The 66,510-nt window shown below is 47.8% G+C and overlaps 2 protein-coding genes and 6 non-coding genes across 9 annotated transcripts; 2 read left to right on the top strand and 6 right to left on the bottom strand.

The window, feature by feature from the left end:
• Window positions 1–8,511: 8,511 nt before the first annotated feature.
• On the bottom strand, window positions 8,512–11,271 carry UBC (ubiquitin C). Its single transcript, XM_055405021.2, has 2 exons — window positions 11,113–11,271; window positions 8,512–10,188 (listed from the first exon to the last, which is right to left on the bottom strand). The coding sequence occupies exon 2, from the start codon at window positions 10,183–10,185 to the stop codon at window positions 8,581–8,583; it is 1,605 nt and encodes a 534-aa protein (XP_055260996.2). The 5' UTR covers window positions 10,186–10,188; window positions 11,113–11,271; the 3' UTR covers window positions 8,512–8,580.
• Window positions 11,272–18,219: 6,948 nt separating this feature from the next.
• On the bottom strand, window positions 18,220–18,291 carry TRNAA-UGC (transfer RNA alanine (anticodon UGC)). The gene has a single exon. It is a non-coding gene; the product is annotated as a tRNA-Ala (tRNA).
• Window positions 18,292–21,888: 3,597 nt separating this feature from the next.
• On the bottom strand, window positions 21,889–21,960 carry TRNAD-GUC (transfer RNA aspartic acid (anticodon GUC)). Its single transcript has one exon. It is a non-coding gene; the product is annotated as a tRNA-Asp (tRNA).
• Window positions 21,961–22,454: 494 nt separating this feature from the next.
• TRNAF-GAA (transfer RNA phenylalanine (anticodon GAA)) lies at window positions 22,455–22,527 on the bottom strand. The gene has a single exon. It is a non-coding gene; the product is annotated as a tRNA-Phe (tRNA).
• A 4,107-nt stretch (window positions 22,528–26,634) lies between these two features.
• Window positions 26,635–26,706, bottom strand: TRNAD-GUC (transfer RNA aspartic acid (anticodon GUC)). The gene has a single exon. It is a non-coding gene; the product is annotated as a tRNA-Asp (tRNA).
• A 261-nt stretch (window positions 26,707–26,967) lies between these two features.
• TRNAA-UGC (transfer RNA alanine (anticodon UGC)) lies at window positions 26,968–27,039 on the top strand. The gene has a single exon. It is a non-coding gene; the product is annotated as a tRNA-Ala (tRNA).
• Window positions 27,040–30,912: 3,873 nt separating this feature from the next.
• Window positions 30,913–62,187, bottom strand: DHX37 (DEAH-box helicase 37). Of its 2 annotated transcripts, XM_055405091.2 has the most exons (27): window positions 61,948–62,185; window positions 58,807–58,976; window positions 55,770–55,882; window positions 53,949–54,291; window positions 50,601–50,749; window positions 49,665–49,757; window positions 48,399–48,495; window positions 47,397–47,510; window positions 44,572–44,673; window positions 44,276–44,390; window positions 43,594–43,689; window positions 43,307–43,389; window positions 42,117–42,264; window positions 41,605–41,681; window positions 41,062–41,294; window positions 39,135–39,246; window positions 37,375–37,481; window positions 37,092–37,280; window positions 36,509–36,633; window positions 36,308–36,424; window positions 34,890–35,062; window positions 33,978–34,092; window positions 33,716–33,853; window positions 33,424–33,518; window positions 33,261–33,334; window positions 31,555–31,652; window positions 30,913–31,423 (listed from the first exon to the last, which is right to left on the bottom strand). In XM_055405091.2, the coding sequence occupies exons 1-27, from the start codon at window positions 62,051–62,053 to the stop codon at window positions 31,338–31,340; spliced, it is 3,468 nt and encodes a 1,155-aa protein (XP_055261066.2). In that variant the 5' UTR covers window positions 62,054–62,185; the 3' UTR covers window positions 30,913–31,337. The 2 variants fall into 2 exon arrangements, with proteins under 2 accessions (XP_055261066.2, XP_055261067.2); XM_055405092.2 differs by lacking the exons at window positions 30,913–31,423; window positions 31,555–31,652; window positions 33,261–33,334; window positions 33,424–33,518 and having other exon boundaries at window positions 33,719–33,853; window positions 33,936–34,092; window positions 61,948–62,187.
• Window positions 44,883–44,955, top strand: TRNAR-UCU (transfer RNA arginine (anticodon UCU)). Its single transcript has one exon. It is a non-coding gene; the product is annotated as a tRNA-Arg (tRNA).
• Window positions 62,188–66,510: the final 4,323 nt, after the last annotated feature.

Below are 66,510 nucleotides of genomic sequence, written 5' to 3'. Positions count from 1 at the left end.
GCAAGTCAGTCAACCACTCACAAGGATAAGAACCAGGTGATAGCCCATTATCTGTCCAGTTAAATGAACAAGATGTATGTGAAATGGAGTCTCTTATGAGAAACATCATACTTTTTTTTTAAGTGACAGCCAGGCCCTTTTATAGTTTCATAGCTCTGGGCATTCCATATCCAATTTTGCCTTTCCCTCTGCATCCACCATAGCTAATAATTAGCAGCACACAGTTCAAAACCAGTGACGGGTGAGGCAATCAATATAAACAGTAGACACTGTCCTGAAGGACAAAGTCCCCAACTAAGATACAAATGACTTGGAAAAATGTTTGTCATATTGAAAGTACTTTTGTCAGTGGAATAATGAATGAGGTCCTAATGGTGTCAGGAGAAATTTAAAATAATTTCCAAATTAAAACTATTATAAGATATCATTATTCACCGAGTGGACAAACAAAGATCAAAGGTTGAGAAACCCCAGTTCTGGCCAGGCTGTAGGTGTTGATTATTGTTGGCAGAGTGTAAATTTGAGTAACCTCTTTGAAGGGGGACTTGGCAAAGTCTGTCTAAATGTAAAATGAATGTGCCCTTTTACCTACAAGTTCCCTTGAGAAGTGTAGCTATCAGACGTACATGCACACATAGGCAAAGATCTATGTGTAAGAACAGTCTTACAGGGAATTCCCCGGCAGCCCAGTGGGTGGGACTCTGCACTCTTACTGCCGAGGGCCTGGGTTCAATTCCTAGTCAGGGAACTAGATCCCACAAACCACAAGTTGAGGACAAAAAAAAAAAGAAAAATTTTTATAAAAAGAAAACTTTATTTTAATGAAAGAATAATCTTGTTGCACTGATTATAGTAGCAAAATATTGGAAGCAACATGAATATCTAACAATAGAAGAATGCTTAGCTAAATGATGGTCCATCTACACCAGCACCACTCCACGGGATTTTCTGCCATGATGGGAACATGTCTACTAGTCACATGTTTCTACTAAACTTTTTTTTTTTTAATTTTAGCCAGGCCACAAGGCTTGCAGAGATCTTATTTTCCGGACCAGGGACTGAACCCAGGCCACAGCAGGGAAAGGGTCAAATCCTAATCACCAGATCACCAAGGAATTCCCCCCATTCCAAACTCTTTAATATGTGGCTTGTGCAACAGATGAACACATTTATTTGATTTTAACTAATTTAAATGTAAATAGCCACATGTGGTTAGCTTCTTGGAATTGAGCTGCAAACTTCTAACAACTTGGCTTTGCCTTTCATTTATCCACACCAATGAGTTACGCCTCAGACTTCCCTGAAGCTGCTCATTCTCCTGAATGCGTGACCTGGCTGACTATTCCTGAGGCCCAGGGCTTGCTGCAATGGCTCCACCACCCAGCCCAGCAAGGAGATAAAATGCTTCTTGGAACTGGACCCGGATTCAGACATTTTAGGTCCTTAGCTCTGAGAGCCAAGGTCAGAGCAATAAAACAGAAAAAGCCTCAATCTTCATGGCGCTTCCATGGGGATCTGAGAGCACAATGGTTAAGAGTGGGCAATTCCACTCCTGGGTCTATATCCGAAAAAACCAAAGACACTAATTCAAAAAGATACACACACCCCAATGTTCATAGCAGCATTATTTACAATGGTCAAAATATGGAAGCAACCTAAGTGCCCATCAACTGATGAATGGATCAAGATGTGGTATACTATATATACACAGTGGAATACTCTTCAGCCATAAAAACAATGAAATAATGCCATTTGCAATTACATGGATGAACTTGGAGGGCATTATGCTAAGTGAAATAAGTCAGACAAACACTGTATATTATCACTTATATGTGGGATCTAAAAAAACATAACAAACTAATGAATAAAACAAAAAAGAGACAGACTCACAGATACAGAGAACAAACTAGTGGTTACCAGTAGGGAGGGAAGGGAGGAATATATGGATGCTAAGAGTGAGAGGTACAAACTACTGGGTATAAGTCAGGCTCAAGGATGTATTGTATAACACAGAGAATATAGCCAATATTTCATAAATGGGAAGCAACCTTTAAAAACTGCATAAACATTTAAAAATACCAAAAATGTCAGTATAAATATGTAACATTAAAAAAAAAAAAAGAGCATGGAACTCTGAAGCCAGACTGTCTGGTGCTCTCCCTGTACCTCCTATGCCTCCGTTTCTGCATCAATAAAATCTGGAACACATTTCTTGTCTTCCAATTTGCCTTTGTTGCATAGTCACTAAGAAGTTTCAGACTGAGGGGCTTTCTTGATGGTTCAGCAGTTAAAAGACATCCTCTTCCAGTGCAGGGTGTGCAGGTTCAATCCTTGGTTGGGGAACTAAGATTCCTCACACCTCATAGCCAAAAACAACAAAATGAAATAAAACAGAAGCAGTACTGTAACAAATCAATAGACTTTTTAAAAGGTCCATATCATAAAAATCTTTTAAAGAAAATTTCAGATTGAAGTGAGCCCAGTGCATGGTGAGAACTGAGTTATCAGTATCCTAACAGGTAGGGGATCTTACCAGACATTGAACTGGTGCCTTGGCAATGAGAATGGATTCCTAACCACTGGACCACCAAGGAATTTCCCTTCTCTTAATCTAGAACAACCCTATGCTTTTTTCCAAGGACAGACTTTGAAGAAACAGACCAGCTGACTTAATAAATGTCTTCCATTCTGGATTTGTCTGTTTCCTCATGCATGTGCACCATTCTGAAAAATATATAAAACACATTTGTCTTCAAATTTGCACATCTCCACCTATCATCTTATCATTTCAGCTAGTATCTCTTCCATGTCTTCTTGTTCCAGTTAAAGCCTTAATCTCTTCTTTTCATCCATCTAGTCCCTCCCAATAAAGAGGAGGGGGCAGGGAGTGTGTAAACCAGTGTGGAGGGAGCAGTATTTCCTTTAAAGCCTGTATGACAAGTCTGTTCTACATTGTATATGACCCTCTAGAAAGTCCACTTACCAGTTCCCCTTTCCTGGTATTTTTGGGGGTTTCTGAGGAATACTTACACTTTCCACAAGTCTGTGCTGATAGTCACATGTTTCTCAGCCAGCCTCCTGCCCCAGGAAATTTTGCCAGTGACCTCTTGCCATCCTATACGTGGCTTCTCTGAGAAGCTATTTAACCTCTCTGTGCTGTCCCAGGAACCCAGCTCTTTCCTCACCACAGCCAAGGATAAAGATTTTAAGTCAGATATAGGGTAATGGTGGCATATTAGGAAAAGGGAATGAAACAAAGCTAGAATGAAACAAAGTGGAAAATGTCAGCATATGGAAAAAAAGAAAGTGACCAGCAGTTAAGAGAAGCAGGCAGAAGAGCATTTTAAGGGGTCAGACCAGATGAGATGCTGTAAGAAATGGAGTCTACATTGAATAATAGCTACGTTAGATGCTGTGGATTCATTCCAGCTGAAATCAAAAGAGATGGCTTCAGGACTGGCAGAAAAGGATAAAGTAAAAGGAATTGGGGGAATGATAATTTAACTTTTACTGATGAGTAAGCAACCTTCTGAGAAATAGAAAAGTATTAAAAGCACAAATTGCCTGGCCAATCACAACCGCTTGAGGGCGTTGCAAGCTACAGGACTGAATCAAAAATCTGTCCCCGTAGCTCCCTCTTCCGGCAGATAGGCACTACACACTAAGGCTGATATCACTGAATTAAAAAGCACTTGCCAATCTCTAAACATACCTCTGTGAGAACCATATTTATAATTACGTGACGAGGATTTTGTTGTGCTCTCAGAAAAAAAAATACTAAAAAATATGAGCCACACATTTTTCTTCTGGTTTATTCAACATTCACATGATCACATCTATGTAACTGAATCCTCACATAGTATTAACTTATGTGTGAAACCAAACTTTGGGGTACTTTCAGATTCTGAACAAGTCTAACATTTCTGTTAACTAGGAACTAGATCCCTTGATATTAGAAATGCTTCTCATCATTATTGTTCCCGACAAGCTTATATTTGTTGGAGAGTCCTGTAAATATTCACTAGGGATTGTGTTGCTCTCATGGTCCTTGAGAAAATTACATGAAAAGTATATTTTTCCTTTATACAGAATGAAAGGATGTAAGAGCTCTATCAAACTATAAAAGATATCAAGTGAAAAAGCATGGTTCAAGAGACTGCAAACCAGTATAACCAGTTTATACCTTTTGTGTAAAGGGAAATTAGTAGTTGCTTGTTGTACATGCATGGGGAAACTCTGAAAGTATATACTAGGGCAGGTGGAGAACTGGGAGAAAAAAACGTAAGATCTTTCACTATATACTGTTTATACATCTAACACATGCAAGTATTATTTACTCAAAAAAGTAGGAAAATATGACAATAGTATTTATAAAACTGTTTTGACTGATTTTTAAATTATCACCAAGAACTTTATTAAACAGAAATCTTGTTTTTATACTATCCAAGTATTAGCATATGAAAAATACATGTATAAGGATCTACTTCACCAGCATCTTAACAGCAAAAACCTAGAACAAATGTTGGTGGACAGGTTAAGCAAATCATATGGCATCTATACAATTGAATGCTAGAATATTAAATAGAATGACAGCAATCTTGATATGCTGTCACAGAAAGATGTCCACAATTGCCTAGTCAAAAAAAAAAAAAAAGCTGAGAAACACTATGTCAATGGTCCTACTTGTATTTGTATGTACGTATACACATATACGCATATATATGTATTCACTACACAGGAGTCCAAAATACCACCAAACTAATTTTAGTTATCCCTAGCAGACTTCCCTGACAGTCCAGTGGTTACAATTCTGTGCTTGCACTTCAGGGGGCACAGGTTCAACCCCCTAGTTGAGGAACTAAGATTCTCACGTGCTGGAGTGGTCCAAAAAAATGTAACTGGTAAGATGTAGTTAACTAGTCAAGAATCCGACTGTCAACACAGGAGACACCGATCCCCTGGAGTAGGAAACGACAACCCAAGCCAGTTGTTCTTGCCTGCAAAGTTGCATGAGACTGGCAGGCTTCAGTCCATGGGTTTGAAGAGTCCGACAGGACTGAGCAACTGAGCACACACACTTAAGGGACTTACATGGGCTACCTTTGACTTTGTAAAACACAATGTGTGTAAACATTTTAACTATAAACATTGAAACAAATATACTAATTTTTCCCCCTGAATAAGCTTATATGGAACTTTCAGTTTCTACATCAATTTTAATGTTTGTACTAACCTGTACTTCCTGACCTGCATACAGGTTTCTCAAGAGGCAGGTCAGGTGGTCTGGGATTCCCATCTCTTTCAGAATGTTCCACAGTTTGTGATCCACACAGTCAAAGGCTTTGGCATAGTCAATGAAGCAGAAATAGATGTTTTTCTGGAACTCTCTTGCTTTCTCCATGATCCAGCAGATGTTGGCAATTTGATCTCTGGTGCCTCTGCCTTTTCTAAAACCTGCTTGAACATCTGGGAGTTCACGGTTTACATACTGCTGAAGTCTGGCTTGGAGAATTTTGAGCATGACTTTACTAGCGTGTGAGATGAGTGCAATTGTGCGGTAGTTTGAGCATTCTTTGGCATTGCCTTTCTTTGGGATTGGAATGAAGACTGACCTTTTCCAGTCCTGTGGCCACTGCTGAGTTTTCCAAATCTGCTGGCATATTGAGTGCAGCACTTTCACAGCATCATCTTTCAAGATTTGAAATAGCTCAACTGGAATTCCATCACCTCCACTAGCTTTGTTCGTAGTGATGCTTTCTAAGGCCCACTTGACTTCACATTCCAAGATGTCTGGCTCTAGGTCAGTGATCACGTTATCGTGACTATCTTGGTCGTGAAGATCTTTTTTGTACAGTTCTTCTGTGTATTCCTGCCACCTCTTCTTAATATCTTCTGCTTCTGTTAGGTCCATACCATTTCTGTCCTTTATCGAGCCCATCTTTGCATGAAATGTTCCCTTGGAATCTCTATAATTTTCTTGAAGAGGTCTCTTGTTTTTCCTATTCTGTTGTTTTCCTCTATTTCTTTGCATTGATGACTGAGGATGGCTTTCTTATCTCTCCTTGCTATTCTTTGGAACTCTGCATTCAGATGCTTATATCTTTCCTTTTCTCCTTTGCTTTTCGCCTCTCTTCTTTTCACAGCTATTTGTAAGGCCTCCTCAGACAGCCATTTCGCTCTTTTGCATTTCTTTTCCATGGGGATGGTCTTGGTCCCTGTCTCCTGTACAATGTCACAAACCTCCGTCCAGAGTTCATCAGGCACTCTATCAATCAGATCGGAATCAAGATTGCTGGGAGAAATATCAATAACCTCAGATATGCAGATGACACTACCCTTATGGCAGAAAGTGAAGAGGAACTCAAAAGCCTCTTGATGAAAGTGAAAGAGGAGAGTGAAAAGGTTGGCTTGAAGCTCAACATTCAGAAAACAAAGATCATGGCATCTGGTCCCATCACTTCATGGGAAATAGATGGAAAAACAGTGGAAACAGTGTCAGATTTTATTTTTGGGGGCTCCAAAATCACTGCAGATGGTGATTGCAGCCATGAAATTAAAAGACGCTTGCTCCTTGGAAGGAAGTTATGACCAACCTTGATAGTATATTAAAAGGCAGAGACATTACTTTGCCAACCAAGGTCCGTCTAGTCAAGGCAATGGTTTTTCCCGTGGTCATGTATGGATGTGAGAGTTGGACTGTGAAGAAGGCTGATCGCCGAAGAATCGATGCTTTTGAACTGTGGTGTTGGAGAAGACTCTTGGGAGTCCCTTGTACTGCAAGGAGATCCAACCAGTCCATTCTAAAGGCGATCAATCCTGGATGTTCATTGGAGGGACTGATGCTAAAGCTGAAACTGCAATACTTTGGCCACCTCATGCGGCGAGTTGACTCACTGGAAAAGACTCTGATGCTGGGAAAGGTTGGGGGCGGGAGGAGAAGGGGACGACAGAGAATGAGATGGCTGGATGGCATCACCGACTCTGTGGACATGAGTTTGAGTGAACTCCGGGAGTTGGTGATGGACAGGGAGGCCTGGCGTGCTGTGATTCATGGGGTCGCGGAGAGTCGGACACGACTGAGCGACTGAACTGAACTGAACCTGTACTTGTTTTTCAGAACTTTTTCAAGTATTTACATTTGTGATTAGCAATTTTCTTCATTAAACTTGACAGGAAGGAGCCACGTGTTCTTCCGTGACTTCAGTAAGCATCCCCACCCTGCAACACCCACACAGCTTTATTACTTATGCTTTATTGCTCCAGAGCCAAGACCCTTCCAACTGCAGTGCACACGTGTCCCAGTGAAATGACCCAGACCCACCTTCTCGAGTGCTAGCCATTGACACACTCATACTTGATGGCAAAGAACTCATTTGATAACACTGACGGAGGAATTGTGCAAAACCTGTCCTGCAGAATGGACATTTTCAAGATACTATTGAAGTTTTTCCCCTAGTTATGACCACTCATTTTCAGTGAGTAACACAACTATACAAAAACTATTCACATAGTGACTATATGTGTGAAGTTCCACGTATTCTTGTCATGTTGCTTCTTGACCTATATAGTCATTTGTACGGGTGAATCATGAAAATCCAATGCAATATACAGGCATTCATGACAAGTGAAAAACCTCAAGAATTTACCAAATGGCATTTCTTGTCCCCCTACCCCTAGGCCTTACTTAGCTATTTCAGTAGCACAAATTTTTCTCTGCACAGATGCTACATGTGGATACCCTAAATATGGGAGAATGGAAGGGAGATATTGGTGTCAATTTGTTCTCTGGAGTAAACCACCTCTTACTTAAACTCCTTCAATGTGTCCGATTTCAGCGGTGCCTACCAACCAGCTCCTTCCAATTTTCAAAAACCTTTGGCTCTCGTTATTAATTAAAAAGCATATCAACAGCACCTGATATTGTAAATGTCACTACTATAAAACACCAAGAGCCAACTGCTTCACCCACAATTAAGCTGTATATAAATTCTTCAAATAGTCATATAAAATAAAGGAATCTTGACAACTTTACCACAACAAAAAGGACAATAGCTTTAATTACTAAATCCCAAACTTTCTAGCATGAAGTCTAATGAGACTATGCCATATCTTTTTAAAAAATCTGGTCAAACGATTTTCTATGCACCTCAATATGAACTTGCAACTACGTACTAAAGGTGATTTTTCTGCAGGCTCTCTTCCACCATTCCCACCCTCTTTCTAATACCACCTCCCTGCTGGTATTCCAGAAACTTTCCCACTCTAACGCACAACTCCCAAACGCAGTGCTTTTAAAATCAGTAGTTTATAAGTAAATCTACATATGAGTGTACATACGGAGAATTCTAACTACAACCTCCAAATTTTCTTGTTTTATTTACACTCATCCACTACAGTTCTAATTAAGGCCACCTTTTCTTGACATTTACCTCCAGGTTACTACTAAAACATCTGGTAAAACAAAAACCTTGAACTCTCATCCACCCCTAACTAAATAAATAAATTACACTATTTGGGAATGCAACAACTTTATTGAAAGAAAAGTGCAATGTAATTTATCGAAAGCTTAAAAGGGAGAACTTAAAAAACACCTCCCCTCAAGCGCAGGACAAGGTGCAGAGTGGACTCTTTCTGGATGTTGTAGTCAGACAGGGTGCGCCCATCTTCCAGCTGTTTCCCCGCAAAGATCAACCTCTGCTGGTCTGGGGGGATGCCTTCTTTGTCTTGGATCTTGGCCTTGACATTCTCGATGGTATCACTGGGCTCCACCTCCAGAGTGATGGTCTTGCCGGTCAAGGTCTTCACGAAGATCTGCATCCCACCTCTGAGGCGGAGGACCAGGTGCAGAGTGGACTCTTTCTGGATGTTGTAGTCAGACAGGGTGCGCCCATCTTCCAGCTGTTTCCCTGCAAAGATCAACCTCTGCTGGTCTGGGGGGATGCCCTCTTTGTCTTGGATCTTGGCCTTGACATTCTCAATGGTGTCACTGGGCTCCACCTCCAGGGTGATGGTCTTGCCAGTCAAGGTCTTCACGAAGATCTGCATCCCACCTCTGAGGCGGAGGACCAGGTGCAGAGTGGACTCTTTCTGGATGTTGTAGTCAGACAGGGTGCGCCCATCTTCCAGCTGTTTCCCCGCAAAGATCAACCTCTGCTGGTCTGGGGGGATGCCTTCTTTGTCTTGGATCTTGGCCTTGACATTCTCGATGGTGTCACTGGGCTCCACCTCCAGGGTGATGGTCTTGCCGGTCAAGGTCTTCACGAAGATCTGCATCCCACCTCTGAGGCGGAGGACCAGGTGCAGAGTGGACTCTTTCTGGATGTTGTAGTCAGACAGGGTGCGCCCATCTTCCAGCTGTTTCCCTGCAAAGATCAACCTCTGCTGGTCTGGGGGGATGCCTTCTTTGTCTTGGATCTTGGCCTTGACGTTCTCGATGGTGTCACTGGGCTCCACCTCCAGGGTGATGGTCTTGCCGGTCAAGGTCTTCACGAAGATCTGCATCCCACCTCTGAGGCGGAGGACCAGGTGCAGAGTGGACTCTTTCTGGATGTTGTAGTCAGACAGGGTGCGCCCATCTTCCAGCTGTTTCCCCGCAAAGATCAACCTCTGCTGGTCTGGGGGGATGCCCTCTTTGTCTTGGATCTTGGCCTTGACGTTCTCGATGGTGTCACTGGGCTCCACCTCCAGGGTGATGGTCTTGCCGGTCAAGGTCTTCACGAAGATCTGCATCCCACCTCTGAGGCGGAGGACCAGGTGCAGAGTGGACTCTTTCTGGATGTTGTAGTCAGACAGGGTGCGCCCATCTTCCAGCTGTTTCCCTGCAAAGATCAACCTCTGCTGGTCTGGGGGGATGCCCTCTTTGTCTTGGATCTTGGCCTTGACGTTCTCGATGGTGTCACTGGGCTCCACCTCCAGGGTGATGGTCTTGCCGGTCAAGGTCTTCACGAAGATCTGCATCCCACCTCTGAGGCGGAGGACCAGGTGCAGAGTGGACTCTTTCTGGATGTTGTAGTCAGACAGGGTGCGCCCATCTTCCAGCTGTTTCCCTGCAAAGATCAACCTCTGCTGGTCTGGAGGGATGCCTTCTTTTTCTTGGATCTTGGCCTTGACATTCTCGATGGTGTCACTGGGCTCCACCTCCAGAGTGATGGTTTTACCTGTGAGGGTCTTTACAAAGATCTGCATTGTCTGTTGGAACAAAAAAATAACACAAAAAAGAGCCCCAGCATTTAGCAGTTAATTCACGGCTCAACCAACGCTTAATGTTACAAACTTCACTACGTACCAACCAAACAACTAACTTTCCCAACAACTCACAAGCTTGACAAGCTCAAAAACACAGTTTCAGGCACTTCAGAGAGAAAAACAGGGAAGCCTGAGCCAAGTCAATTCATGGGCCTCACTTATCCTCCCCCCTCACTGGATGTCTGTCCTTTGTCAACACTTCAACGTCCACCTCAGGCCCAAACCCTGTTGTCCCAAGACGAGTAAACACCTCTCCACATACATGCCGGGAGATGGCCCCACCCTCGATTATGACCCCACAGAAGGGCTGACGTTTCCTAACCGCGGGGGCCAGCGCGTCCCCTCCCCCATCGCGGGCGTAGGACGGCTCCGTGGCGTCCGCAGTTAGTAGCCCCCGAAAGATAAGAAAGCTTGTCGTGCAGCAGCCCACAGGGTTGCAAAGAGTTGGACACGACTGAGCGACTGAACACCACCACCACTGCGACGGGAAATCGAGTAGTCGCACCTGTCAAACCGTGACCTAATATTCGACTCCCTCACACGCTACCCAACCCTCGTCCCAGAAAGCTGGACCCCATCGCCATGGAGACCTCAAGGGCCTCTCGCGTTCACTTTACAATCAGAGTCCCCTCCCTAACCCCCATCCTCGCGTCCCACCTCAGAACCAGCTTCAGAGCCTGCCTTCTCCCACTGAGGGATCGGGAACGGCCGCCATTTTGCCGCGTTCCTACTCCTCAGGGCCACCCTGCTGCTCGCGCGCCCTTGGGGATTGTAGGCCCCGGATGCCCCTCGGCCCTCAGTGGGCCAGTGAACCACCCGCGCCCCGAGCAGCTGAACGGCCGCAAGACCCCCAGGACCCCTCCTCACCGATTGGTGGTGGTGGCAGCAGTCAACACAGAAGAACGAAGACTGAACTCCCGATCCGCACCGAACTGCCTGCGCCACACCCGGGGCTTCCTTATATAGTCACGGGTAACCCCGCCCCGATGGATTCATCCGCAAAAACGCCGGGTAGGGACTACTTTTCGCAGGCCTCCCACCCTCTAAACAGAAAAGCAGTCCCCCAGAATCGACTCATTCTCCTCCTAAGATGCTCTCTTATGAAGACTGGAGCTTTGGAGCCGATTCTGCTGGAGAGCGGGCGGCCGTCCTGAGCGGCCGAGCGGAGGGATCAGCGCGTTCGTTGAACAGTAAACAGCGGAAGCATCCAGCGCTCGGCTTGCCCGGAAGGAGGTGGGGAGTGGGAGGCGCGAAAACCCGGCACGGATTTCTCTGGGCGTCCGGAGTGGGCTGTCCCGCCAACCGGCCCCGTTGCCCCCTCCCCTCAGCCCGGACGGGCCCCGCCGTTCGCGAGACCCGCCCTAGGCGGACAGTGGTCCTGTCAAGCGCCTCACGCCGAGCCAGGGTCCGGGTCCCCAGGCGCGCACGCCTCCCTGCCCTTCCCCCCACCTCGCGAATAAAGAGTGGTCTTTATTCTGGATCTACTTTAGACAACGACAGTATTTCCCTAACCCCCTTATCTTCAGCCCGTCGCGAGGCCTCCGCAGGGGTCCAGCCCCCAACTTGTGGCGGCAGAGCCCGTCCCCCACCGGGCGGGCACCGGGACAAGGTGAATGAATGACTCGGCAAATATCAGGGCTACGGTCTGAAGCCGCCTCAGACAAGTCAGAACCCTCAGGAATTCCTCCGAACAGGAATGAAAAATAAGCTTATAAGGGAGAAATCCCTATGGCAGGTGTACATTGAATTTTGAAAAGCAGAAATTCCACACAGCTGTGTGAAACTCTTTGAGCTGGACCTGGAAGCTGATAGAACTTTCCAGATTGCTCTTTAGGCTTCCTGGTTTGTGCTTGATTGTAAACCGGGAGGCGTCAGAATTTGAATTCTGTTATTTACTTGAGCTCAGAAATCAGAAATCAAACGTGTTTAAGCCCAAGACTTTAAAAAGATACTAATTGAATCTAAGTTCTGTTTATTCCTGGGGGTGAAATTAATATCCCAAACATAAAACAATTCTATAGGCAAATTTCATTTGGGTAAAAGAAAGATTACCAGTTAGATCTTTTTTATTTTTTATGACAATGTATTTTGTGATTGATCTCTATGTCATTTCTCCAGCAGATTTTTAAACGTATTTAAACCATATGAATATGATGAAACCTTAAAACACTTTAACATGTTTACATGAAATTTGCAGTGAAAAATCTTCCTCGTGTCTGCAATTCCCCAGCTACTGTTCTTTCTGGACTCTTCTAGAATATTTCCTATTTCTGTAAATGAGAGGAGGGTGTTTTTAAATTTTTACCGTTAACGCCTTCAAAAATATATGTATATAGAAAAAGAGGCAACCAACTAAGAAATATTCTGCCGTCAGGAAAGGACTACAGTCCTGCTTGAGATTATGAACATTACATAATTTAAAGATTATACATAAAATGTGAATAAAAACAAAACTAGTATACATATTCTTTGGTAACCCGTATATATGTACTTCGGAGAAGGCAATGGCAAGCCACTCCAGTACTCTTGCTTAGAAAATCCCATGGATGGCGGAGCCTGATAGGCTGCAGTCCGTGGGGTCGCTAAGGGTCGGACACGACTGAGCGACTTCACTTTCACTTTTCCCTTTCACACATTGGAGAAGGAAATGGCAACCCACTCCAGTGTTCTTGCCTGGAGAATCCCAGGGACAGGGGAGCCTGGTGGGCTGCCGTCTATGGGGTCACACAGAGTCGGACACGACTGAAGTGACTTAGCAGCAGCAGCAGCATATATGTACTTATGGAAAAGATCCAAGCAGTTTTCTAAACAGCCTTTAACCTCTGTTAATTTTTAACATTTTTCAGAATGAGTTTATTACTGGGAATTTAAAAATAAAATGTCACTTTTCATGTTAGTAGATCCTAGGTGATAGGAGCTAAGAGACAAAGTTGGTGATTAAATAGTTAATCCCCTAGGGGATTATAAGAGAAAAGAGTAAGGGAGATCATTATAAATTAAGGGGTCTTTCACTCAAGAAAGCAACTTTGCTTAACCACAAAAGCAAGCAGGCTTGCTCAGCAATAAAACCATGCAACAGAAGCATCAGGCAGGCCCCCAAACCAATGAGACAATGGTAGAATGAGACCCACATCCTGCCCACTGAGCTCAATAACTTATTGATTCCTAGGACATGTTCCTCTGGGCACACTAAAAAATATAAAGAAAGGGTGATATTGTACTGAAACCTGACATGTTTTACAATTTTTAGTATATGTTACCACCATTTTGCTCATTTCTATCATGCCATGACCATCTTGACTCGACCAGGTAGGGATAAGAAAACTACCCTGCCCAATATGGAGGAGGAACTGATGATGGAAGCTTGACGTCTACTTGAGAATGAGGAAGGTGGTCTTTTCCCCCTCCCCAATTTTCTTTTGATTATAAAACTGTAGCCCACTAAGTACCTGGCGCGCAGCACCCTCCCACCCACCCGCTTGTAAGCCTTACAATCATCTTAGTCTAAATAAATCACTTGTTATTTATCACTTTGCCTCTCACCAAATTTTTTCTGTACTGAAACTTACAGAACTGGAGCTCCTTGGAGCCCCTTCTCCCTGCAAACCACATTTCTGTGGTTTCACAATGACTTCTAATACAGATTTCTGTGAAAGTTATTTCTAAATTTTTGGAAAGGGGATTTAAAGGAACAGAACATTGAGGCTCTAATTCCCCCCCCCCCCCCCCGACTCCCTAAATTTCAGAAAGAAATTTACAGAGGAACAAAAAGGTGAGGTTCTTTCTCAGATGACCAGGCCTGGCTTCAAACCACGCCCTGTTTGCTTTGGGCTGTTCCTTTGCTGCAAGCCTTGTGATTCATGCTGTTTAAAGCCTGAGTCACAAGCTTTGTGACATAGTTCTTTTTTTCAGAAACCAAAAGGTACAGAGAAAAACAGGCCTGATTTCAGAGACAAGGGAGGAAAGAAGGATAAAGAGGAGGGAGAAGAGAGGCTCAAAGGACGGGGAGGGGAGGGGAGAGGGGAATGGGCCAGGGGTCATCCCCAAAGAGAAAACTGTATTCTTAGGAACTGAAAACACTGATGTTGTCTCTATCAGAAGAGTTCTCTGCAATACCCTTGCAGTCTCTAATTTAAGTCTCATTGTGGGTTTGGTTGAAGCAAATAGAAATAAAAATTTGCCCAAGGTCTAGGCCTGAGGTAAGAGGGAGGGAAGAGAAAAATGACCTCTCCAAAGACTGCTGCTAAAGACAGGTGGCTGCTATTTCTCCAGAGCGGTGGTTTTCAATCACGAGAGATTTGGCCCCTGGGTGGACGTTTGACAATGTCTAAAGACTTTTTTTTTTTTTTTTGGCCCCAGCACGAGGCTGGGCATCTCAGTTCCCCAACCAGGGATTGAAACCAGGCCACAGCAATGAAAACACAAGTTCTAACCACTGGACTTCCAGGGAATTCCCAGGAGTCATTTTTGGTGGTCACACTATGGTATTGGGGTTGAGGTGCCACTGGTATCTAGTGAGGAAGGCCAGGGATGCTGCTAAACAATCTGCAGTGAACATTCCCCCACAACACAGAATTAACCTGGCCCCCAATGTCAGTAATCCACTGTGTTGACAAACCCTGCTCTACAATGGATTATTGTTGTTGTTGTTACAACTACTTTTCTATTTGCTGAGAAGGGCTCCCAAAATCTAAATGTCCGACTTGGATTCAGTAATCCAAGTCACGCTCTTAAAATCCCCTGACCTAGAACGCAATGTGCTAGAACAAGCCAGAAGCAGGATGAGTCACTGGATCCATTTTCAGTTTCTTCCACCCACTTATCCGTCCTTTGCAGGCACCCCAGAAAGTATTGCTTCAGAGCTGGCACCAATGGAAGAGTGACAGAGGCCCAGCAACAAGGCAGAATTGGCAGGCAGGCATGAGCATGTGATGAGCTGAGCTCACAAAGGGCCTGGGTGTTGGGCTGCAGGAGATTGGACTGGTGCCTGTTTGTCTGCCTGCCTTTCCTCCTTCTCCCAACAGATTCAGTTCCCTTTGAAGGTTACAACATTGTATGGGACTTAACTCAGCATCATGAAAATGTCCACAAAATTAACATTTTCCTTCCAAGAGAGAGGGTGAAATCGGAGAGCTGGATGGGAAAGTTTTGCCTTGCAGTGTCATCAGTTATATAACCATAAAAGGAAGTCAAGGAAACCTACTGCTTGGGGAAAAGAAAAGAAGAAGCCCTAGAGACTCTGTTCCTTTCCCTGCGTGCATGTGTGTATTTGCATTGTGTGGCAGAACACAAACTTGTCCAGCTTCAAAACAACCCATTTCATAACCGACCAGTGAGAAAATCATACTGAAGTTCCAGTCCCCAATTTTGCCTAGTATAGGAATGTTAAGCAGTTAGTTAACTTATTGGGTCTTTGCTTTGTTTTGTGTTTTAATTTGTTGTTTTTAGATTGTGGCAAAATACACACAAAATATACCCTCTTAACCACTTTTAAGTGTACAAGTCAGTAGTATTAAGTATACTGTAGGGGAGGAAAAATTATTTTCCTTTTACCCTTCTGAGTTCTTAGCCAAAACACCTGTAATGAAAGATTAGCAAGAGATATTAAAGACAAAAAACAATAGTTTATTAACATGCACACCTCATGTATGTTAGGGAGATACTCCAGAGGGAAAATGTGTCACTCAGAGAGGAGACTTTAGAATTTAGGCTTACATACCATTTTAACAGGCTTCCCAGGTGTCTCAGATGGTAAAGAATCTGCCAGCAGTGCTGGAGACCGGAGTTTGATCCCTGGGTCAGGAGGATCACCTGGAGAAGGCAATGACAACACATTCCAGTATCCTTGCCTGGAGAATTCCATACAAGAGGAGCCTGACAGGCTACAGTCCATGGGATCCCAAAGCAGCTAACACACACATCATCTTAATATAGAAAGGCATTTTAAGGGAGAGTAAATGATTTTTACTAGGAGAACAGAAGAACAGATAGAGATACGATAGTTTGTGACAAATTTCAGTGTCGTTTTAGTCTCTCCTATGTCAAAAATCAATCTTCTCTGGTTAGTTAAACTCTTGGGAAGAGGATTTAGGACCACTGAGTTCCTTTTGAAGGATCCGTGTTTGGGCAGATAAGGGGAGTTCAGTGAAAACTTCGCTGTTTTTCAAGTGCCAATAGCTCAAAATAATATCAAAGGAACATATTTTCGGGTGGTATATTCTGCTACCCTTCAATTTCATGTGCAACCATCACCACCATCTGTCTCCACTCTTCATCTTGCAAGACTGAAACTCTGTACTCATTAAACACTAACCCTAATCCTTCACGCCCAATCGTTGGCCATCATCATTCCTTCTGTCTCTATGAATTTGACTGGGTTTTTGTTTGTTTTTTACTCTTGGCAGAGCTGTAGGCAGGGATGTTAGTTCGCTGACCAGGGATGAAACCCCTGCCCCTGCAGTGGAAGGATGGAGTCTTACCCAGAGGACCATAAGGGCAGTCCCATGAATGTGACTACTTTTGGTACCTCATACAAAGGGCTTTGATTTTTTTTATATTGTGAAACCAGATCTAATGATTGGAAAACATTTTTTTCCCCAAAGATTCAAGACATCTTTTCTAGAAAGCTCCATTTCCCACCACAAGCCTTGTTCTTTCTTCCTTATGGTGTTTTTTTCTTTATCATTGTGCCGTTAGAAATATTTAATCATAAGATACACAGTAAAACAGAAGCATATGATTCATTTCATGGGAGGTCTGATAACTTAAAAAATAATCTCAACTTTTTTTTTCTCTTAAAACCTGTTGACATTTAGGGAGAAATAACTTTCATAGAATTTCCTTACAAAGAGAAGCTGTCACTGGTATTTCACTCCCCAACTGGTGAGTTATTTCATGAATTTCAGTTTCATCTCTAAACATGAGGGCTGTGCAGAGTCAAATCCCTCCAGCTCTAAGCTGAGCTGTTCTTATGATTTAAAATATGAGATCAGATCAAATGATAGAAAGGATTTGATGGCTGACAAATTCGTTATTACTGCAAACAAAGAACCGCCAACCCCACAGAGTGCAACAGGATCCCTTCTTTTAATAAAATAGCTTTTATTTTTAATGGTAAAATACAGTATACAAATATAGGTTGAAAAGGTATGTGCGCCACAGCCATTCATGCATTCATTTGTGGCCTGTTGGGGAGGAAGCAGGAAGCAAAATGCCGCCTCCTCGAACTGCTGGTTTCCTTTTGGGTGGCTGCCTTTGAAAAATGGTTGTTACTGAGAGCAGTTAAAAGGGTACAGGACAGCACAGTCGCTCAGACCTTTGAATGACTTCCAAGCTTGCCGTCTCACGGCCTGGAATGACTCACCAGGCCTCCAGGCCTATAACTGCAGTCAAATGCCAGGAATCAAGGGGTAAACTCCCTAAATGATTGTTCTCACTTTTGCCGTGGGTTAAGTCATCACGTTAGATTTTGCCTTGACCTGTTTCTTGTAACTGTTTCCTTTTGCCTCTTCTAACAAAATTACTTTGGTAGTTAAGCAAGGGGAGGTCACATCTATTGTAAAAATCTCATTTTCACGTAGTGACTGGAGGAGTAATCAGTTCAATCCCTCAGTCGTGTCCAACTCTTTGTGACCCCATGGACTGCAGCACTCCAGGCTTCCCTTTCCTTCACCATCTCCCGGAGCTTGCTCAAACTCATGTCCATTGAGTCAGTGATGCCATCCAACCATCTCATCCTTTGTCATCCCCTTCTCCTGCCTTCAGTCTTTCCCAGCAGTCTTTTCTAATGAGTCAGTTTTTCACATCACGTGGCCAAAGTATTGGAGCTTCAGCTTCAACATCAGTCCTTCCAATGAATATTCAGGGCTGATTTTCTTTAGGATTGACTGTAATACCTCTTGTTATAATCAGGTCCGAGGTGTTTGTATGGTGAACACCTGTAGAAATTGAAGTAAAATGAAAAAGAAACCGTAATGGAGATGCCGGGGATCGAACCCGGGGCCTCATACATGCAAAGCATGCGCTCTACCACTGAGCTACATCCCCCACCCTCTCTGATGTGGTTTCTGAAATTCTCTGCTATAGTCTATTCTTTGGTTTTTGTTTTTTTCCCAAATAAAAATTTGTATATTTAAATGGGTGTTGCAGTTTAGCAAAAGCAAACCAAAATAAATCCAAACTTGACTTTTATGTTTCCGAATTAGACCTATGGTTCATAGCTCTGCAGCCTAAATTCTGATACCGGAACCGAGGAATTAAGGGAGACAGACCTATTCGTGAATGTTGCTCCTCACAATCAGAAAAGAAGGAAAGGAAAATAGAGTTTCTTTCCAATGAATAAGGACTTGCCCCCACTGCACCCCCACCCAGAAATCTCTGGTTTCTTGTTTTTTACAATCATTCCAACTTTCGGTGACTTATATTTCTATCTATGGGTAACTGAAAAAGAATATATATATGTATGACTGAATCACTTTGCTATACACTTGAAACTAATACAGCACTGTAAATTAACTATACTTCGATGAAAATGGAGTGTCCTTCAAGTCAACAAGTTGCCACTCACCGGTTAGGTGAACGACAAGGAGAACACAGAAAACCGAGGCTTCACCTTTTCCCACCAGCACTTGAGATTTCCTGGCAGGTAAGAGTCACTTACTATGATGTGCAGAATGCACCTGAAAATACCCTGCTACTCAATCCTCAACTGATTATCTTTCTTCCAGTCTGTGGATACCTGAAACTCTTCACAGTAAAGTCCAAATGAACTGATGCCCAGGACACTGGACCCGGCAGCTGTGATTTCATTACCTTACCTCTCTGGGCCTCCTCTGTGAAATGGAGATTTGAATAGTAACAACTTCATAGAGTGATTGTGACCATTGAATGAGTTACACAGAGAAGGTTGATCTTTTTATTTATTTATTTTTTCATTTTTATTTTAACTCCAGAAACAATTTGTATTGGGTTATAGCCAATTGACAATGTTGTGTTAGTTTCAGGTGAACAGTGAAGGGAGGCCACCATACATGTACCCATTCTCCCCCAAAGTTCCCTCCCATCCAGGCGGGCACATAACATTGAAGAAAGCTCCATGTGCTGTACAGTAGGCTTTTTTTTTTTTTTTGAGATCTTTTATTTATTTATTTTTTATTGGAGGCTAATTATTTTACAGTATTATATTGGCTGGTTTTGCCATACATTGACATGAATCCGCCCTGGGTGTACATGAGTTCCCCTTCCTGAACCCCCCTCCCACCTCCCTCCCCTTATCCTCCCTCTGGGTCATCCCCGTGCACCAGCCCCGATCATCCTGTATCATGAGTTGAACCTGGACTGGTGATTCATTTCACATATGATAATATACATGTTTCAATGCCATTCTCCCAAATCATCCCACCCTCACCCTCTCCCACAGAGTCCAAAAGACTGTTCTATACACCTGTGTCTCTTTTGCTGTCTCGTATACAGGGTTTTCATTACCATCTTTCTAAATTCCATATATATGCATTAATTTACTGTATCAGTGTTTTTCTTTCTGGCTTACTTCACTCTGTATAATAGGCTCCAGTTTCATCCACCTCATTAGAACTGATTCAAATACATTCTTTTTAATGGCTGAGTAATACTCCATTGTGTATATGTACCACAGCTTTCTTATCCATTCATCTGCAGATGGACATCTAGGTTGCTTCCATGTCCTGGCTATTATAAACAGTGCTGCGATGAACACTGGAGTACATGTGTCTCTTTCAATTCTGGTTTCCTCGGTGTGTATGCCCAGGAGTGCAATTGCTGGATCATATGGCAGTTCTATTTCCAGTTTTTTAAGGAATCTCCACACTGTTCTCCATAGTGACTTTTTATTGTTATCCATTTAAAATATATAGTGTGTGCATGACCTTCCCAAACTCCCTAACTATCCCTTCCCTGTGGCAACTGTGAGTTCATTTTCTAAGTTTGAATCTTTCTGTTTTGTAAGTAAGTTCATTTGTATCATTTCTTTTTATATTCCACATATAAGGGATATCAAATGATGTGTCTCCTTCACACAGAGAAGGTTTAGAACAGTGCCTGATACAAGACCCGTGCTCTAAAATGCCAGTTCTCATTATTAAAAATGCTGTTATATGAACTCCAGCAAAGGCCTATTGCTGTGTATAATCACCCCATGTGTGGACTGATGCTTTGCTGATGCTGTCTGGTGAAACAGAGAAAGAACAGGGGGCCACTGGGGTGAGATGCAGAATGGGGCACCATAGAAAGCCATCGTCTGACCTTATTCCCCTAGCTCAAGGGGACAACCACAAGAGCGACCTTACCTGCAGAACGGAGGAAGGATGGTGGCTTAGGCGGAGGTATTCTGGACCTGGCTTGTAAGCCAGTTGAGGAGTTGTAGACAGTTCAGTAGGTGTCCCTGATTGCTCTGCTCTAGACAAGCCGGATCATGTTTCCTCTCTGTGTAAAACTTAGAATCAAATCCATGTTCCTAACTGTGGCCTTTAAGGCTCTCAGTGATCTGGCGTCTGGGGGCCCCTGCCCCGCCAGTGTCCCTCCTGTACTCCCTTCCTCCTCTCTAGGAGAACTCTAGCCACACACCTGTCTTTGCTGTTCATCAGGCAGACCAGACTCCCTGCACCTCACGGCCTTTGCACTTGCCATTCTCTCTGCATGGAAAGCAAATATACTCATGATCATCTTTTTCTCACTGTCAGGGTCCTCAGAAAAGCCTTCCCGACTCTCTGAAAGGATCTGTGGGGACATCCCTGGCGGTCCAGTCCTTATTAACCCTCCTACTTCAGGGGGCTGGGTTCAATCCCTGGTGGAGGCAATAAGATGACACCTGCCATGCTGGTGGCCAAAGAAAAACTTTTTTTAGGTTTTTAATAAAAAAATAAAGGCACCCATGAATCCTTTGCATTCACTTTGATTTGTTTTGTTTTTCTTCATAGCATATATCGGTCTCAGAACCTGTTTTTACACTATTTATTGTCTGTGTCCCTGACTTGGTAGGTTCATGAGAGCAGAGCCTCCTCTGTCTTGCTTTCTGCTCTATCTTCTGTGCCATGAACAGTGCCTGGCAGACAACTACTCAGTAGATATTCATAAAATTAGTGTGGAAAAAAAATAAATGAACAGACAAATAAATGAGGGAAGACCAGGAGCCTGGGGAGAATGATAGCTATATTCCAAAAGTTCAGTCTGCAAGTAAATTAAGGCGAGAAAACAGTTCGGTTTAGAGTCACTCTGTTTCAAATCCATTAACATTATCTGAAGGCCAACCTCTGGGCGGGCGCAAGACCCAAGAAGATGAAATATTTGCAACAGAGTGAGCATCTTCTGGTTTTAGAGGGAAAGAGTTTTATTTTGGGAAACCATTATATAAACCAAACACTTGACAGCGGCGTTGTGGCCTCCCAGAAATGGAAAATTCCACTTCGTTGTGAGAACTTTTTCTTTCTTGTAACCAAGGGAAGAAGTGGGGTGATTGTGACCAAGCAGTTAGTAAGACAACCACCCGACCAAATCTCGCTTGCTTGCCAGGTTTATTTTTTTAGAGAAGAGTAAGGAATTTTTGTGAAAGTTGAATAATTGGCTTGAAAGAGAAATGCAAATAAAACGCAGGCGATAGAAAATAAGTGCCTCCCCGTCGGGGAATCGAACCCCGGTCTCCCGCGTGACAGCCGGGGATACTCACCACTATACTAACGAGGACCAGCTCTGCCAACAGCTTTTCAGCTCAGCCCTTAAAGGTGTACTCAGTGTTCCTCAGCGAGTAACGTGTTCTAAAAGGTTAAATATCTCTTCTCACAAAATACAAAAAGGAAAAGTTCCACTTCATTTAATTCCGTCTTAAAGAGTCCGTTTCCTCCTCCACCCAAGATTTAGTCGCGAGAGTTCTGAGAACGAAATTAATAAGCAGCAAGAAATAACCAGCAAAAAGTAACCAACAGACGTCAACAAACGTCAAACAGAGGTAGCTTATGAAATGAAAGAAATGGAGTCAAGTAATAATTCTTGGACTTGTCGGATTTTTCCAGTCGGGGAAGTGCGCGGAAGTTCCCATACCGTCTGGCTTCCCTTTGATACTACTCGAAGCTGTTTTAAACGAAGAATATGAAATCCCTTTATTAATTCGAAAGAATCATTTCACTTTGTTTTCCTCCGACACAAGAGGGAAGGGGGAAAAAAAAAAAAAAAGGGACCGCTGCCGAAACCCGGGATCGAACCAGGGACCTTTAGATCTTCAGTCTAACGCTCTCCCAACTGAGCTATTTCGGCTGTTGCCAGAGGTAGGCTCTATTTCTTTCCTCCTCGTGATCTAAGGGCCCCGCGTCATCGACCAGCGGATCCCCTGCTGGGGGACCTGGATCAGCTGGAATCCCCGCCTTCCAGGATCGCCCCGCACCTGCCCCTTCTCGTCCTTCGGGTCGTCGCCTCCGAGAAGCTTTCCCTGATCACGCCTCCCACCACTGCCCCAGCCCTGTATTGTTTACTGTAGCCTAGGTACTGTTTTCCTTGTCCATCATCTGTTGCTTCCCTTCCCCAGCTACAACGACAGATCCACGACGGGCAGAGAAGTCATCAGCCTCGGTCACTGCGCTTAAGGCCGACAACAGTGCCTGGCACCTAATAGGTGCTTAAAAATATTAGTTGAATCTTACCTTGCTCAGAGTTCCGCTTTCTCAGGATCTCTTCTCTGAGCAAAAGAGCAAGGTCTCCCCTTGGGTGCAGCTCCCGGATGGCAAGGATGCTGACCACGCCAAGGCATGTGGAAGGTCTATGGGCCAGATTGTGGCTTTCTTCGCGGCAATAAGTGACTCAAATCCAGACTCCAAGCATAGCACCTCACCCGTGACACCTGCGCAGCTTCAAGGCACCAAGAAATCAACAGGTCGGCATCCAGATTCGGCTCTCTCTGCTTCCCTGCCCTTTGGGAGATGGGTGGGTGGGGAGTACTCTTTGGGAGAGGTTGAGCAAAGAGTGATGATGTGAAGTCGTTTAATAAGTGTTGGCGAAACATCTATGTGATCCAGTCACAAACACGGTAACAAAATATTTCCTTGTGATAGGAATGCTAAGAAGCAAAATAAATGGTAGTGAGGGGGTGGAATACCTGGTTATGGGGGCAGTAAGAGAAAGGGAATGCCGGGAAGACTTGGAGAATGAAGAGCCGGTGGAGGAAGAGCCTCTGGGGGTAGAGGCAACAGCTGATGCAAAGGCCCTGGGGCTGAAAGAGTCGGGCTATTTGTTGGAATGGAAACGAAACCAGTTTGGAAGAGGCAAAGAGGGTGAGGGGGCTGAAGGTAGCAGGCAAGAAGAAAGAGGTGGACAGAGGCCAGGTCTTGCCCGCCTTGAAGGCCATGGTAAAGGGTTTGTACTTTCTTCTGTGTGGGAAAGCCTCTGGGGAGAGAGTGATATTATTTACATCTTAAAGTCTCCCTTGGCTTTCTTGTGGAGAATGAATGGACAGGAGGGACTCAAGTGGCAGCAAGGAGACCTGAGATGCTGACAGCTCAAAATAAACAATGCACCAAAGCAGAATCTCCAGAACTCCTTCAGGAGAGAGGGATACGGCAGGAGACCCTTTCTGCTGCTTTTCACCGAAGCATAGTAGTGTATCAATTTGATAAAAATCGAGTTTGGAAGAAAGGAAGGAAGGAAGGGAAGGAGAGTGAAAAACTTCACAGTCCACGGAAGTACAGAATTTTGGAAAGGCAGAGTCACTCTCACCTTATCCCAGTTTTCCCCAGAAGTAACCAGTGTCTAGACCAGATTGTGATTTATGTGACCTTAGACGAGACAAATAGTTGTGAAAAGAAGAGAAGCGAAAAGCAAAGGAGAAAAGGAAAGATATAAGCATCTGAATGCAGAGTTCCAAAGAATAGCAAGGAGAGATAAGAAAGCCATCCTCAGTCATCAATGCAAAGAAATAGAGGAAAACGACAGAACAGGAAAAACAAGAGATCTCTTCAAGAAAATTAGAGATTCCAAGGGAACATTTCATGCAAAGATGGGCTCGATAAAGGACAGAAATGGTATGGACCTAACAGAAGCAAAAGATATTAAGAAGAGGTGGCAGGAATACACAGAAGAACTGTACAAAAAAGATCTTCACGACCAAGATAGTCATGATAACGTGATCACTGACCTAGAGCCAGACATCTTGGAATGTGAAGTCAAGTGGGCCTTAGAAAGCATCACTACGAACAAAGCTAGTGGAGGTGATGGAATTCCAGTTGAGCTATTTCAAATCTTGAAAGATGATGCTGTGAAAGTGCTGCACTCAATATGCCAGCAAATTTGGAAAACTCAGCAGTGGCCACAGGACTGGAAAAGGTCAGTCTTCATTCCAATCCCAAAGAAAGGCAATGCCAAAGAATGCTCAAACTACCGCACAATTGCACTCATCTCCCACGCTAGTAAAGTCATGCTCAAAATTCTCCAAGCCAGGCTTCAGCAATATGTGAACCGTGAACTTCCAGATGTTCAAGCAGGTTTTAGAAAAGGCAGAGGCACCAGAGATCAAATTGCCAGCATCCGCTGGATCATGGAGAAAGCAAGAGAGTTCCAGAAAAACATCTATTTTTGCTTCATTGACTATGCCAAAGCCTTTGACTGTGTGGATCACAAGAAACTGTGGAACATTCTGAAAGAGATGGGAATACCAGACCACCTGACCTGTCTCTTGAGAAACCTGTATGCAGGTCAGGAAGCAACAGTCAGAACTGTACATGGAACAACAGACTGGTTCCAAATAGGAAAAGGAGTATGTCAAGGCTGTATATTGTTACCTTGCTTATTTAACTTATATGCAGATTACATCATGAGGAACGCTGGGCTGGAAGAAGCATAAGCTGGAATCAAGATTGCTGGGAGAAATATCAATAACCTCAGATATGCAGATGACACTACCCTTATGGCAGAAAGTGAAGAGGAACTCAAAAGCCTCTTGATGAAAGTGAAAGAGGAGAGTGAAAAGGTTGGCTTGAAGCTCAACATTCAGAAAACTAAGATCATGGCATCTGGTCCCATCACTTCATGGGAAATAGATGGAAAAACAGTGGAAACAGTGTCAGACTTTATTTTTTTGGGCTCCAAAATCACTGCAGATGCTGATTGCAGCCATGAAATTAAAAGACGCTTACTCCTTGGAAGGAAAGTCATGACCAACCTTGATAGTATATTAAAAAGCAGAGACATTACTTTGCCAACCAAGGTCCGTTTAGTCAAGGCTATGGTTTTTCCAGTGGTCATGTATGGATGTGAGAGTTGGACTGTGAAGAAAGCTGATCGCCGAAGAATTGATGCTTTTGAACTGTGGTGTTGGAGAAAACTCTTGAGAGTCCCTTGGACTGCAAGGAGATCCAACCAGTCCATTCTAGAGGAGATCAATCCTGGGTGTTCACTGGAAGGACTTACGCTAAAGCTGAAACTGCAATACTTTGGCCACCTCATGCGATGAGTTGACTCACTGGAAAAGACTCTGATGCTGGGAAAGGTTGGGGGCGGGAGGAGAAGGGGACGACAGAGAATGAGATGGCTGGATGGCATCACCGACTCTGTGGACATGAGTTTGAGTGAACTCCGGGAGTTGGTGATGGACAGGGAGGCCTGGCGTGCTGTGATTCATGGGGTCGCGGAGAGTCGGACACGACTGAGCGACTGAACTGAACTGAACTGAACTGAGACGAGTTAGTGGACCCTTTCTCTGTGCCTGCATTTCATCTGCTTAATATCATCAACTGACCCCCACCAGACTTGCGATGAGGACTAAATGAGTGCACACCTGCTAAGCGCTTCTGCATACTACCCTGTACGTGATAGGAGCTATATAATGTGTGCTCTAGTGGTCATTAATTGTGATCAGATCAGAAATGTAACTGACTAAGACGACATTGCTAGTCACCTATACTTCAATATAAGATTTTGTTAAAATTTTATCAAGATTTATTAAGATATAATTATTTAACATTGTGTAAGTTTATGGTGTACAATGTGATTAGATACATTGATATAGTCTGAAATTAACCACAGTAGTTTTTCATTATCTGACACAATAACCATATCTGACACAATAATCATTTCACATGATAGCATGTGAAATCTGTTCTCTGAGCAATTTTCGTTTTAAACTATAGTCATAATGATGTGTGAAAATAAATTTTCTTAAACATACAAATATGAATACACTCACTGCGTATTATACTGCCTCTGGTTGAGTACCAAGCTCTTTTCACTATGTTGCCGGGGCCACGGACATCCTTCAAGATTTACACGTGCTGGTTATAAGTGCGATTAGCAGGTTTTGTGTTTATCTGTTGTAGGTCGTAGAACTGTTTAGGGAAACCTTCTGGAGATTACAATGAATTAAAACATCTTGCTAGCCTCCCCGTCGGGGAATCGAACCCCGGTCTCCCGCGTGACAGGCGGGGATACTCACCACTATACTAACGAGGATGCAACTTACCCGCCTGTCTCCAGCCGGACTCATAAATACATACCATTCTTCTGCTGCCACAGCTACTCCGCACCACGATCTCCACCCGCTCAGTGCTGGGCGTCCCTGACTAGCGGGCTCACCGGGATGTGGACCTATTTGAATTGGTAAAGGCACTCACGGACTGAATTCTGAGTGTCCAGAAGGAACGCAATGTTTGGAAAAGAGGAGAAAATGCGATTTTCTATATCCTCATTCCAAGAACGATACTTTCCAAGGAAGGGGATGTAGCTCAGTGGTAGAGCGCATGCTTTGCATGTATGAGGCCCCGGGTTCAATCCCCGGCATCTCCACGCTTTCTTTTCTTCTTTCTTTTTTTTTTAAAACCACCTCCTCTGGATCAGTCACACAGCAAATCAGGAAAGGGGACCTAAATTCTCCGTATCATCTGACTTAAGAAGTGGGCTTCATTGGAGAGGGCAGTGCTAGTCAAATGCCCCTGGTCTTAATCACAGATGCCCCTGTCCCCTCCCCTGAAGATTCCCATTCAGGTCAGCAGAGAGCCTGCGGTTTTAAACTAACACTCCTAGTGATTTGGGTCATCAAGCAGTTAGAAAACACTAACTTTCTAACTAAGCACCTAGTGCAAAGAAAAGTGGACACACTGAGCACCTACTGTATGCTCCGGTAGTGTCAATTACCCTTGTATCCCCAGACATGGCATGCAAGATTTCACACCCCTCCCAGACTTGGTATTCCAATTTAGAAAGCTAGCAATAAGCAAGGAGCAGTGAATCTTATGAAGACAGTAACGGTGATGACATGGAGACTAAAGGGGGAGGATGTGGGAGCTGCCATAGATAAAGTGTGTGTGTGGCGGGACACTGTCTGCAGAAACAGAGGACATAGCAGATGCAAAGGCCCTGAGGTTGAGAGCAGTGGGGGCTGGAGTTTGCCTTCAATGAATGAGAGTAGGAGAAAATTCACTTCCACTGTATAATTGTAAGGGATTTGATTTAGGTCATATCTGAATGGCCTAGGAAAACCTAGCAGGTTTTCCCTACTTTCTTCAATTTAAGTCTGAATTTTGCATGATCTGAGTCACAGTCAGATCCCGGTCTTGTTTTTCCTGACTTTGCAGAGTTTCTTTCGGTTTCCCAGGTGGCTCCTGTGGGTAAAGAATCCACCTGCATGCAATGCAGGAGAAGCAGGCAGACATGGGATGGATCCCCAGGTCGGGAAGATCTCCTGGAGTAGGGCAAGGCAACCCCCTCCTGTATTCTTGCCTGGAGAATCCCATGGACAGAGAAGCCTGGTGGGCTACAAGTCATAGGCTTGCAAAGGTAAAGGAGAAAAGAAAAGATATAACCATCTGAATGCAGAGTTCCAAAGAATAGCAAGGAGAGATAAGAAAGCCTTCCTAAGTGAACAATGCAAAGAAATAGAGGGAAACAATAGAATGGGAAAGACAAGAATACTGGAATGGGTTGCCATTTCCTTCTCCAAGGACAAGAAAATTAGAGATACCAAGGGAACATTTCATGCAAAGATAGGCACAATAAAGGACAGAAATGCTTTGGACCTAACAGAAACAGAAGAGATTAAGAAGAGGTGGCAAGAATACACAGAACTAAACAAAAAAGATCTTAATGACCCAGGTCACCACAATGGTATGATCATTCACTTAGAGTCAGACATCCTGGAGTGATAAGTCAAATGGGCCTTAGGAAGCATCACTACAAATAAAGCTAGTGGAGGTGATGGAATTCCAGCTGAGCTATTTCAAATCCTAAAAGATGATGCTGTTAAAATGCTGCTCTCAATATGCCAACAAATTTGGAAAACTCAGCAGTGGCCACAGGACTGGAAAAGGTCATTTTTCATTTCAATCCTGAAGAAGGGCAATGCCAAAGAATGTTCAAACTACCACATAACTGCATTCATTTCACACGCTAGCAAGGTCATGTTCAAAATTCTCCAAGCTAGGCTTCAACAGTATGTGAATAGAGAACTTGAAAAAACAGAGGAACCAGAGATCAAATTGCCAATATCTATTGAATCATAGAAAAAACAAGAGAACTCCAGAAAAACATCTACTTCTGCTTCATTGACTATGTTAAAGCCTTTGACTCTGTGGATCACAACAAACTGTGGAAAGTTCTTCAAGAGATGGGAATACCAGACCACTTTTCCTGCCTCTTGAGAAACCTGTATGCAGGTCAGGAAGCAACAGTTAGAACTGGACGTGGAACAGACTGGTTCCAAATAGAAAAAGGAGTACGTCAAGGCTGTATATTGTCACCCTGCTTATTTAACTCATATGCAGAGTGCATCGTGAGGAACGCTGGGCTGGGTTAAGCACAAGCTGGAATCAAGATTGCCGGGAGAAATATCAATAACCTGATATGTAGACGACACCACCCTTATGACAGAAAGCAAAGAGGAACTAAAGAGCCTCATGATGAAGGTGAAAGAGGAGAGTGGAAAAGCTGGCTTAAAACTCAACATTCACAAAAACAAATATCATGGCATCTGGTCCCATCACTTCAGGGCAAATAGATGCGGAACAATGGAAACAGTGACAGACTTTATTTTCTTGGGCTCCAAAATCACTGTGCGGAGAAGGCAATGGCACCCCACTCCAGTACTCTTGCCTAGAAAATCCCATGGATGGAGGAGTCTGGTGGGCTGCAGTCCGTGGGGTCGCTAAGGGTCGGACACGACTGAGCGACTTCACTTTCACTTTTCACTTTCACACATTGGAGAAGGAAATGGCAACCCACTCCAGTGTTCTTGCCTGGAGAATCCCAGGGACGGGGGAGCCTGGTGGGCTTCTGTCTATGGGGTCACACAGAGTTGGACACGACTGAAATGACTTAGCAGCAGCAGCAGCAAAATCACTGTGAATGGTGACAGTAGTCATGAAATTAAGACACTTGTTCCTCAGAAGGAAAGCTATGACAAACCTCGATTGCATATTAAAAAGAGACATCCATATAGTCAAAGCTATAGTTTTTCCAGTAGTCATATATGAATGTGAAAGTTTGACCATAAAGAAGGCTGAGCACCAAAGAATTGATGTTTTTGAATTGTGGTGTTGGGAGAAGACTCTTGAGAGTCCCTTGGACTGCAAGATCAAACCAGTCGATCTCAAAGGAAATCAGTCCTGAGTATTCTTTGGAAGGACTGATGCTGAAGCTGAAACTCCAATACTTTGGCCACCTGATGCGAAGAACTGACTCATTGGAAAAGACCCTGATGCTGGGAAAGATTGAAGGCAAGGGGAGAAGGGGACGACAGAGGATGAGATGGTTGGATGGCATCACCTACTCAAGGGACATAAGTTTGAGCAAGCTCCAGGAGATGGTGAAGGACAGGGGAAGTCTGGCATGCTGCAGTCCATGGGGTCACAGGGAGTTGGACACAACTGAGCGACTAACACAGGATAGGGTTGACTCTTCCAAGACACTGACAGACCTGTTGCAGGGGAAGGATGTGATATGTTTTAAATGGCTCCCTCTGGCTGCCATGTGAAAAATTCATCATAGATGGGCAGAGACCGGAGACCAGCCAGGAAGCCACTGCCACGTCCAAGCGGGAGCTGGTGGTGGCATCCTGGTAGTGGAGTTGGGGGTGGCCCAGTAGTGGAAGTGGGGAGCACAAGGGGCAGATCCTGGAAGCAAACTAACAGATAGACCTGGCAGATGGCTTAGATGTGGGTGGAGGAGTAGGGGAGACCTCCTAGTTGGGGAACACTAGGGCCATGCTCTGGACAAAGTCAATAGTTTTGGAAATATTAAACCCCCACGTATCTTTGTTCTTTTGTCTTATGTATGTATATTATGGAATGCATGTGTTTATTTTTTTGGCTGCACTGCAAGTCTTGCAGGATCTTAGTTCCCTGCCCAGGGATCAAACCTGGGGCCCAGCAGTGAAAGTGCAGAGTGCTACCCACTGAACCACCAGGAAATTCCCAAATTTATGTGTTTCTATTAGCGCAAGTTGATTCAGGGCAAAAACCTAAAAGAAAAACGATCAGCTTCTATAGGCTCACTGTGCCCTGTATCACCACTAACATGTTTGTGAGCATCTACCCAGACTAGTTTCCACATGAGTGCGTGCATGTGTTGAGCGTGCAAGCATGCACAGGCAGGATGTTCCCAGACCCGCACCCCTCCCCAAATTTGGAGATTCACCAAAAGAACTCACAAGATTCAGTATACAGCTGTTGTCAGTTAGGATTTATTACACAGCAATGTAGACAGCAGGGAGCTGACCCCGCCAGCTCCACAGGAGCCGGCTGGAGCCCTGCGGGCCCTCCCTGGCTGGGGCAGGGGAGGGGCTTGCACCATACTGGCAGGGAACGAAGAGCAGAGGAGGCCCTGCTGCTCTACAAGGGACTAATGTAGTCCACAGAGCATGTTTAAAACGGGACCAGCGTGGGAGATAAAACCATTATCCATTTTGTAATAAATAGTTAAAAAAGTCACCCTGGGTTGGACTGCCCAGGATGGCAGCAAGTTGTGCCCAGGATTGAGCCAAGAGGGTGTCCCAGGGCTCCACCTGTCTCCTGGGTGCAGTCTGCAGTCAGGGTGGCCACAGCGGATCCTGACTGCTGCCAGGCCCCCTCGGCCTGCAGGCAGGTGCCGTGTCAGTGGTCAGGGGTGGGCGGCCAGGCTTTCTCAACATCAGCGTGCACAGCCTGTGGGAGCCACTCAAGATACTCGGCCAGCAGGTCTGCAGAGAAGGGAGGGAGGGCAGTCAGAGTGGCTCTGTGCCAGCCCACCAGCTGCAGGGCCCCTGGGTGGCCCCATCCCATCTTCCCCCCAACCCCCTTGCTGTGGGGCACCCGCCCTGGTCAGGCTCACATTTGGGGTTTTTGCTCCAAGCCACCAGCAAGGCATCTCGACAGTTGGCTTTCTTGGCAACAAGGGCTCTCAGGAGGCTCTCTGTCCTGGGCTGCAGCCTGTGGATGGGATGCAGGACATGGTGCACCTTAAAGTCCACTGCCAGGCCAGCCCTGCCCATGAGGTCTCCTTCCCTCCATCTCACTAGGGGTGCCGGGCGGATGAAGGGATCTAGACTCCATCACCTCCCACCACTTGCCTCTGATCCACACACCCAGGCTGCTTCTGTACTTGCTGCTTGTCCCATTTACAACCTTCCTCCGGATGTCTGCCGGCCTCAGAGCCCTGCCTCTCCTGAACCTGCTCAGTCAGGCTTTCCTTTTCTTTCCCTGCCCGATGCCTCATTCCCACGTCCTGCTCTGTCCCTTCGTGGCTGGGCCACCACCTGCCCTTTGTACTAGTTGTTCAACCTCCCTGCACCAGAGCATTGCACAGGACATGGTCATGGCTCAATCCCAGCACGAGAACACCGCCGGCACAGAGAGGATGCTCGAAACCAAGTGCTGGGTGAACGACTTAGGAGGCAGGGGCTCCTGGAACCACAGCCCCATCCTGAGTCTCCGGGGGTGCAGGTGTGTGTGCACACCTGCCTGTCTGCTTCTGGTGCCTCAAGCCCCTTGTCTGGGCAGAAAGAAAAAGACAGGAGTGTGTGTGCTTAGTCGCTCAGTCGTGTCTGACTGCGACCCCATGGACTGCAGCCGGCCAGGCTCCTCTGTCCATGGGGATTCTCCAGGCAAGAATGCTGGAGTGGGTTGCCATTCCCTTCTCCAACCGATCTTCCCAACCTAGGGATTGAACCCAGGTTTCCCACTTTGCAGGCAGATTCTTTATCATCTGAGCCACCAGGGAAGCCTAAAGAGAAGAGCAGGAATAAGCAGAGACCAGAAGGAAGGGCAGGAGGAGAAAGATGATGGGTGGGATCGGGGTGGCTTCATGCCCAGTGGGCAGAAACCCCCAGGGGCACAGGTGTACAGGGTGCCTCCTGCTCGGACCTGGCAGCTCTATAATAGGCTGACTTGTTGTTTAGTCACTAAGTTGTGTCTGACTCTGCAACCCCATGAACTGTAGCCCACTGGGCTCCTCTACCCATGGGATTCTCCAGGCAAGAATACTGAAGAAGGTTGCCATTTCCCTGTCCAGGGGATCTTCCTGACCCAGGGATTGAACTCACATCTCCCCACATTGCGGGCGGATTCTTTACCACTGAGCCATCTGGGAAGCCAAGAGGTTGGCTAGTATCTCCCCTAAAGTCCATGTCTGCCTAGAACCTCAGGATGTAACCTTATTTGGAAAGAAGGTCTTTGCAGATGTAGTTAAGACAAGGTCAAACGGGAGACAGTGGACCCTGGATCCAATAACCTGAGAAGACACAGAGACGAGGGAAAGCCATGGGAAGAGAGAGGGAGAGACTAGAGGGATGTGGTGGCCAAGGAGTGCCTGGAACCACGAGGGGTGGGAAGAGGCCAGGAGGATCCTCCCCTGGAGCCTTCAGAGGGAGTGCAGCCCTGCTGACACCCCAACCTTGAACTTCTAACCTCCAGAACTATGAGAGAATACACGTCTGCCGTTTTAAGCCCCTCAGTGGGTAGGGATCTGTTACAGCAGCCCCAAGTCACAGCTACTCCACCACCATCTGCCTGATCTGATGCTTCCAGGGAAGCCCATACCTGGCCCATGTCTTCAGCATCGTGCCAGGGCTGGAGAGCAAACAGCCCTTGTATGAGGCCAGCTTGGGGAAGACCTGGGGAGAGATCATAGGACAGTGGGGAATCCGGGGCTCACGTCCTGCCCACGATGCCAAGAGGCCGGGGGAGTTGCTGGGCTGCCTACCTGCCCCTCCAGCAGAACCCGGGCAAAGTGTTTGTAGCAGTCAAGGCCTTCTGGAAAATCCACCTGGACAGCTGGGAGCGGCCAACCAACACGATCTGAAGCATAGGAGCTGGTGAGCGAGGGGCCGTGATGGAGCCCCACAGCTCCCCGCTCAGCCCCATCCCCGCCCACCTGCAGGGTCCTGCAGCCTGGGATGACACTGCCCAGGATGCAGACACTTCCCAGGGCATACAGGATGGGGAACCACGTGTCCGCTGGAGCCCAAGGCCACTGGGAAGTCACCCTGACTCACAGAACACGCTGGCCCGGTGACACAGCATCCGCCCCTTCTCGGGGCAGTAGGCAGGGGGCGGCTCCTCCAGGGGCTTGTCAAACTGGCAGTAAGAAGGCAGCAGGACTGGGATCCACTGCATGTCCACAGTCGAGACACCTGGGGGCCCGGAAGAGAGGGGATGGGGTCTCAGCGAGGGGCTCATGGGCTCTCCCCACACAGGTCCGGTGACACAGCTTACCAGAGCAAGGGGGTCAGGTGAGGGTCCAGCCAGTTGCACTACCTTTCATGTACATCTTGGTGGTCTCCACGATCTCCTGGTAGACCACGAACTCAGGGAGCTCCTTGAAGAGCACAGAACTGGGGTGGATGAAGACAGGGTCGTCAAGGAGGGGGGTCTGCAAGAGAGATGGTAGGGGGGCATGAGTCTGGGAGATACACAAGCAGCGCGGGAGGCTGACCCCTGTGAATTCAGTTACACCCTTGGAAAGAAAAGCAGGCCAGCATCCATCAAACGACAAATGGCTACACCAGCAGGGTGTGTCCACTGATGGAGCGGGTAGCCCGCTGGGAGAGGTACAGACACAGGCTGCAGTTATGACCCGCCCAAAATGGGACACTGAGCTAAAAAACCCAGTGTAAAAGGCCACACAGTGCAGGATCCCATTCATGGGAAACGCGTGAGAACAGCAAATCCGTGCAGACAGAAAGCAGACTCAAGGGCTGTGGAGATTCAGAGGAAATGTGGAGTGATGCGGTGATAGGTACAGGGTGTCTTTTTTGGGGTGATAAAAATATTTTGAAATTAACTATGGTAATGGTTACACAACTCTGTGAATAGACCAGCAACCTCTGAGTTGTACATTTTTCAGTGGCAAGTATGGGATGTGCTTTCTGTCTCTGTTCAATGAAATTGGGGGGAAGCTCACGCCCAAAGGGAGAAGTAGCTGCATTGTCATTTCACCTTGGTTCTAGGTGGGAACTTTCCCAGGGGCAGTGGGACCAGTGACCAAGGACGACAGGCCCACCCAGAGCCAAGGGTCCCCCCAGCTGCCGCTCACAGGCATCCTGACACTGTCCATAGCCAGGTGTCTTAGTGCCCAGGCTGCCAGGAAACAAGACAGATGGGAGGATGAGGAGGGCAGGGGCCCTGGGCATGACTGCCCCACTGGCCATTCCCGAGCCAGCGGCAAACCTTGTAGGCGTTCTTCCACTTGTCATCCACCAGGTCCTCGCTCTGGACTTTGCGGGCCAAGTGGTCACCCAGGCCGGCTGTCACAATCTGTCGCAGGTAGGTCACCTGGTTCTCGTTAGGTGGCTGCATCTTTGGGTCCACGAAGAGCCCGGCCTCAGGGCACATGGTGTTGACTGAGAGGGGAGCCAGGTGTCAGGACAGCCAGGCCCGGGGCTGGCTCTGCCTGGCCTCAGCCACTTGTGCACAGAGGTTGCCAGGAGACAAAGGCCCCAGTGGGGCAGAAACAGCTGCCCACACATATCTGCTCCTTCCTTGAGACAAAACCCGTTTCCTTGTGGGCAGCAGACTATACTGAGACAGCCTGCACCTGACTCCCTGTCGGCCTCAGGGCAGGGAGTACACCCACCCAGGAGACCCAGTGCACGCGCCATGCTCTCTGAGCAGGACAGTGTGGAGACAGACCATCTCTCCCGAGTGCCCTGTGCTGCGGAGCCCTGGCGTGAGACCCAGGGCGAGGCCTCCTCCTTCCACATAAGAAGGATCTGAAGCCCACTGTGCAGCAGGGAGAAAGGGGATGGGGCTTTGGGCTTTGCTGTTTGAGTGGGAGGGAGCAGAAGGGCGAAAACAAGAAGGACCAGGAAGGCAGGAGGGGAGAGTGGCCTTGTGGATCTCAGTTCCCTGACCAGGGATGGAACCTGCGTCCCTTGCAGCGGAAGCCCCAAGTCCTAACTGCTGGACTGCCAGGGAATTCCAGGGCTTTCTGTTATGAGGTTTGCAATGTAAATCTGTCTTCTCTAGAAAACCTTCACTAAAACCCATGTTGTTTAACTTACAAGAGAAAGAAGAAGAAGGAAAAAAAGGGGAAGGAAGCAGATCCCTGGGCTGGACAAAGAAGATCTACCACCCACACCAGGCCCTGATGTGGCTTCAAACAGGTCTGGTCCTCACTACTCAGACTAAAGAGGAGTGGAAAGTGGGGGGCTGAATCGCCACCTGCTCCCCAACTTCAACAAGAGAGGCCCCCTCCACTGCTAGAGAAACAAACCAGGGTTGGACCCTACTTGAGAGTAGAGACCCCTGGATGTGGCCGCTGGGCAGGAGGTGCAGCCAGCAGCTGGTCCACGCTAGACGTGGGGCAGAGGGTAATGAGAGGGACGTCACCAAGGAAATGATGAGACGGACAGACAACCTGATGAGAGAGCATACATGTGTCACTGCCCTGCTCTCATATGCGTGTCCTCAAAGGACCACAGAAGTGCCACACTCTACAGCAAATTTTACTGAATATGTGAATTCGCAAATACGGAATCTGTGCATAAGAAATGACTATACGTAGATGACATTGCTCATAATGTCAAATTCTCTGCTAGGTGTTGCCCAAGGATAGGAGGAGGCCGGAGGCTGGTGGGAGGCCGTACCTGCAGTGGTCAGCTGGCCCCGCAGGCGCCGGATCTCCATCATGGCCTTGTACCGCAGTCCGTTGGCCTCGCAGAATTGGGGTGAGCAGCCTGCGTACTCGCAGGCTCCCACGGCGCCTGTGCAGAAGAGGGGAGCGCTGGCTCGCTGCCCCATCCTGCCCTCCCCACCACCCACAGGCCACGCCCATGCTGGGCACTCACCCAGGAGCACCATGAGGTCTCCGAGCTTCAGAGAAGCTCCTTGCCCTGCCCAGATCCTCTTCATCTGGGCCACTCGGGCCCGCTTGCCCTTCAGTCTGGTGAGCTCCTCGTCACTGGCAGCTGGCCTACAAACACATGCCACTTGGGCTTTTTGCCCTGATGCTTGTGGCCACAGGGGCAGGGGACCTGCCAGTTACACAGAGAGGGCCTAGAAAATGCCTGGTGGGGTCTCTGATCACCATGATCGTGGTCTTGGAATTCCCTGGAGGACCAGTGGTTATGACTCTAGGTTTCCACTGCAGGGGGCATGGGTTTGTTTGATCCCTGGTCAGGCAACTAAGATCCTACAAGCCTTGTGGCAAGGCAAATATCGAAACCAAACCACCCCCCTGAACCCCCCACCCGGAGATCTGTAAAGACTGGAACACTGGCAGGGCACAAGGAGGATGTAGATTTCATACAAGACCACTCACTGAGTCAGTTATGCCCCAGGAGGCTGGGTTTCACAGCACTGCTCAGCCCAGGGTGGTCTCCCCCCACCCACCCACCCCGATCCCTGAATGCCCGTCCCACAGCCCCCCACCTGTCGAGCTCCTCGAACAGCTCCCGGACAGTCATGGCAGCCACGATGGTGATGGCGTAGGGCAGGCAGCCGTGTTGCCTGCTCAGCGCCAGCATCTTGGCATAGCGTGGCGCCACGGGGAACGTGGCCATGGTCCTGCCGAGCTCGGTGATGGGGCAGCTCAGCCGGGACCTCTGCAGCTGCTTCACCCTGAAGGATAGAGAGAGGGTCAGCTCGGAGAGGGGTCAGAGCAGAGAATGGGGTGGGAGCTGGGCTACCCGCTTCCCTCAAGTCCCTCCCCTACCTTTCTGTTTTTGGGGGAGCCTGCAGGGCACCCAGTGCAATCAGCAGCTCCTCAGCAGCGATGAGGGCCTCCACGGAGGGGGGTGTTGGAAAGGGGAAGTTGATGACCTAGGAGCCGTGGCGGGAGACACGTGAGTGCAGAAGAGAGCTGGAGGAAGGGGCGAGGGCAGCTCTGTCAAGGGGATGGGGCTCCCACTGCCTACCCGCCAAGCACCACTCACGCTCAGAACATGGGACATGGGGGCCTGGGCACACTCAAAGTCCATGTGCCAGGGGAACCCCCAAGGCCCTCTTTGTTCATTCATTCACATCATCTCTTACTCAAGAGCGTGCACTGAGCACTTCGTGTGCACCAGGGGCTGTTCCTGGTGACAGAGGTTGATAAAAACAAGACGAGGGCTGAACTGGGATAGTGGGATTGACCTGTAAACACTACTGATACTATGCATAAAATAGATAACTAACAAGAACCTACTGTATAGCAGAGGGAATTCTACTCAGTGCCCTGTGGTGACCTAAATGGGAAGGAAATCCAAGCAAGAGGGGATATACATATACATATAGCTGATTCACTTTGCTGTACAGCAGAAATAAACACATCACTGTAAAGCAACTATACGCCAATAAAAACAAAATGAAAAAAATAATAAAAACAAGACAAGGGCTCTGGCCCCACTGAACTTTCATTGCAGATGACCAGTGAGTACACACGTGAATAAACAGTCTCATGGGAGAAAATGTGCCCAGACAATGAGATGGTCAGGGAACAGAGAGTGACCAGGCTCAGGGATCACCTGAGGGTTGCTTAGAAAGAGCAACCAACTCAAAACCAGTGTTCAAATAAATAGTTGTACACAAATGTTCATGGCAGCACTAGTTGTAGCAGCCAAAAGGTGGGAACAACCCAAATGTCCATCAACATATGGACAAACTATGGTCCATCAATCCATAGAATGGAGTGCGATTCCACCATAAAAAGGAAGGAAATTCTGACGTGTGTCAGTGTGGACAAACCTTTAAAATACAACCGCTGATAAGTTCAGCCGTAGATTATCAAAACAACTGAAATATAAAACAGCTATCAACTTATAACATTTTCCAAAATAAACTGATTCAAATTGTCAGCTAGGTTCTTTGACAGTGAAAAAAAAAAAACAAACATACTAATGTAATGAAAAGCATGATCCTCTCTATTATGATGTTATCTGTGAACTGAATTGATCGATAAATGAATTTTAAATTGGCTAAAACAAACAAAAATCCACAATGTTGACTGAAAGAAGTAAAATAAGAAAGAATAAGTATCAAACGATTCTATTTTTATGAAATGCCCAAAATGTAAATTCCACAGAGATAAAAAAGTAGACTCATGGTTACCAGAGGCTCAAGGGAGGAAGGCTTGGGAGTGACAGCTGATGGGGAGGGGGTTTCTCTGCCTACACCACCCTTCTGGGAGCAGAGGAGAGGCGAGTGACCTTTCCCCTAGAGGACCAAGTGGGCAGAATATCCCTTGAGCCCCAAGGTCATTGACCACCCTCTCCTCAGAAAGTACAGTACTGGGAAGGTGGGGGTCTCACAAGAGACCATCAGGGAGCTGGGTGAATACCATGTGGCTCAGCTCCCAGGGCCACAGGGAATGGGGAACAGCCCAGGAAATGGGAATAGCCCATGAGGGGGCTCAGGCTGCCCAAGAACACCAGACTGAACTCAGGGACACTGGCAGGTCAGTGGAGCGAGGGCAGGGCTGTGGCTACAACTGACCTTTTCGATGTTGAGAGCTTTCATCTGAAGGATCAAATCCTCCACTGGCCTCCGGGTGATTTCAGGAGGAGGGTACTTCTCAAAGTCACCGAAAACTGCAGATGAGTAGAGTCTGAGCAGAGGGAAGCACCAGAGATTAAAAAAAAGGAAGTAAAAATAGAGACTCAGTCAAACTACCTGGGATTGAATCTTGACTCCACCACCTTACTAGACAAGGTATTAACCCTCTTCCTGCCTCACTTTCCTTACCTGTGAGATGGGCTAACACAGCAGCTACCCTGTCGAGACTGGGAAAGATACTTTATTTATTAAAAATTACTATTCATTTGGCTGCGGTGTGCAACATGTGGGATCCTAGTTCCCTGACCAGGGATCGAACCTGTGGCCCTGCACTGGGAGTGTGGTGTCGCACCATTGAACCACCAGGGAAGTCCCTGGTGAAGACACTTTAGATGTCACACACAGAGTGCTTAGAACTGTGCCTGGCACATGGCACTCAACTACTTTATTTCTTACTACTTTGCAGTTTCTCAATTTTCCTTTTTTCTGTAATTTAAAGCAAAGTTGAAAAGAACGGTGTAAAGTTAGTTGTTGAAGGAAAAAAAAAAACCAGCACATAAACTGGGAGAAAATCATCTGCCAATGATACCTCTGACAAGGATCTAACATCAGGATCATCAGAGAATACTTACAACTCACCAATCAAAAGACAGACGTGACTGAAAAATTAACGACAGATCTGAACAGACATCCCTCAAGAGGACACGTACAAATGGCCTATAAGCGTGTGAAAAGATGCTCACTGTCATTAGAGAAATGCAAACCAAGACGATTGCGAGATACCGCCTTGTACTTTCATTTTCATGAAGTGGAAAATAGTGGAGAGACGTGGAGAAATTAGAACCTTCACACACTGCTGGTGGGAATATAAAATGGGGTGCCTGTTGTGAAAACAGTCTGGCGTGTTCCTCAAAATGTCAGAATCACCACATAACTGTGAGATTCTACTCCCTAGGTATTTACCCGAGAGACATGGAAACAGACATTCAAATACTTGTACATGAGTGTTTGCAGCAGCACTATTCACAAGGGCCAAAATGTGGACGCAACCCAACTGTCCATCAGCTGATGAACAGGCATAGGAAATGTGGTCCATCCAACGGGCAACAGAATGTTGTTCTGTCGGTAAAAGTAACGAAGCACTGACATAGGCTACCATGTGGATGAACCTTGAAAACACAATGTGGGGTGAAAGACGGTGACATATTGTCTGATTTCCTTTACAGAAAATGTCCGGAATGATCAGATCCATACAGACAGGAAGTAGATAGCGGTGTGGCCAGATCCTGGGGAGTGGGGATGTTGGGGAGGTGTGGGGAGAAACTGATTACTGGGTATTGGGTTTCTTTTGCAGTGATGAGAATATCTGAAAATGAATAGCAGTGGGACTTCTCTGTTGGTCCAGTGCCTAAGACGCCACACTCCCAATGCAGGAGGCCCAGGTTCATTCCCTGGTCAGGGACTAGATCCAACACGCCACAACTAAGACCCGGAACAGCAAAATAAATTAATAAAAATACATTTTTTAAAAAAAAAAGAAAATTAATAGTGGTGATGGTTGTACAAGTCTGAATATATTAAAATCCACAGAATTGCACATTTCAAAATGGTGAGCTTTATGCTATGGGAATCTTATGTCAACAAAGCTTATTAATAAAATAAAAAACAAAGGTGCTAGTAAACACAGGGCCTCATATCAGCAGCAGAATAATGAATAACGCATGTGCCTGAAAGCCAGCAGGAGAGGGTGTGTGGACCCCAAGGGCACAGTCTCCAGAGGAACACGGGACTCCCCTTCCCCGGACGAGGGTGGGTGACCATTGCACAGGAGCCCTGAGGACACTGGGGGGGCCCCTGGGAGCCCCACCTGTAGCAGTGGCCGGGCTCTGTCCGGCCCGCGCGGCCGGCCCGCTGGTCGGCTGAGGCCTGGGAGACCCAGGCGACGCGGAAGGAGGACACGCCGGTGACACGGTCGTAGTGCCGCTTCTTGGCCTTCCCACAGTCCACCACGTACTTGATGCCCGGGATGGTCAGGGATGTCTCGGCCACGTTGGTGGCCACGACACAGAGCCGTGTCCCCTCTGGGGGAGGTTGGAAGACCTAGGATGGAGCGGAAGGGTGGGTGGCAGCAAGAAAATTGATCACTGTCTCAGCAGTCAGGGAAGAAATCATGGGACTGAGGAAGTCAGAGGGGAGGTGACCAGGTCAACAGGTTCTCTCCTTGCCTCTGGCAACTCCTCCCAAACTGAACGTGGGGATGCTCTCCAAGTAGGAGACCCCCAAGACCCTCTCAAAAGCCTGGAGTGCTGATCTAACAGCTGATGGAGAGGTGACCCAGGGCCTGACCCGCCCCCATCCCAATGTCCTAGGAACCCCTGCTGGGCATCCATCCCAGGCCCCACACGGTTACCTGCGCCTGCTTCTCTGGGGCCAGCAGTGAGTACAGAGGGAGCACGTGGAGGGGGAGCGAAGCGTCAGGCTGCCCACCTGCAGGGGCAGCAGAGATTGGCTGGATCCTCTGCCCCCCGCTGCTGGCACCCCTGCCTGCTCTATCAGAGAGGCTCCCCTGCAGCTCCACTGCCAGAGCTCAACCCCGGGCACCGGCAGAGAGGGTGGGCACACTGCAGTCTCTCCTCGGGAAAGCCCCCAGTCCTGCGTGGGGACCCCCAAGGGCTTGATCTCAGCCCCTCTAACCTTCCACAGCCTGCAAAGCCGAGCCTGCACAAAAGATATTTGAAGGCCTCCTCTGTGCTCGGTGGTTTCAGGAGCTCAGGAGACAGCAAAGGGTGGAGCAGGCAGAAACCCCAGCTCCCCTGGGGGTCATCCCCAGGGAGGATTCCTCGCTCAACCCCAGCCCATGCAGCAGGAACCAGTGGCCTGGGGCTCAACAGGCAGGTGAGCCGAGTCCCTGCCAGGTCCCACCTCCATCTGCCCCGTCGTCCCCTAAGTCCAGGTCCAGGTCGGAGCCCAGGGCCTCCTCCTCCTCGTCGTCCATTTCTGCCTCCCTGTCCTCATCGCCTTCACCCGCTGGCAGCACTGAGTAATTGTCCAAACTGATCTGGGGCAGCGTCTATGGGAAACAAGACGTCAGCATGGAGGGCTGCAGGTGGCCCTACGTGGAGATTGGTGTTGCGAGCAGAGTCCGAGGCCACATGACCCCAGGCCGGTCACGTGATACCCCTGCCTCAGTGTCCTCATCTGGGAGTCAGGGGTGGTCACAGGACTGCTTGTAAGGCTGCCTGAGGACGCAGAGCTAACACTCCTGAAGCCCTGAGACTGCTGCCTAGCACAGTGTAGAAGCAATAGTGAGGTTGTGCAAATGCCCTGGGGTGAAAGCCCCCAATGCCCCGCCCGCCCACCCCCAGCTCTCCAGGAAAACCCAAGGGCCGTTTTCTTTGTCCCACCCCTCCTGGGCATGTCTGCAGGCTTCACTCAAGGCCTGAGGGCTGGACCTTCCAGAAGCTTCCTCCCAGACCCCAGCACAGGGAGCCTGGAATGTCTGAAATCCCAGCCCACCCTCCAGCCCCTGAAGCAGCACCAGCCACACTCTCCTCGGCAGGAAGGTTCTAGATCCCTGCTGCCCAACAAGGTCACTAGCAGCCCCCGGGGCCCACTGTGCACCCAAAAAGTATCTAAAATGACCAAGAAATTTAATCTTAATTTTATTTGGGTTTTTCTCTGGCCATGCTGTTTGGCTTGCAGGATCTTAATTTCCTGACCAGAGATTGAACCCATGTTCTCAGTAGTTAAAATCCGTTCCGTCGCTGTTCTGTTCCGTCGCTCAGTCGTCTCCGACTCTTTGCGACCCCGTGGACGGCTTCTCCATCCATGGGATTCTCCAGGCAAGAATACTGGAGTGGGTTACCGTTTCCTTCTCCAGGGGATCTTCCCGACCCAGGGATCGAACCCGGGTCTCCCGCATTGGAGGCAGATGCTTTAACCTCTGAGCCACCAGGGAAGTTAAAATACTGAGTCCTAACCACTGAATCACCAGGGAACGCCCTTATGTGGTTTTAATTAACTTTACATCTCTGCAAGTGCACAGGGCTGGTGCCCACGACGCGGACAAGGCAGCTTCGGAGCCTGGGCTGCCTTTTCTGGCCTCTACGTACCGCGGCCCGGGCCTTCCTCGCCCGTGCCCGTGACTTCTTAAACCTCTTTGTTTCTTCAACCGAATCTTTCTGATCGTCTTTTTCTGGGAAAAGATGAACCAATTAGGAAGAAAGACATCTCTGGGCTCATGCCAGGTCAGCAAGATCCATTATTCACTGTCCAGGGTCATTGATCCCCATTCATGGGGAAGGGAGGGCAAGCAAGGGAGCGGCTCCTTTAGGGAGGCTCTGAAGGCCAGGCCGCCTGCCCCCAGCCTCTTGGGTGATGGGCTTCTGCTTGGGGTTACCTGGGGGCCTGTGTCTGGTGAGGGGGAAGGCTCTTCTCAGCCTGCGGCACAGCGCGTGCACCTCCGCCTGCCCCGTGAGGAACACCAGGATGCCACCTGCAGGAAGAACCAGACCCACCATGATCTGCTCATTCACGTGGCAGACGTGGCCTTGGCCATGACTGTGCGCCAGGCCTTGATCTGAGAGCTGGGGCGCAAGGAAACGCTGGTCAAATCAAGGCTGCAGAGGCCCAGAGAATCAACGGGACGAGCTGGGATGAGGAGCTAAACCTTTACCATGGAAACAGGCATTGAATCCCTGGACATGAGCACTGGGAAAGCAGGTCTACTCCCAGGAAGTGGGAGCAACCCAAGCATCCATCACTTGGTAAACGGATAAATGGAACTACCAGAGCACACGCCATGGGGATGTGGGGAGAACTGTAGGGGGTCAGGAGGGACACTCAGATGCAACACACCTGCCCACCTGCTCTGTGTCTGTGGGGACAAAAGGCACCCACAGCCCCACTGGCTGGTTAGTCCCTGAAGCCTCGCAATCCTTGGGGCAGAACAGGTGCGGTGAGGGCCCTGGGACCATTGCGGACACAGGTACAGAGAGGCCAAGTGCTACCCCGAGCCCCCGCTGCCTGCACCCCCGGGTCCGGAAGGGGAGGACCCCCGCCCCACCCCGCCAGGGCCTCACCTGCGGGCAGCATGCGGTGGATCTTGCAGACCTTCCGGAAGCACTCCCCGCTGTAGTCTTCCAGGGGCGTCCGCTTGTTGAAGTGCACCGTCACGGGGAACTGCCGGGACTCGACCTAGCAGGAGGCACGGGGTCGGGGGTGGGTGGTGGCCTGAGCCCGCCCCCTTCTCTGAACTCTGACCATGAAGGTCTCTGGTTGCTACCACCCCAACCCGCAGGCAACCCCAAGCTCTGCTGTGGCTGACAGAGGGGCCCTCCTCCCCTTGGCAACCCTGAGACCCCAGCCTGAATGGTACCTTAATGACTGGGGGTGGCTGGGTGAAGAGCCGCTGGTTCTGGGTGAAGTCCTCCACTCGCAGCGTGGCCGACATGATGAGCAGCTTCAGCGGCAGGTGCCTCTGGGGAACGAGAGACCCAGGGACCCACGGCCACCCGGGGCCGGGGACACTGACGGCAAGGTCGGGGGAGACTTGTGCCCTCCTGGTCTCATTTCCAGCCCCACAAACCTGCTCCTCAGACCCTTTTCTGGATGCCAAAGATCCAAGAAAAAGTAGAAGTGGATGGTAGTGGCCTGTTAAAGGAGCCCTTAAGATCCCCCCTGAGGATTTCCCTGGCGGTCCAGTGGTTAGGACTCAGCACTTCTACTGCTGGGGACCAGGGTTCAATCCCTGGTCGGGGAACTAAGTTCCTGCAAGCAGTGTGTCATGGCAAAAAACAAACATAGGCTTAAAAAAAAAAAGATTCCCAAGTCAAGCTCTGATGATGTTAGGTGAGACAGGAGGGCTGAGCTTGGGGTCCACCCCACACACGGGAACAGTGGGTATGGCTGCTGTCAGCCCCCGCCTGACATCATGACAGTCTGTCTGTCCCCAAAATGGACAAGGAGGTGCAGCCTGACTCAGGGATGGGTGCAGCCTGACTCAGGGATGGGTGCAGCGGGTATGTCTGGTTTTCAGCCTCCTCAGCAGGACCTGCTGTGCCCCCTGTGGGGGGCTCTGCTCTTGAGCCCGTGGAAACTGTCTTCTGAAGCTTGTAAACTGCAAACCTCAGAAGTTCAGTGTCTTTGGTGAACAAAAGCCAAGGCGAGAGGCACAGTGCACACCAAAGGTTCCGCCTCCTCCCCAACACAACCTCCCCTGTCTGGCCCCATCCCGTGCATGTCTATGACCCCACGCATCTCCTGTTCTTTCCACCTCACTCGCTCCACTCCGACACCCTCAGCTGCCTGACCACCCTCAACGCACGAATCAAGATCACAGTGAGATGCTGCTAGAATGGTTGAGAACTAAAAACATGGAAAATGTCAAGTGTGGGTGAGGACGTGGAAGGCAGCCTGTACACTGTGGGCCTGTACACTGGAGACATGACCACTGTGGAAGCCAGTCTGGAGCGGCTCAGATGATTACATGAGGAGTCCCTGTGGGACCCGGCAACCCTGCCCCTGGCACAGGCCCAAGAGAAAGGAAACAGGGAGCTTGGACATGGACATTCATGAGATGGAAAGTGGGAAGAGCCCAAGTCTCCAACAGTAGATGAATGGGTATATGAAATGTGGTCCAGCCACCCAACGGATGATGATTCAGCCATAAAAAGGAAGGAAGCACTGACACATGTGACAATGGGGATGAACTCTGAAAACGTGCTAAGTGAAAGAAGCCAATCACAAAAGGCCACATGCTGGGACCTCCCTGGTGGTCCAGTGGCCAAGACTCTGTGCTCCCAATGCAGGGGGTCTGGGTTTGGTCCCTGGTCAGGGAACTGGATCCTGCACATTGCAACAAAGATCAAAGACCTTGCATGCCACAACTAAGACCTGGAGTAGCCAAATAAATAAATTAAAAAAAAAAAAGAAACACATATATTGCGATTTCATTTATGTGAAATATATGGACTAGATAATCCACAGAGACAGAAAATAGACTATGGATACCTTGAGATGGGAGAGTCGGGGAGGACCATGGAGATAGCTAAAAGGCTTCTTTTCAGGGTGATGAAAATATTTTAAAGTTGACTATAGTGATGGCATATAACTCTGAATATGCTAAAACCCACTGAATCGCACACTTTAAATACATCAATTACATCAAGTTGCCTTACACCTGCCCCAGGGCCTTTGCACCTGCTTTTCTCGACATTCAGAATCTCCTCCTCTTAGCAGCTGCTTCTCACTCCTTCCCTTTCTCCAACCCCCCACTCTGTGAGTCTCATCACACTACCAACCCTCTACCTTCTGCCTGATTTTGCTCCCTCTTCCTGGTTGTGTCCACCAGGAATTCACAGGCTTCTGAGTTGCTTACTGCCAGTTGCCTTCACTAAAATGGAAACCCCATGAGGGCAGGAACCTCTGTCTTGTTCACTGAGATCTGATCGGTGCCTGGCACACAGCACACACAGAACTGATGTCTGATGACAAAGGTTCTGCACTTGTAAGAACTGGGTATGATAAAGCATCAGCCTCTTAGCGGGACTGGCGGGAACTGTTCCACGGCACCCCATCCTAGCACAGCATCCCTTTGACAACCATTCCTGCCTGATCGAGGGAGGGGGGAGATGGAGGGAAAAGTTGACCCCAGGCCAGGCACAGGCTGTCTCACAGCACATGAAGCATAAGGGCTTGGTGCGCGGCCCCACCAGCTCTATGGATTTCAAACCTGACTGGTGTCTTAAAGCCAGATGCAGCGGAGCCTGGCTAAGAGCATATGTGCTCAGTCATGTCCAACTCTTTGTAGCCTCAAAGACTGCAGCCCACCAGGTTCCTCTGTCCATTGAATACTGGAGTGGCTTGCCATTTCCTTCTCCAAAGGATTGTCCCGACCCAGGGATCAAACCTGCATCTCCTGCATTGGCAAATGGATTCTTTACCACTCAGCCACCTGGGAAGCCCACAGTGTAGCCTGGCCCACCATGAACTCCTTGCTTGAGCCTCTTGCTCTGACAGAGGGAAAGGTAACAGATGATGAGGAGACTGAACCTAGGATTGGAATCTGTTTACACCAAGACCCACAGCCCTGGCTCCTGGCCTGGAGAATGCTGTCCTAGGAGACCCTCTCACAGCAGCAGTCTGGGTGTGTATGGGCGTGGGCTGAGTGGGCCTCGGGGTTCCCCGGCACCTCCTGCCTACCTTCTCCCGGAGACACACGATGCGGGACAGGAGGCCGATGAGGATGTCAGTGTACACGCTCCTCTCGTGGGCCTCGTCAATGATCACCACCTTGTACTTCAGCAACAGGAAGTCCTAGGGAGGAGTGGGGAGGAGGTCTAGGGATGAGGATGGCCACCTGGGCCTAAGTACCCCAGGATAAGTGTGTGCCCCAAAGCACCCACTCAATGAACCCCTTCGGTAGCTGGCATGGATCCAAGAGCACTTGGCCTGCAGGGGGTCGTGGCCTATGACCCCAGGCCTATTTCTTTATCTGTAAAATGGGACAAGAGGACCCATCTCAAGAGGTCACAGAGAAGTTTCGATGAAAATTACTGTTTGTAAAGCAGACAGCACAGAGACTGGGGTCTGGCAGAGAAACTGCTAGAGAAAAGGCAGCTGTGATCTATTAGAGCCGACCTACCAATGTGAATGGTGGGGAGGCAGGCAGGAAACAGGGACCAGGGGATGTTGGATAGGGACCAGGGAAAACAGGGCAGCACACGCCACACAGACAGGGGCCATCAGACCCCAAAACACACTCATAGCTGCCTTCACAGTGATTTTGGCTGGCCTCGAGGCAGAGGAGGCAGGAGTCACCTCTGCCCTCCGCAGAGACCCCTGCCCAGGGGGACATCATACAGCCAGTGGGTAGCAGTGTGCTTTTGGCTAATGCATAAAGTCTGTGAACCAAACTGCAATAAACATACAAGCTCACATGTAATGAACACCTATTAGGTGTTCTGCTAAAGTGCTTTCATGCTTCACATGATTTAAACCAATTAGGAAGGTACCAGCTTTCAGATCAAGAAGCCAAGACCCAGAGAGGTTAAGTAACTTATTCAAGGTCACACAGCAACACAACGGTAAATGCAGTGCTTTGCCAAAATTTGTCACACTGGCTGCTCACACCCTGGGTGACATCCTAGCTTCCCACCCTTACGCTCACCAGCCTTGCTCTGTGACATGAGAAAAACAACCAACCTTCTGGATTTCCTTGAGCAAGACACCATCAGTCATGAACTTGATTCTGGTCTCTTCGGTCACATTTCCTTCATATCGGATCTGATAGGAGACGACCCTGCAGGCACAAGCTACAGATCAGTCCCCTAGAGCTGCGGCTGCTTGGGGTTGTGGCCACTCCAATGAGACCAGCAGAGCAGGCCTGGTCCCGCTAGGCATGCGGCTAAGGGCAGGGTCCATCAGCTCCCCTACCAAGGGCCAGACACTGGGCCACTCTGTCTCCCTCTCTAGGACCCTGGCCTCCAGTGTGAGAGGTGAGGGGAACTCACAGACAAGTGCAGAGCATGTTAATCAAACATGCACATAGACCTTGGCTGGAGCCCGGTGTAAACAATCAACTCTAAAAACTTTGTAGGAGGCAAGCCAGGGAATGGGAACACGGAAGGAACACACTCAGGAGTTAGGACATACTTCTTAGTGATGGTAATGGTATTGCAATTATGTTTATAGTTGTCCTTAAAAAAAAAAAGTTACAGGGAATTCCCTGGTGGTCCTAGGGCTTCCCTGATGGCTCAGATGGTAAAGAGTCCACCTGCAATGCAGGAGACCCGGGTTCAGTCCCTGGGTTGGGAAGATCCCCTGGAGGAGTGCATGGCAACCCACTCCAATATTCTTGCCTGGAGAATCCCTGTGGACAGAGGAGACTGGTAGGCTACAGTCCATGGGGTCACAAAGAGTCAGACAAGACTGATCTACTAGGCACCCTGGTGGTCCAGTGTTTAGGACTCTGAGCTTCCATTGCAGGGGCCCAGGTTCAGTCCTCAGTTGGGAAACTAAGATTCCCAAGCTACAAGGGGCAGCCAAAAACAAAAATCCCCAAAACAGAGTCTTGATTTTTCAGACCTACACGATGAATATTGAGGCTGAGATGATAAGACGTCTGAAACTTGCTCCCCTAGAACTGAGGGAGAGCATGGGGCACAGATGAAACAGAGCTGGTCGTGAGGTGATAATTCCTGGAACTGGGTCTTGGGTACATGGGGGCTCGTTATACTAGTCTTTCCACTTTTGCATGTGGTTGGAAATTTAACACTAACAGGTTAAATAAAGAAGATGAAAGAAAGTGAGGACAGCTTTGTGTATACTATAAATTTCAAGATATACAATGAAATGGCATAGGAAAGATACGGAAATGTGTGAAAAGCCTCCAGGGTGAAAGAGGGCGTGTGTCACGGCTCAGCTCCTCCGGACCACCCTCAATCCTCCCCCATGAAGCAGAGCACTCACCGTGGCGACAGATTCATCTCCTTGGCTACTCGCTGGGACATGGCCACGGTGGCCACTCGGCGGGGCTCTGTGACGCCGATGATGCTGTTGTCACTGTGAGGGGGAGAACACAGGGCTGAATTTCAGGCAGGAAGGAGCTGACCCAGCAAGCCCGAGGCTGCTGTCGCTATAAACGTTCCTGGCTGGTGTCTGGGATCCTGGATTTCACGGGGGCTCCCACCTCTCCCTGATGGGTAAAAGGGGCTCCCTGGGCCTGGACTGTCAGTACAAACTACATGGTTCATGCTGACAACTGCTTTCCTTCAGGGAGTCTAGAATTTGGCAGGTACCAGGCAGAGAGTGCCCACGTGACCAATCCCTAATGAAGAACCCTGGGTGCTGAGTCTCTACGGGCATCCTGGTAGAGGACACTCATATGTGTTATCGCAACTCATCACTGGGGGAATGAAGCATGTCCCGTGTGACCTCCCAGGAGAGAGCTCTGGGAGCCTGAGCCTGGTTCCCCCAGACTTCACCCCATGTGCCTTCCTCCTTTGCTGATGGAACATTGTGTCCTTCACTGTAGGACCTGGGAGTCTTCCAAGAAAATTGCTGAACTTGGGGGCGGTCTTGGGGACCTCAATATACGTGGGTCAAAAGAGCTAACAGATGACACACTGCCGCTCCCTCTAGGAACTGATCTAAGTGTTTTACACAAGTCCAGTCATTTCATCTACATAACAACCCTGTGAAGTAGGTGGCAGTGATGAGCCCCCATCTCACAGCTGAGGCAACTCTGAGGCCCAGAGAGGTTAAGGAGCTTGCCCCAAGTCACACAGCATGTCAACCACAGAACTGGAATTAGATCTCCAGGAGCCCGTGCTTCTAACAACTTTAGGGAACCATGTATCACTGTCATCTGAGAGACCTGCGGGGGACCCTGCAGCCAGCCCCCACCTGCTGTAGCCTGCTTCATAGAGGAACTGCGGCACCTGGGTGGTCTTCCCGCTGCCGGTCTCACCACATATGATGACAATGGGGTGCTCAGCCACTGCCTCCATGATCACTTGTTCTTCAGAGAGAATCGGGAGCTTCAGCCGCTCTTCCTGGTGAGAGGAAGTCAGAACTCAGGGAATGGGGGGTTGAGGGGGGTTGCAGCCGCTGCAGAAGGGCAGACAGAATGAGGGGTCTTTGCTCAAAGCAAGACTATACAGGTGATGTGGTTCCTTGAAAGGCAGCAGCTGGCACCCAGTCAAGAGGGAACAGATGGGCCCCCCTGGAGGATGGAAGCCTTGACGGCTGGGGAGGGGGCCAGAGACATGGGTTGGGTCCTTCGGAATGTCACACCCGGCATCTGAAGGGTCAGCCTGGTGCAGAGAAGCCCCTGTGCAGCACAAGAACCCTCCGCTGCTGCTGGGGGGAGTTCACACTTGTGGAAGAGTCAATTCAGCAAACAACCGGGTGCTAATTTTACCAAAATTCAGGATGTGAGACAGCATCACATCCGAGGTGTGATTCTGCTAGGTACTCACACATGAGTGTATGCACACACACATGCACGCACACACAAGTATTACATAGTGAGGGAGGAGTTTTGTGAACCCCCGCTTGCTCTGATTATGTGTGAAGCATGCCTAATTTTTAAAACTCTGTTCTCTACTTCTATTCTACTGGTTAAAAAAAGCAGCACTGGCCATCTCATGAGCCCACGATGGTTGTGACCTCCAATTTGCAAACCCTGCCGCCCCAAAGTTTTGCACCTGTGCCGATGAGAAAAGGACAAGCAAACCAGCAGAGAAGGCGGGAGCAAAACACTAGAACATCTCAACCGTCCAGCGGAGATGACTACTTAAACTGTGCTCTATTCAAGCAGAGGAATACTCTACAGCAGCTTCAAAACCAAAACCCAACCAAATGGACCTCAGTGACATACATCTTCACAGGTAAGTAAATCCCAGGAACATAATGCTGGTTAACAAAAAAGCAAAGTGCAGGAAAACATATATGACACAAGGCCACTTATAAAAACAGACAAACCTAGGCTCGGGAATATGCTCATGGAAAAACCACAGAGAAAGGCCAAGGGAGGAACCACGGTGGGCACCAGGGATGCTGGATGGTGGAGCCTGGGTTGCTGAATACATGTGCGGAGCAGAATCCCACACCCCTCACTTGCCAGTGGATAGCATCAGGCTCTGACATCACCTACAAGGAAACCTTTGTGGCGTGAAGCCAGTGGAACTTCAAGGTCTGTTAGAGCAGTGAGCTCACCCTAATTCTTTATATATGTCAGGGGACATATATGTTTGTAATTTCCTTGGTTCTGTCTCATCGCAACAAAAATCTGAAGCGATGGATGGACCAGCCCTCTGACGGACCAGGGTCAAAAGCCATTGGTGGACCAGTGTTACAGCTGTTTTATTCAGAAAGTAAAGAAAAATACATCCTCGAGGCGTGAGGGCATGCCGACCCAAAAGACGTGAAGAGAAGAGAGGCCCCTGGTCCAATTCTGGCTCCTCTTTTTATGTTTTTTCTCCTCCCCCTGGGCCTGCCCCATGTAAATTGGGCTAACCAGGAGTGCTGTTTGTTCTACCTGAGGTCCTCACTCAGGTCCTCGGACCTTCCTTTGTTCTATTTTTGCAGGCTTTTCCCTTCCTTGTCTTTTTGCCACCACCATTCTGGACTCCTTTTTCCTATTCTAACTACCTAACATATATAAGCCGGAGAAGGCAATGGCAAGCCACTCCAGTACTCTTGCCTAGAAAATCCCATGGATGGAGGATCCTGGTAGGCTGCAGTCCATGGGGTCGCTACGAGTCAGACATGACTGAGAGACTTCACTTTCACTTTCACACATTGGAGAAGGAAATGGCAACCCACTCCAGTGTTCTTGCCTGGAGAATCCCAGGGACGGGGGAGCCTGGTGGGCTGCCATCTATGGGGTCACACAGAGTCTGACACGACTGAAGTGACTTAGCAGCAGCAGCAGCAACATATATAAGCACACAAACATACCTGTGACTGGAATTGCAATCTCATTAAACTGTGTATGTTAAGTTGCTTCAGTCGTGTCCGACTCTTTGCGATCCTATGGACTGTAGCCCACCAGGCTCCTCTGTCCACGGGATTCTCCAGGCAAGAATACTGGAGTGGGTTGCTGTGCGCTCCTCCAGAGGATCTTTCCGATCAAGGGATCAAACCTGTGTCTTTTACGTCTCTTGCATTGGCAGGTGGGTTCTTTACCACTAGCACCACCTGGGAAGCCCTCTCAGTAAACTACTACTTTTCATACAGAACAATGACTAATATTTTCTATTATTTTTCATAAAAAAAAAAAAAAAAGCTGGTCACATCCCACATGTTTCCGCAATCCAATCTGTGGTTTGAAACTGCTGCTCTGAGGCCCGTGAGTCCTCTGCCTCAGGGCCTTTGCTCACTCAGTCCTCAGAATGGGACGGCCCCCAGTTCTCAGCTGGTCACCGAGCTCCTACCCCAGAAGACACTTTCCCTGACGGGTCTATGTATTCCCGCACTGCCCCCTCGTGGTACCCGATCTTCCCTTCCGTGGCTCTTGTCCCTCCCCTTGTGTGACACTGTGCTGTCCACCTTGGTGTCATCCGCTGGACTGAAACGCCAGAGGCCGCAGACCGCTCTACTTCCTGGGCTGGCCGGTGGACAGAGTAACCACCATCTACGATGCGCCAAACCCTGAGGCGTCACCAACCTCGAAGCAGTCTCATTAAACCTCTTATTCTTCATTGGAACAATGCACTAATATTTTCTATTTCATTCTTCCATGGGCCTCGAGCTTCACGTCCCTGACTTCTTGTCGTGACGACCCAGTAAGACACGCACTTTACCAGACAAGGAAACCAAGTGCAGAGGTGGAACCCCTGTGAGCAGACAGGTACCCCCAGTCCACAGGTGCAGAAAATGGGGCCCAGGAATGTGCGGGGAGGCGGAGGGATCAGCACTCCATTCCAGGCCAACTGACTCCAGAGCCTAAGCTCTTGCCCCGAGGAGTGGACATGTGGGCCAGGACCCGTGGTCAGAGGCTGCAGGTGACAGCGACCGAAGATGAGAAAGGCAGCTGACACCCATCTCAAGAGCCCCACCACGTGCTGGGCACTCATTCATCAGCCTGACAAGGCGGGGACAGCTACCCCCCTTTTCCAGATGATGAAACCTAGCCACAAAAGGAGATACAACCCGCTCAGATCCCGGGGTGCCCTCTGCGGCACCCTCGGCCCCTCACTGTAGTGACCTGATCCCCTAAGCTCTTCATCGAACACCGGAGTCACCAACCTGCATTTCAGGGGAGCGGCTCACGGGGATGAAGACGGCGGGCTTTAACGGGGGCCTGGCCAGGGCAGAGGCTGCCGCGGGAGTAGCTGCCGGAGGGGCAGGAGTCTCGGCCGGGCTGCTGGGCACTGGGCTCTGGCCCCTGGCCCCAGATGGAGCTGGTGGCAGGTGCGCTTGGGCCGACTCTGCACTGGCCTCTGACCGATTGTCTGTTGGGGCCTCCTCGGGTTCTGAGTCCACTGAGGATTCAGACTCCTCTTCTGCCTCCTGGAGGCGGCGCTTCCGGTGGGCCCCACTGAGGCTGCTGATCTTCTCCGGACCCTGGGCTGCCATCTCATTGGGTTTCCTGCCAGGAAGGCCAGAAATCAGACTCTAGGACAGGCCAGCTGACCTGAGGAGGCTCTGGGTTGCTGAAGGCGCATCAGAGGCAGGACTCAGAGGCCACACCCCTTCCTGCCTCAGGGCCTTTGCACCCGCTGCCCACGGTCCCTGCAGGTAACTTCTCCCTCACTTGACTCAAAGGTCGCCTCTCAGGAAGACTTCCCCTGACTCTGCAGCCTCAATCACCTCTCCCACCCTCTCCATCTTCTTCACCCTGCTCTTTTCTACGGAGCAATTTCAGCACTAGATGCGTGTGTATTTGTCTAGCTACTGCCCATCTCCCCGCCACCAGAATGTAAGCTCCGGGGAAGAAACTTTATTTCTGTGCACTGCTCTATTCCAAGGGCCCAAAGGAGAGCCTGAGATGCAGTTTGCATTCAATAAGCAGTCGTTAAATGTGCCACAAGTCTTATGGTTTGGTACTAGAAATGAACACGGGCCAAGTGTGAGAGAGCAGAGAACAGGGGCCTGAGCTGAGGGAATACATGGGCCCCACCTAGGGCCAGCTGCCCTGCGGGAATGCCAGCTGGTGTGGCCAGATCATCCAACGGGTCAATACTGGGGCATGAGGAGGAACCTGGGATTTTAACATGAAAGCTAGTTCTTAAATATTGACTGTGGAAGTGTCTGTCTTCCCCAAATTCACGGCCACCCAGATACTCAAAATATAATCTGATGTGGAAACAGGGTTTTTGCAGATGTCATTAAGACGAGGTCAAACTGGATTAGGGTGGGCCCTAAATCCAGTGCCTGGTGTCCTTCTAAGAAGAGAAAACAGAGACCCAGACCCAGACAGGAGAAGGCCGCGGGGTTCTGAGAGAGACACACAGAGGACACTACAACGATAGAGACTGGGGTGACGCGGACTGTGGAGCACCCAGGGTTGCTGGCACCCCCAGAAGCTAGAGAACAGAATGGAACAGATTCTCCTGTCCCTGGCAGGAACCAACGCCACTGACACCTTGACTTTGGACTTCCGGCCGTCAGAGCCACGAGAATAAATTCCTCTTGTGTTAAGGTGCCTGGTTTGTGGCGCCTTGTTACCAAAGCTCTAGAAGACTCATACGTGGACAAAAGATCCAAATGCCTACTGATGCTACATGAACCAGACAAAACCTGCTAATGGGCTAAATCGAATTCTTGACCGCCTGGTGGCAATTTCTAGTCGGCTCGTCCCTGCACCAGTTGGAGGGACCTGAAATGCAAGACTCGGTGCTTCAGGGAAACACCAGCATCCCTGGAGTAAGGAACTCTGCTGTCTTACGCATTGTAGGATATTCAGCAGCATGTGAGGTCTCTACCCATTGGACATATTTTAGCACATGGATTATTGCAAATGTATTTTCTCATAATCCCAGGAGACCACATAACTTCCAAGACATTTCCCCGCCCTGGGAACCCTGGCGGGAGGAACGGGCTTCAGAGAGGAACCTGGTGACTTACTCTTTGGTGTGGTACATGCGTTCCCCAGTGCCTAGCTTGGACGTGGTGTAGAAGAGTCTCATCTCAGCTTCTGAAACCTGGACTTCACTCAATTTCTGTAGCATCTCAGCTCGCTGGGGAAGGAAGCAAGTGTGTTATACATTTGGCATCATGAGCCTCTCTTTAGAAGGGAAGTTGAGACTCTAAATAAATTTACAGCATCCCTAACACCCACAGTCTTTTTTAAACCAAAGGCTGAACTTCAACTGCCTGGCTTCACAGTGTTCTTAACGTCGACAGACATGTGAGCTTGGGGTGGCTTCTTATCCCCTTACAGAGGGTGTGGTTGGATAAACAAGGTTTTTTTGCCCCATGGTGTGTCATAAGAGATTATCGACTAGCCAGATGCCCATGAAAGGGAGATGGAATAAATAAAGTAGGGCCCATTTGTATAATGCAAGACTCCCCCGTGGTTAGTACAAGGGAGAAACGCCTCTCTGTGTGATGGGAAGTAGTCCCCACGCTATCTGGAATAAAGCAGTGAGAGGGGGTAAGCCCAGTTGGTTCCCTTCCTCTGGGTGAGCGAGTCATGAGTGTTTGTTTCACTATTCTTGAAATTATACAGACACTTTATATGTGATCATATATGTGTGTATATGTACACACACAGGTATACACACGTGCAGAAATGTCATAACTGAGAAAAGAAAAAACAAGGTACAAAACAGCAAGCAAAGATGCTCGCAGGATTAAAAAACAGCACGCACTCACAGGAAAGTGAGTCCTCCCCTGGATGAAGAGCTCCAGGGACTGATGTCAGAGCGGCTAATGGCAGGCCTGTATGTGTCCCCTGGTAGTCACAGCACCCTGGGTGGTCACCCCGTCAAAAAGACTAAAGAGGGATGGGAGAGAGGTTCAAGAGGGAGGGGATATATGTGTACTTACAGCTGATTCATGGTGTTATACAGCAGAAACTAACACAGCATTGTAAAGCAAAACTCCAATTTAAAAAGACTATTAGAAGGTAGTCTCTTTGAAGCCTTTAGATCAGGTTTCTCGGTCTCCACACTACTAGCATTTAGAGTCAGATAATTTTTTGACGTTCTGGGCACTGCAGGCTATTTAAAAACATCCCAGGCCTCTACCCTGCAAAATGCTAGTAGCAGCCTCCAAATCGTCACAACCCCAAAAGTCTCCAGACTTGGCCAAATGGTCTCAGGGGAGGCAAAACTGTCTCTGTTGAGTCACTGCCCCAGACCCGAATACCAATTTATAGGAGACTGGACAGGGGAAGAACACTTTAAATGACAGAGGTAAAAAAAATTTAATCCAGACCACGGGAAAGTCTTTGAGACAAACAAACTAATCTCTGCAACAAATGATAAAGGGGAAAGACAAGAGATGGGGTGGGGAGCAGCAATGAAATGGTGCAAAGTTTGACTATTTACTGGATATTTGATGGTATTTTGAAAAAATCTGGACGTGCTAAAGGCACTGCAGTTATTGGAAATGGTCTTTATTTTAGAGAAAGCAAACTGAAATATTCAGAGATACAATGCTACATAATAGGTTGAATGGTGGCCCTCCAAAAAGATACATCCATGTCCCAGTGCATGCTAAGTTGCTTCATTTGTGTCCTACTCTTTGCACTCCTATGGACTGAAGCCTGCCAGGCTCTCTGTCCATGGAGATTCTCCAGGCAAGAATACTGGAGTGGGTTGCCATGCCCTGCTCCAGGGCATCTTCTAGACTCAGAGATCTCACCCAAGTCTCTTACGTTTCCTGCAATGGCAGGCGAGTTCTTTACCACTAGCACCACCTGGGAAGCCTGTGTCCCGGGGTGGGATCTTATTCAAGTTAAGGGTAATTAAGGATCTCAAGATGAGATACTGGATTAACCAGGTGAGTCCGAATTCAAAGACAAGTGTCCTTCTCAGAGATACACAGAGGAGAGACACATAAGGGAGCAGCCCACGTGAAGATGCGGGCAGAGAATGGAGTGATGTGGCCACAAGCCAAGGAAACCTGCAGCCACCAGGATTTGGAAGAGGCTGGGTACTGTCCTCCCCTGGAACCTTCAGAAGGAGCACAGCCCTTCCCACCCTTTGATTTCAGACTTCTGGCTTTCAGATCAGCAAGAGAACACATTTCCATTGTTTAAGACACCCAGTTGGCAGTCATTTGTCAGGACAGCCACAGAAACAGTACAGATTGAGGCTGCCTGGGCTCTGATCTACAGGGTAGGAAAGTGACCGGCTGTGGAGATGATCGAGGTTGACAAAGGGCCTGACAACTGTTGGAGCTGAAGACAGGTACATGGGACCTTGTGACACTAATGTCTCTACTTTTATATATGTTAGAATTTCTCAATACAAAATTTTCTCCTTAAGAAAACATTAAGCAAAAAAGGCCAAAACTCTCTAGGATAAAGTTTAAAAAATAAAATGAATGCAGGGTGGAGAATAAACAGTGAGCACGCTGATCAACTTGACTCCTGGTTCAACAAACATGGTCTCTATAAACCTGGACCCATTCCAGACTGACAGACACCCCAGAAGCATGTCCTCCTTCGAGGGCTGGAAGGTTCTGATTTTGCACGTCCCACACGTGGCACTAGTTATATGTGGCTATTTGTATTTAAATTAATTAAAACCAAATCACATTAAAAATTCAATTCCTCTGGGACTTCCCTGGTGGTCCAGTGGCTGGACATGCTCCCAATGCAGGGGGCCTGGGTTCGATCCCTGGTCAGGGAACTAGATCCCACATGTTGCAACTAAAGATCTCACATTCTGCAACTAAGATCAGGTGCAGCCAAATAAATATACTAAAAAAAAAAAAATCAGTTTCTCAATCTGACTGGCCACATTTCACGTGCTCAACAGCCACACATGGCTGTTGACCACTGTACTATTTGCTGCAGACAAAGAATTTGTCCTTCATTCCAGAAAGTTCTATCTGACGGTCCTATTGCAGAGATCATGTCAGGGGACACAGACCCCTTCCCTCCCCATCCGTCGCCAGTCTGGAGGGCTGAGTGCAGACAAAGCATGCATACCTGGCTCTTCTTCTCCTTCTGGTCTAAGATTCTCTGCAGCATCTTCCGTTCTTTCTTGGTCAGGGGCTTCTTCTCCTTCTTGGATAGGGGAGGGGCTTTGGTCTTTTTCTTCTTCTTCCCGGGAAGGACAAGAGCGTTGCTTGCATCAACTCCTTTCAATGTGTCCTTATCTGAAAAGATACGCTCGCCTGACCCACAGCCTGGAGGCTGGAGAGCGAGGATGCCTAGGGTCTCAAGATGCTATCTTAATGCTGTTTTCCTCCAGGGTGGCCCTCCTGCCCTCCGAGCGAACCATCCAAACACCTTCACAGGAATGGGGATGTAGGCCCACCGCACCTTCACTACACTGTCCATCCAGCACCTGTCACAGGTTAGCCTCTGCCAAGAGTCGGAGTACCTCCATCCTTGTGTTTTGGGAGACAGAAGGAGGTAGAGCAAGGAGGGAATAAACTACACCAGTGCCTTCCTCCCAGTAGGGTCCTGCTTTCAGAGAGTCTGTGAGGTCAAACCACTTCTACAATAACTCTAAAAGATACTCTCCTCCGGGTGTACAGGGGACTAAGTACTGAGCTTGTGTTATATCTATTTTTAAATGTTGGCATTTTTGGGAATTCCCTGGTGGCGTAGTGGTTAAGACACCATGCTTTCACTGCAAGGGGTACAAATCCATTCCTGGTTGAGGAACTAAAATCCCATGTCACAACTAACCTCGTTTGCTGCAGCTGCTGAGCCCACGTGCCACAACAAGAGAAGCCCATGTGCTACAGTAATGATCCACTGAAGCCAAAAATCAATCAAAACAAAAAAAAAAACCAAACCCCCAAACCCCTGTTTTAATTTCTAATATGATAAATTTCGATAGGCAGAACTCACCCTAACAAGATCACTTTGGGGTCTTCAGTGTTTAAGAACGTTAAAAATGTCCTTAGAGGAAAAAAATTGAGAACCAATGTGCCATAGGAAGAAAAAGGGGGGGATATGCTAAAAATAAAAATAAGGAAGAGGGTAACAATATTGGATCAGTGATCAGAAAAGGCTCTTTGCAGAAGGCAAGCTGCTTTATAATCTTATAAGGTCCCTCTGGCCCCTAAAAGTCTCAAGGATAAATGGAGATGTCTTGTTCTAGGGTGAGAAACTTTCCCCAAATCTTTGGGTCTAAAAGACCTCAGGTTCCTCTGTGCTCACTTCACTGTCAGTCTATCTCACCTCCTGAGCTGTCACTGTTACAACGAACGATGTCCATCACAGGACAGGTCAGTAAAGACACAGCCTGTCTTTACTTTTCAAAGCATTGTCAGTTACAAATATATTCTCCCAAAATACCACCCCCATGAACAGGTATGTAACTGCTGGACCCATGTGACAGCTGAGAAAACTAAGGCACAGAGATATCAGGTGAGTTACTTCAACTCCCAGCCAATCCCTGCAACTTCTGAGGAGGGAATTTCGACTCCAGATTCTGACCTTGACAATCTTTCCCATAACTTTACTGCCTTCAGTGTCCAAGAGGAGAGTGTGGAAGAGGAGGCTGGTTAGTGGGTGAAGAGAAGTAGGCTTCCCCATTGGGCCAGGTTCTCCTTCCTTCCACCTCCAAAATCTAGGCTCACTCTTCCCTAATGCCTAAATCAGCTTGAGCTTCAGGGATCCTATACAAGCAGCCAGATGAGTTTAACTTTGGAGTGTGTTCAGTTTCAAGGGCCAGCAGGACAACTGAACTCACTCAATAACTTCATCCTCAACTCTCCTGAGAAACTGGACCAATCAAGGTCACTGATGGCCTCCCCGGTGTTACATCCAGGGGTCCTTCTCTCCCTCCCTGACCCCACAGCAACATGACACAAATGTTGGGTCTTCTTCATGGTCCCTGGACAACCACACTCCCAAGGGTCTCCTCCCACCCCACTGGGCTAAACTCACTGCTCAGTGAGAGCTGGTCCAGTCTTCAGGCTTAAATAAATATCATCTATACACAGTGATGATTCCAAACTGCTATCTCCCCTGGACTTGCCTCTTCTAAGCATCTGTGTCAACAGCTGCCTGACTATCCCTCTACTTGGATATCTAACAGGGCCCCCAAAACACTCATATCCAAAACCAAGCTCTCGGCCTCTTCCCAAACTGGCCCTTCCCTGCCTTCTCCAGCTTTCAGCCAGCAAATCCTATTAGCTCCATCTTCCAAATACCTCTTGAATTCAACCACTTCTCACATCCTCGGCTGCTGCCTCCCCGGACCAACCATCAAATCCTGCCCTACTGACTGTACTCAGCAGCCTTCTATCCAATCGCCCTGATTCTTTGCCCCCTACTGCTTTTCCTCAATACAGCACCAGAGTGATGCTGTTACCCTAAGCCCATACCTTGTTCTTCCTCTGCTCTAAACCCTGCAGGTCCACTGTCCTCACCATGACCCACCAGGTCCTACCCATCCTGCCCCTACTTTATATTTCGTCTCCACTCAGCCATTCTGATGGCCCTCAGCTCTTAAGGATTCAATGCTTTTCTCAATGGGGCCTTCCCCGTCTACCGTCGAAACTCTGCAACCCACCAAACACCTCTTGTACTTTATCTGTTTAGTATGAACATATGCAAAATATTCTATATATTCTGTGTTTTTCTTTACTTGTCTCTTCCCAAAAGCATACAAACCGTGCATGGTAGGGATTTTTCTTCCACCGTAATCTCATCTCTGTTACTCTCCTAGAATAGTGCCTGGCACACCATAGTCTTCCCTAACAAAACGGAGGAGTCTAAGCAGAAAAGTCAAGCAGCCTGGGCTTGACAGATCAGACAGATCCGGGCTGAAAAGTACAAACTTAAAGGTCGCTGGTGGGGAGGTTATAATTGATGCCATCAAAATGAATGGAATTACCTTATTTTCTTGTCCAAATTCCCCACGTTGCTATACTACGACCACGCTGGAAAGAAACTCCAGGTATTGTTCCAAACTCAATTAAAACGAATACTGTCACTATTCCCCCTTTCTTTGGATCATCTGAGGTGGGGGGCCTCTCTCCGGAAGCCTTCCGGAGTCGCAGAAGCAGGACATAGTCCGGGTATTCTTCAGTCCCACTGGCCAGCCCTGGCCCCAAGGCCCTGGTTGTCTCTGACCCGAAACCCAGCCCCTATCCAGGGCCTTCTTACCTTCCAGTTCCAGCCGCACGGGGGGCGGCTCGGGAGGGCCTTTAGAGGTGCCGGGGGCCGCCTGCTGGCGTCCCTTGATGTTGTACCTCCGGCGCAGCTTCCCCATGGCGCCCGAACTGCTGCTCCTGTAGGTAGGGTAGTCAAGACCCGCGCACTTCTAAGCCCAACCCACGTGGACCCCCACCAAAGTTCAGGACCGAAAATTTCCGGGCTACTCTCTCGCGAGAGCTGGTATTACCAGAACTCCTGCGGGCGGGGCTAGAGGCGGGGTCACGTTAAAAACCAAGGCCGGTGGGGGCGGAGTGAGGCGGGGCCAAGTTAGGGAGGGGCGGGGCCTGAGGTGCCCAAGAGTCTTCTGTCATAGCACAGGGCTGTTCGCAAGAATGTGGTTTGAGCCTCTAAATCTGAATTACCTACTAATATTAATTTGGGAATGATAGTGTTTTGTCGGCTTTAAAAATATAACCTACTCCCAATACAGTCTTCTTCCGTCTTTTTTTGGCTTATCTGTACTTTCTGATATTCTTACCAGCAACATTATTTGTGTAGTAAAAAAGGCATTAAATATTTTCATTACAAAGACAGAAAAAGTAAAAGAAGGAATCAATTAGACAACTTTGCATTTTCATGACCACATCACATTTTCTGCATTGCACTCGGAAATATTGTATTTTCCGAATTTTGTAATTCTGTGAATAGAACAGGTATATTGTGTCTTACTAACTCAACATTCAAAAAACTAAGATCATGGCATCCAATCCCATCACTTCATGGCAAACAGATGGAGAAAAAATGGAAATAGTGACAGACTTTACTTTTTTGGGCTCCAAAATCACTGCAGATGATGACTGCAGTCATGAAATTAAAAGATGCTTGCTTCTTGGAAGAAAAGCTATGACCAGCCTAGGCAACATATTAAAAAGCAGAGACATTACTTTGCCAACAGAGGTCCATATAGTCAAAGCTATGGTTTTTCCAGTAGTCATGTACGGATGTGAGATTTGGACCATAAAGAAAGCTGAGCCCCAAAAGGAGAAGACACTTGAGAATCCCTTGGACTGCAAGGAGATCAAACCAGTCAATCCTAAAGGAAATCAGTCCTGAATATTCATTGGAAGGACTGATGCTGAAGCTCAAGCTCCAATAGTTTGGCCACCTGATGTGAAGAATTGACTCATTGAATAAGACCCTGATGCTGGGAAAGATTGAAGACAGGAGGAGAAGGGGATGCCAGAGGATGAGATGGTTGGATAGAATCACCGACTCAATGGACATGAGTTTGAGCAAGCTTCGTGAGTTGGTGATGGACAGAGAGGCCTGGCATTGTGCAGTCTATGGGGTCGTGAAGAGTTGGACACAACTGAATGAACTGAACTGATTGTGTCTCCATTTTTTTTCTATTAAAAGCATAAATAAGGAAAAAAAAAATAAAAGCATCAGTTCAGTTCAGTTCAGTCGCTCAGTCGTGTCCAACTCTCCGCGACCCCATGAATCACAGCACGCCAGGCCTCCCTATCCATCCCAACTCCCGGAGTTTACTCAAACTCATGTCCACAGAGTCGGTGATGCCATCCAGCCATCTCATTCTCCGTCGTCCCCTTCTCCTCCCGCCCCCAACCTTTCCCAGCATCAGAGTCTTTTCCAGTGAGTCAACTCATCTCATGAGGTGGCCAAAGTATTGCAGTTTCAGCTTTAGCATCAGTCCGTCCAATGAACACCTAGGATTGATCTCCTTTAGAATGGACTGGTTGGATCTCCTTGCGGTACAAGGGACTCTCAAGAGTCTTCTCCAACACCACAGTTCAAAAGCATAAATTCTTCGGCGATCAGCTTTCTTCACAGTCCAACTCTCACATCCATACATGACCACGGGATAAACCATAGCCTTGACTAGACGGACCTTTGTTGGCAATAAAAGCATAAATAAGGGTAAATAAATTATATCATCAAAAAAAAGTGAAGGTGCTAGAAGTTATTTTAGAATTTTAGAGAGGATAAAGTTATTTTCAAGAGTTAAATTCATTGCCCCAGGAAAAGCATTTGAATAACCCAGAACAAGAGCTGGCTGGCTGCCAAGTAGGTAAGTTCAGTTCAGTTCAGTTCAGTCACTCAGTCATGTCCGACTCTTTGTGACCCCATGAATCACAGCACGCCAGGCCTCCCTGTCCATCACCAACTCCCGGAGTTCACTCAAACTCATGTCCATCGAGTCAGTGATGCCATCCAGCCATCTCATTCTCTGTCGTCCCCGTCTCCTCCCACCCCCAATCCCTCCCAGCATCAGAGTCTTTTCCAGTGAGTCAACTCGTCGCATGAGGTGGCCAAAGCATTGGAGTTTCAGCTTTGGCATCAGTCCTTCCAATGAAAATCCAAGATTGATCTCCTTGCAGTAACAGTTGTCAAAGTAAGAATGAATGATAACTGTGATTAATCTGGACAAGCTCCCCTCTTCTTCAGAAAAGCAAAAACAAATCCCCACAAACACACAGGTGGAGCATAAGAGGATTTTGATAGCATACATATGAACATTCTTTTAATTAATTGAAAAGGATTTGGGGGGAAAGTTATAATGAGCAAATCAAACTTGTGTTTTCATGGGTTTTATTGCTTAGGATAATAGCAGTCTACAGTTTCTTCTTTAAATATGCTTATTTAAGTAAATAAAAAATTATTAGGTTGGTAATAGTACATTCTCTTATATTTTCTTCTAAAATATTATATACCAAAGGATTACCTCCAGAAAATATAAAGAACATTCTATAAAGTAAAAGGAAAAAGGAAAATACACAACAGCATGGATCTCATAAATATAATGTTGAACAAAAGAAGCTAACCACAAAAGATCATATTTTGTGATCCAATTCACATAAGTTCAAAAACAGGCAGAATGAATCCCCTAAATTTTGGAGGGGGCGTACTGAACAGGAAAGGGCAAAGGAAGCCTTTTGGCAAAACTGATAATGTTCCTTTTCTTGACCTGGATGCTGGTCACCTTGTGTGTTGTTTAAATCCACAGAGAAGCACCTACGACTGAATATTTTTTTGCTTGTATGCCACTCAGTTGTGTCTGACTCTTCGCGACTCCATGGACTGTAGCCCACCGGGCTCTTCTGTCCATGGGATTCTCCAGGCAAGAGTGCTGTAGTGGGTAGCCATTCCCTTCTCCAGGGGATCTTCCCAACCCAGGGATCGAACACTTGTTCTGAATTGCAGGCAGATTCTTTACCACCTGAACCACTAAGGTTTCTTGTATCAGTTCAGTTCAGTCGCTCAGTCGTCTCTGACTCTTTGCGACCCCATGAATCACAGCACGCCAGGCCTCCCTGTCCATCACCAACTCCCGGAGTTCACTCAAACTCCTGTCCATCGAGTCGGTTATGTCATCCAGCCATCTCATTCTCTGTTGTCCCCTTCTCCTCCTGACTCCAATCCTTCCCAGCATTAGGGTCTTTTCCAATAAGTCAACTCATCGCATGAGGTGGCCAAAGTATTGGAGTTTCAGCTTCAACATCAGTCATTCCAATGAACGCCCAAGACTGATCTCCTTTAGGATGGACTTGTTGGATCTTCTTGCAGTCCAAGGGACTCTCAAGAGTCTTCTCCAACACCACAGTTCAAAAGCATCAATTCTTTGGCGCTCAACTTTCTTCACTGTCCAACTCTCACATCCATACATAACTACTGGAAAAACCATAGCCTTGACTAGACGGACCTTTGTTGGCAAAGGAATGTCTCTGCTTTTTAATATACTATCTAGGTTGGTCATAACTTTCCTTCCAAGGAGTGAGCATCTTTTAATTTCATCTGCAGTGATTTTGGAGCCCCCCAAAATAAAGTCTGACACTGTTTCCACTGTTTCCCCATCTATTTCCCATGAAGTGATGGGACCAGATGCCATGATCTTAGTTTTCTGAATGTTGAGCTTTAAGCCAACTTTTTCATTCTCCTCCTTCACTTTTATCAAGAGGCTTTTTAGTTCCTCTTCACTTTCTGCCATAAGGGTGGTGTCGTCTGCATATCTGAGGTTATTGATATTTGTTAAATTTTAAAAAGTTTACCTTAAAATATTTTTTTAAAAAGATGATGATGACATATACGCAAGGGAATATGTGAAAACCTCACCAGAAATCTAGAAAAATGTAAGTTCAAAATAAGGTACAGGGACTTCCCTGGTGGTCCAGTTATACTTCCAGTGCAAAGGGACCTGGGTTTGATTCCTGGTCAGAGAACTAGATCTCCCATACCGCAATTGAAAGATCCTGCCTGCCACAATGAAGACCTTGTGCAGCCAAATAAATGAATAAAGTAAATATTTAAAAAGATAATTTTTCACTCTGGGTTGACAAAAGTTAAGTTTTATTTTTATATCATTTAATTATTGAAGAAACTAAGGTCGTTTATCCTGTTGAATGTTCCATATTCTGACTTTAGGTTTTTTTTTTTTCTGACTTTAGCTTCTGCTGTTTCTAATTTTTTTGCTTCCATCCCCCATGTTTCCTGTAAACCATGAGTTAGATGTGGAGGTCACATCAAGTTAGGGTCCAAAGTGCTTTGGGAAGAATC

Source organism: Moschus berezovskii, chromosome 19, assembly GCF_049115385.1.
Source record: "Moschus berezovskii isolate FMDL1 chromosome 19, NW_MosBer_1.0, whole genome shotgun sequence".
Taxonomy (NCBI): domain Eukaryota; kingdom Metazoa; phylum Chordata; class Mammalia; order Artiodactyla; family Moschidae; genus Moschus; species Moschus berezovskii.
The sequence above is the reverse complement of the archived record's forward strand: the minus strand, read 5'-3'. Positions and strand labels throughout refer to the sequence as shown.

Excerpts from the sequence above, each read along its gene's own strand:
- UBC (XM_055405021.2), bottom strand. The coding sequence starts at position 10,185 with ATGCAGATCTTTGTAAAGACCCTCACAGGTAAAACCATCACTCTGGAG.
- DHX37 (XM_055405091.2), bottom strand. The coding sequence starts at position 62,053 with ATGGGGAAGCTGCGCCGGAGGTACAACATCAAGGGACGCCAGCAGGCG. Across the intron at positions 47,511-48,398 it reads TGCTCAAGGAAATCCAGAAG|GACTTCCTGTTGCTGAAGTA; the intron begins GTTGGTTGTTTT and ends ACTCCTCCCTAG. Across the intron at positions 33,854-33,977 it reads CACCAAGATGTACATGAAAG|GTGTCTCGACTGTGGACATG; the intron begins GTAGTGCAACTG and ends CCGGGCCCCCAG.